Raw genomic sequence first — 72,089 nt, 5'->3', positions numbered from 1 at the left:
AGAAAATTGTAGGTAGAATAAATTTATCCATGTAAAAAATAAAAAATATATATATATTTTTTTCATAAATTGGCACAGACTACAGTTATGGCTACGGTTATAATCTGTAGCTATAGGTCATATCACCTTCGATACATATTGAATACTCTTCGATATATATAGAAAATTGCAGGATTTTTGAGGCAAACTCGCTGGACAGTTCTGCACCTTTTTTAATTAATTGAAATACCTTTGATACATATAAAAGGACATATCGAGATGGCAGAGGCTATGGCTACGGCTATGGCTATAATTCGTAGCTATAGAAAACACATAGCCATAAGTTCTTATCCTATTTATTTATTATTATTATTATTTTTTTTATTGTTGTAATTCCCATCGCTTTTTGTGGGTCTTATTATGAGGCATGTGTTATATCCAAACCGTCCATATATTCGAAGAACTCGTATTAAGGCTTGAGACAAATAAGACAGATGTAGCTATCAAGTGGACCACACTGTAAAAGGCTGTGGAGGATTAAAAGTCTACCATTGAAACCCTTTTAGGGGTCACAGAAGTTTTGGATTATTATGAAATTTATTTTTCCTCTTCATCCAGGTCTTTGTGACCTTATGAATAGATTGGATGGAAAATAAATGTTATGGTGGGTCCTACAAAATTTTTAATGGTGAAAATCAATTTTCCCGTTGCTTTGAGGTGTGGTCCAGTTGATCTTTGGATATGATTTTTTTTTTTTTTTTTGATAATGCTCCCAAATGATCTCGAAATATGGATTTTTTTTTTTTTTTTGATAATGCTCCCAAATGATCTCGAAATATGGATGAACGTTGTGGATATAATAAATACGTAACTGTGGGACCCATGTAACTTTGATATCTTTTGAACGGGAACCGATTGGCTACTCCCCCTGACACCAGCCCCGTGGCTGGTGGTCGGTGCTCTGTGGGCCTCACCATGATGTACGTGTTTTATCTATTCTGTTCATCCATTTTAACAGATCATTTTAGGCTTGATACAAAAAATGATAGGGATATAAATCTTAGGTGGGCCACACCACAGGACAAAAATAATGAATGGATATTCACAATTAAAATCTTCCTAAGGCTCACTGTATTGTTTATTTGACATCTAATCTGTTGATTTGGTTATAAAGACCCAGATGAAGGGAAAAAATAGATATAAGCTTGATCCAAAACTTTTATGGCCCCCAAAACGTTTTTAATGGTCAAAATTCATTCAATACTGTTTTCTGTAATGTGGTCCCCTTGAGATTGAGATGTATTTCATTTTTTCTAACATATCATAAAATGATATATAAAAATAGATGGACGGCATGGATGACACACATACATCATGGTGGGCCCCACAGAGCACCGACCACCAGCCAATGGCTGGTGTCAGGGGGAGTAGCCAATCCGTTCCCCTGGAAAGGGTATATGAGGATTTACAATGGTGTCAGCGCTCGTCTTCGAGCACCACCATCCGCTTGAAGGAAAAAGCAGGGGCATTTTTGACTTTTGGCATGCCATCCGTACAGCTGGGGCTTATTTTTGCAAGGTAAAATAAGGTGGGCTTAGTCTCGTAAATGGGTCGTACAATCGCAAATTTCTCCTAATTAAATGCTTATTAGTTGTCGAACGGGGTTGATGTTTGTATGATAGCCCATGAAATGTGCATTGAACTCAATGATCAGTCTTGATCAATCGTTTGATTAAGTTTTTGAAAGGGACTGGGAGCACTACGACTCAGTGATCTGAGAGCACCTTAGCATCCCTCATTTCGTCGTGAGGTTATTTTCAGCCTCTCAACTATTTGCAAGCATATTTATTTTAAGATGCAATATATTTTGGTCTAATTTGAAACACAATGCATCTCATGAGGTGAGATTATCAATCGAATTGGAATAAGCTTGTGTAGACACTCCCCCACCAAATTGCGAACCTATTTCAACTCGAGTAGGTAACTGGAGAGGTGGAACCCTTAGGAAGCCTACCCATTAAATTCGGAACCCAAATTCATAATAAAGCCCAAGGTTCCACGGAGCCACTGAACTTCATGTATAAATTTAGAGGGCAAACTCTACCAAGGTCACAATAATATTGCCGCCCATGTTTATTTTGATAGTCTAGGACCATGGCGGGTCATCGGGAAATTACTTCAAGCTGTTATGATAAAATGAACAGAAATATGCATCATGCCCATTTTAGCAAATTTGAGCATATAGAGAGTCACCTAAGGGTTGGCTGAGTGCAAAAATGCAAAATTTATGTAAGGATTGTTTCTTAATTAATCTTTATAGATTTGGAAAGATAGCGGGATCTCTCCCAAGATCTCTCAAACAGCTAGCTATAAAGAGATCTTTTGATAGCTATTTTAGCTCCTCAAATATTTGAAATTACTTGTTTTACCACTTATCAAAGTAAATTCGTGATGCCACATATCTCCCAAACGACTAGACCACTCCACATGATATGTTTGCACGTTAAGTTACTACTAATTACGAAAAGACTAGACCATCCTCTATAAATAGAGGCCCACCCCATCATTTCAAGACAACACAATGCGTGGGAGAAAGCCATTTTCTCCACCCAAGGAGAGAGTGAGGGTAAGAGCAGAAGTGAGAGTGAGAGTGAGAGTAGAGAGAAGAGTGACAGTGTGCCGCACTTACCTAAGTCTTTTGACCCAGTCTATACAAGTATCTAACTATCTTATTGGTTCAAGATTGACGGAGTAGGGTCGAGATCCAAGGCCTACGATCATCTCCTCTTAGGAGCGTCCTAAGTCTCAATTCCTCCTCTCACATCTACGTGCATAAGCAACCATCTGACTGTAGATTTTAGTATTTGTCTTTATATTTGCATATCCTCCCTCTTATATACTTCATGTTTATAATTTAACTCTTGATTGTATGCTCTACACCTTCCAGGACTCTCGGATCCTATTGGATCAAAAGTCAAGGGTTGCTTGAATGTTCCCTTTCTATTTTCTTTTCGTAGACACCCACCCAGGGTCAACAGCCTACCGACTCGTGAATCCACTAAAAGCCTAAACATAAGGCAAGCTCAACTTAAGCCAAATTACGTCCTAGCCCAAAAACCAAGCCATTCCCCAAGGCCTAGCCTACCTCAAAATCAAGCCAAATTTGAGCTACATGTAAGCCACATTCAAGCCCAATAATATTTAGTGCCCATCCCAAGCCCAAACCATAGCCTTAGGAGGAATCCAAGCATACCACTTGCCCAAATCTAGGGTTAAGACACATGGCATGCAATACTTTGAAATGACGCACACAAATTGGCGTAGCTGGAGCTTCGCCAAAGGCAGTTGTCACTAAAAAACAAAAGTCCTTTCATCTCAAATTACAAGCCCACCACTCGGACTCCAGAATGCCAATATCCCCTCCTCTTTTTCCAGGACGCGGATTGGATACTGCGTCACCAAGTTCTGTGGACCCATTATGATGTATGTGTTATATCCACAACGTCCATCCATTTGTAGATATCATTTTAATACACGAGCAAAAGAATGAGCAGATCCAAAGCTTTAGCGGACCACACCACATAGAGCAGCAAGAAGATTGATGCCCACCGTTGAAAGCTTCCTAAGGCCCACTATGATGTTTTTTTTTGAAATCCAACCTATTCAAAAGTTAAAAAAGACATTAAAAAAGGGAAAACACAAATATCAACTGATCGAAAACCTTTGTTGTCTTTAGAAGTTTTTAATGGTCGCCGCACTCTCCCTACTGTTTTCTGTGGTGGGGTTCACTGGAGATTTGGATGTGATTCATTCTTTGGATCTTACCCTAAAATGATATCTCCAAATGAATGGACGGTGTGGATACAAAATATACATTATGGTGGGGCCCACAGAACTTGGTGACGTCACTTCATAGTCAGTAGCAGTCTCGCTACTCAACCTGTCAGTAGTCAATCCGCGACCCTTTTCCGGTTCATGTCACCCAGCCAACTTGAGATATTTTCACGTGGAACTCCACTCTCTTCCACCAATCACACCATTTCACGTCAGCTTTTCCCCCTTACGATCTCCCAGATCACCAAATTGCCACCCCAAAATCCGATACATATATCCTCTTCTCTCCTCATTTCACACACCACCAATCCATCTTAAGAGAGAGAGAGAGAGCCCATTTGCCAAAGCCATATCTTTCGGTCCCTAATTATCTAGCCCACTTCTAGCCCTCCTATAAGCCTAGGCTCATCCAGTCCATGGCCTCGAATCCCTTAGGTCACCCTCATTCATACACTTTACCCTTAGTCACCACATTCACCCCACCTTCCAAACAATCATGCACCATTCGTTCAAATCTTAACTCATAACCAAGCGTCTCAATCGACTAAACCATCAACACTCATCCATTCAGGTCGAGCCTCATGTTTGATAGAGAGGTCGAGATAAAGTCAAGGGCTCTGATCATCTCCTTGGCCAAGAGTTTCGAAGATCTTCACCCTACAACTTAAGCCTCATCAAATTGCAAGCCCAAGATATAAGATTATCATTCCTTGCATTTGCATATTCCATCTGCATCATTACATTCTCTTCAAACCCCCTTGCTTTTCTAGGCATTCTCTAGGCGTAGGCTCTGTGCTTGCCGAATTCCTGGATCCTATCACATTAGAAACTCGAGCTACCTAGTGTATTTTTTTTGTTCTTTCAAATCTTGCTTAATACCAACTGTTAGATGGAGTGCCCTTTTGCATTCTATCATAGCTATCTCTGGGTCAAACTCCAGTAACTACAGGATACGTGTTCGTGGCTAACTAGTAGAAGTTAGGTCCATTTGTTTGTTTTCCTATTAGTTCTTCTTGGACACCAATTCTCAAGCAAAGTGCATTTATGTGTTCTTTCGCAAATACCTTCAGGTCTAGCAGTTATGGAATACTTGCTGATGGTTAACTAGTAGAAGCTAACGCCACCTGTTTCTTTTCATATTAGTTCTTCCTAGATACCATTTGTCAAGCAGAGCTCCTTTTTGTGTGCTCTCATAACTACCTTCAGGTCGTACTCTAGTAGTTAGAGGATACTTTCCTGTGGCTGACTAGTTGAAGATAGGTCTATTGTTTTTGTTTCTCTTTATAGTTCTTCTTGGATGCCAATTGTTGAGTGGAGCGCCATTTTATGTTCTCTCACAACCATTTCTAAGTGGAACTCTAGTGGTTACAAAGTGCTTATTTGTGTCAGACCAGTTTATACCCTTTACATTTAATAAGATAGCTTCAAAATTGATAAATTTCCTAAAATCTACCTAATCACATAAAGTAGAAACTGCACTTCATGGGGCGGAAAGGGTGCTAACATTTCCCTCTCATAATCGAGGTTACTTACTCAGAAGCCGAGGACATAGATCAGGAGTCAATGCAAAATAGGGAGTCTTTAGATTTGCTAATTTCTAAAGATTTTGTAGGGTCTAGCTGCTTGCGAGATTTAAGTTAACTGGCTAGTGGCAACCCCAAAGTCAAATACATCATATGCATGAGTTAACGTACATACACCGGCAAAAAATATTGTGGGCTCCAAAAACCAACATACATAGTGGTGACTTCGCTAGGGACTTGCTAGTATCACTAGCCAAGATTTCATGCTCCAAAATCTGGGTACCTGATTAGGGCTACTCAAGACCGGAATCCTAAGCCTATGAACTATATTATTTGGATAGTAATACAACACACAATTATTTTATTCCAAATACAACCAACCTTAAAATAAATGGAAGTTTTATTAAATTTAAACCAACATACTCTTCACTAATCAGATATCCATAGGTTCCCATTATATATATAATTAGAACTCAAACAAAACCTAGTACATTTAAAGAAGCTAATAATATAAATCAAACTAAACTTAATGCACTCGAATAAACTAATAATCAATATTTGAATGTTCTATTACATCGATAATTGAAAATTAAACTAAGACCAATTAGGGCTGTACATGGAGTTGAGTCGAGTTGAGGTGGGCCAAGCTTGGCTTGACTCATTCGTGCTCTTCCCGAGCTCAAGCTTGGCCTCGAGCTTACCATTGGAGCTTAGCTTGTTTGCCAAACCTTTTGAGTCGAGTTAGTGGATCGAGTCGAGGCGAGCTTACCTTGAGTTGATTCAAGCTTGCTCCCAACCCAACCCAACCCAACCCAACCCAACCCAACACCTAACTTACATCTGACTCAACCTAGCAATCCGACCCAAACCACATCCATCCGACTCAACCCAACCTAGCCACCCGACCTAACTCCCAAATTAAATATTCAATTAACAATATATATAAAATATTAGATAGAGCAATAGAGGTACCTTGTTGTTGGTGTTGAGAGAGAGAGAGAGAGAGAGAGAGAGAGAGAGAGAGAGAGAGAGAGAGAGAGAGAGAGAGAGAGAGACTGTGGAGCTCGAGAGCGGCGAGTTGGGTAAGGAAGGGAAATGGTAAGAAAGGGATAGACGGTTAGGGTAGGGTTTCACTTTTAACTTCTTTATTTTAAAATATAATATATACATATATATGTATATATAAAAATAATATAACATAATATAATATAATATAATATAATATAATATATATTCGAGTCGAGTCGAGCTCAAGCTTTGAGCTGAGCCAAGTTCAAGTTGAGTCGAGTCAAGATCCACTATGATTGAACTTGGCTCATTTTCAAAACAAGCCGAGTCATATGAAGCTTGGCTCGCCTCAAGTCATCATTCAAGCTGAGTCAAGCCAAGCTAGATCAAGCCAAGTTGAGCGAGATTTTTGAGCTAGCTTGGCTCGTGTACAACCCTAAGCCCAATGTACTTGAAGAAACTAATAGTAGAGGCATGCATGCCACTACCAAAAAACTGGGCAAAGGCTACGGATAAAAGCCGTAGCCATAGACATATGGCTACGGTTTTAGTCCATAGCACGACCGTAGTCGTAGATGCGGTAACAATAGGTTTTGAACCTATGGCTACGGATTTAATCCGTAGCTATAGATTATAATAGCTACAGATATAATCCATAGTAATTATATCTGTAATGAAAACCACAAACAGCTACGGATATTATTTGTAGCTAAAAGTTCGTAGCAATTTGCCAAATTTAATAATGGCTACAGCTGTTAGATTACCAGCTACGGTCAATATCCATAGATATTTCGTACATTAAAAAATATATATAATCATTTGTTCATTCAATTTCCACCTGCATAATCATTCATTCATTCAATTACAATCAATTACAATCATTCATTCATTCAACTATAATCAATTACAATCCTTCATTCAATCAATTATAATTACAATCCTTCATTCAATCAATTATAATTACAATTACAATAATGCTGAAAATACAAATCTTTGGCTTCATTAGAGAAATTTGCTCGACTTCACCTTGAAATTTCAATGATAAAGAATTGAAAGACAAGATATATTTTGACGGTATGATATTTTTCTCACAAGTAAATAGGCCTTTTTCAGCCATTAGCCCATCACCCACCTGAAGAATAAAAAATCGATTGTTGTCCAAGTCCACTCCTTTTCTTTTCAATTTCTTAGTGACCTTTGTAAAATTACTTCCATAATCATTTATGTAGTACTTTGAAGAGTTGTCTTGAAATGCAACTCTAGTAATGACAAAGTCACTTCCTGCAACAGCTTCGTATATTCCATCATCTTACAAATAGTCATGGCATTCATAAATTGGAATGACTATTGGGGGAAAGAAAGACAAAGTGAAAGAAGTGCATCATGTATAACCATTTTTTTCTTAATGAATTAATAAAAACTCAAAAAGAGGAATGAAATTGACACAAAAGGAATGGTCTCACCATATGGTTTGTAGGGCCAAAATAAACATCTGGACGATTTTCGCAAGGAGGACCATTGGTAGCCACAAGTACCCACTTCCCAAGTGGAACAGATACCGACCACGATTATCTATGACCTGAAAAATGTGCAAGTAGAGCTGACCGTCATGAAAAGAAAATCTCTATTTGCTTGTCAATTACAAGTAGGACATGCCAGTGATTAGTGGCAATGCCTCGAGTTCTAGATAGTTTCTAGGGTATACAGTGCATCACGTTGTATAGAGAAAAGATCACCATCAGAAAATAATCTAATGATGTTCAGAAGCAGCAGGTTCACCGCTTGCTAGAAATGTGCACCTTCTTGGTATAGCCCACCTGAGGAAGGGAAAGAGGTTTGCTAAGCTCACCTGCATGTGTAAGTGAGCTAATGCACACATTACCACATGCCGGCATGGCAGACAAGTGTAATATCCAAGCCATCCATCAGAAGGGTAAACTGTAGATTCCTTATCCCAAGAATCAGGTCAGTCCTCTAGTCGGGTCACAATCAACTGAACGAATCTATAGCTATGAAAGACCTGTCCGAAGTTTTCTAACACATCCACTTATTTCTAATATCATAGCTATGAAAGACTTGTCTAAAGTTTTCAACTGAAGGTTTAGGTTTAGGTTATAGGCTTAGGTTTAGGTTATAGGTTTTGAGATTTGAGAATAGGTTTAGGTTATAAGTATAGGTTTAGGTTAATGTTGTAGGTTATAGGTTATAGGTTTAAGTTATAAGTTTATGTTAAAGTTGTAGGTTATAGGTTTAGGTTTAGGGATTTGAGAATACATTTACGTTTTAAGTTTAGGTTTAGGTTTTACGTTTAGGTTAAGGTTACAGGTTTAGGTTTAGGTTTTAGGTTTAGGTTGTAAGTGTAGGTTATAGGTTTAGGTTTAGGTTAGGTTATAGTTTAAGGTTTAGGGAATTGAGTTTAGGTTATAGGTTATAGGTTATACGTTAAGGTTTAGGTTATAGGTTAAGGTTTAGGTTTAGGTTATAGGTTATAGGTTTAGGTTATGAGTTTTGGGATTTGAGAATAGGTTTAGGTTATAAGTATAGGTTTAGGTTAATGTTGTAGGTTATAGGTTTAGGTTATAAGTTTATGTTGTAGGTTATAGGTTTAGGTTTAGGTTTAGGTTTAGGGATTTGAGAATACATTTAGGTTTTAGGTTTAGGTTAAGGTTATAGGTTTAGGTTTAGATTTAGGTTTAGGTTATAGGTTATAGGTTATAGGTTATAGCTTTAGGGAATTGAGAATAGGTTAAGGTTTAGGTTTAGGAAATCGGGTTCAGGTTCGGGTTCGGGTTTAGGTTTGGGTTTTCAAGTTTAGGTCTAGGTTAAGGACTTGAGATTAGGATTAGGTGTAGGTTTAGGTTTAAGGATTTGAGAATACATTTAGGTTTTAGGTTTAAGTTTTAGGTTTAGGTTAATGTTATAAGTTTAGGTTAGGTTTAGGTTTAGGTTATAGTTTATAGGTGATAGCTTTAGGGAATTGAGAATAGGTTAAGGTTTAGGTTTAGGAAATCGGGTTCAGGTTCGGGATTGGGTTTAAGTTTGGGTTTTCAAGTTTAGGTTTAGGTTTAGGTTAGGGAGTTGAGATTAGGATTAGGTTTAAGTTTAGGTTTTAGGTTTAGGTTAAGGTTAGGTTATAGGTTATAAGTTTAGGTTATAGGTTATATGTTATGGGTTATAGGTTATAAGTTTAGGTTATACGTTTTGGTTTAGGTTAAGGTTATAGGTTTAGGTTTAGGTTTTAGTTATAGGTTTAGGTTATAGGTTATATGTTATAGGTTATAGCTTTTAGGAATTGAGAATAGGTTAAGGTTTAGATTTAGGAAATCCGGTTCAGGTTCGGAATCGGGTTTAGGTTTGGGTTTTCAAGTTTAGGTTTAGGTTTAGGTTAGGGAGTTAAGATTAGGATTAAGTGTAGGTTTAGGTTTAGGGATTTGAGAATACATTTAGGTTTTAGGCTTAGGTTTAGGTTTTAGGTTTTAGGTTTAGGTTATAAGTTTAGGTTTAGGTTTTAGGTTTAGGTTATAAGTTTAGGTTTAGGTTAAGGTTAGGTTATAGGTTATAATTTTAGGTTATAGGTTATAGGTTATAGGTTAAGGTTTAAGTTATAGGTTTTAGTTTAGGTTAAGGTTATAGGTTTAGGTTATAGGTTATAGCTTTTGAGAATTGAGAATAGGTTAAGGTTTAGGTTTAGGAAATTGGGTTTGGGTTCGTGATCGGGTTTAGGTTTGGATTTTCAAGTTTAGGTTTAGGTTTAGGTTAGGGAGTTGAGATTAGGATTAGGTGTAGGTTTAGGTTTAGGGATTTGAGAATACATTTAGGTTTTAGGTTTAGGTTTAGGTTATAAGTAGTTGAGATAAAAATTTTAGCCACATACAAAAAATTTTGAACCTAGTATTATCTACTACATACTAGTAACGTACAACCAATATTGGGGCACCATACCATAAGCTACAAGAATTTCATGTCCCCTTAATCAAGGTATCCTCCATTGATAACATATATATATATATATATATATATTATATATATATATATTTATATATTATAAGTTGCTTATTTTCATTTACATTCGCAAATACAATACCTTTTCATGATTCAAAGAAGGGAACTCGAGGGTTTTCCTTACCTTCCACTGTATACTTCCAAAGTGCAGATGGCCCCTGAAACACACATAATGAATAACTATTGTGAATGCATTATAATGAACAAATTATGATTATAGATAACTGTAATTACAACACAAATATCATGTACACGATATCACGAACATATTGTTGCAACAAATAAGTGTAATTATAATCACATAATGTATTGTTTGATGAACTACACATGTGAAGCATATTTAATGCGACGAACTTTCATTATGTCTTTGGTTGGCGTCACCAATGGTTTTATCTGCACTAGCCAGACAGATTAGGAAACAACACTAATAAAACAAAAATTTTCTTGGATGTAAAAGTTGAATGCCAATTTGCAACACAGAAGTAACGACCAGAAAATTGTGTATCTGAAAATATAAATAAAGAGCTAAAATTTGAGTACATTTGAGTGAAAAAATAACCAAGATCTACTGATGACACTACCCGTAGAAAGTCAATACCCCTTGGATAACTCAATCCTCTATTAATGCAATTAACATTTCGAAAGGAAATTTAAAAATAAATAAATAAAATTTAAATCTACCTTCTAAATTGTACTTGCCAATAGTTGGAATTGTGGTAACAATCTCCCCCAGCTTGAGCTTGAGTATGTTTTCTATTACAATTAGCGAAATCAATAGTTGACATGCCCTAACCCCACCTCAGAAATTCATGGATAATTCATGTGTCAACTATAGGCTTTTAAAAGATGAAGAATAAGTCAACTACAGGCTTTTAAATAGTGATAACTAAGATTGAGAATAATACCTGCTGATTACAGAAAGAAACAAAGCCAAATCCTCTTGAACACCCAGTTTTATGATCCCACATGACTCATGCATCTCTGCAAAATGAATTGTGTAGACATCAAAAGATGACTGCAAGATTCCAACAGAGCAATTCAACAGTCATAGGACCGGCACTAACATTAAATAAGCCAAGTTTCATTGATCTCAGCACAATATCGACATGTTGCAATGACCCATAAACAAATACAAAAATTGTGTCAATGTGTATTTTATTGTGATATTTTGTCAATAAAAACCTAATCAAAGATGATGTAATCAGCCAACAAAACAAGGAAAGCTAGTTCCAGATATGAATGGCATGTTGGTTAACACACAACACTATGCCCCACATCAGTATGACATTGGTAGAATTCTTGTATTGTACAGTACAGTTCTTCAAGTGTGCTCAGCCAAATTGCTCTCAGACATCATCACAAAAAAAAGGCATACAAAAACCACTACAAATCTCACATGTCATGCAAAGAATTTAAACAGAAAAGGAAACAATTGTGAGATTAATTATGCCTAGATCAAAGAAAGAAAAATAATATCTGCAAGAAATACCTACCCTAGACATCGATTTCTTGATTGCAACCTCTGTTCATGTTAGCATTTGCATTAATAATGTGTGGAATTATTTGAATATTTTTCACTCCTACGCAGACGATTCGGGCAGATCCTGATCTTGCCAATCTAAGAAAATCTGAAGAATTTCTCAAGTTAAGGCACTAACTTTAAGAGATAGAAGCCCATTGTGTTTGCTAGCATGCAAGGCCTATGCATTGACAGGCTGATTATCAGAAGACTAGGATCGTCTGATGGTGGAGTTTCCTTGCAGCATTGACCATTGATAGTGCCCCCAACAGGCGATCACAGAGTTGGGGAGTCGATACGAAATCTAGTAATTCATATTGACCATTGCATATTTCCTCTTATATATAAAAGAATAAGGAAAAATTCTGATATTTTTACCTTATAATTCCGAGTACCAGCTTACCAATAGGAGAGGTCTCCTTCCAATTCTATCAGTTAGGATTACACCCAATGCTGTTATTAGAACTTGAAAAATAGTACCATATACAAAAGTTCAGAAAAAAGGATCTTAAAGTGGAGAAATTTCTAACGTGATTTGCTCGCAGTAGCACATGTGCCAATGTAGATATATTAGGATCCAGTCCACTCATCAGGGGAGCTACAAGCATACATTGAGTATAGGATGTTAGTCATCTTTTTTCCAACCTCCTTTGGCTGATGACTGGAGAGACCCAAATTTTGCACCATGGCATATTCATGACAGCCCCCAGCTGATTAATGTTCATTCAAAATACAATCTCTGAGCTATTAGATCAATGATTGCAGCAAGACGAAAGCTGGTGATGGAAATGAGGAATCAAATATTTCTAAACATTCTCACAACAAGAAGATCTGTCAATTGTAAAAACATAAAAAGAATGTAAGGGCCAAGTTATTTATGAAACTATTGATCAGAGACAACCTGTCAGGAACAGTGAGAAAATTCAAATTTGAAAATTTTCCCACTCAGATTTTCCTTCACACTGCATCTATCAGACAGCCTTGTACCATATCATTTCCTTTTAATTGGAAACCAACTCTAACACCAACAGAAATGGCACAATGTGAACATAGTCCGGGATAGATTACTGCACACTCAAAATTCGCCGCAAGAAAGAAGAACATAATTGATTGATTGAATAAATAAAAACTGATATATGCGCGGCAGTAATGACAAGCCAAGTACTAACCTGTATTGTCTTCTTAAAGTTCTTGAGTTCCTCAGAGTCCTCAAAAGGGTATGCACCCACTAGCATGACATAGAGGGTTACTCCACATGACCACACATCCGCAATTTAAATTGTAGTAGTAAAAACAGCTAGTAAGCAGAGTAGATTTGAAATCATGACCATAAAAATAAGAGACAAAAATACTTTTCCTTCGAGGTTTATAAGTGCTCATCTATCAAAATCATACCAATGGGAAAATAGCGAGTGTGTATAACAACAAAAATTCTTGGATTTCATGTAATGACAACAGTCAATACCTATTACAATTTCATAAAGCATGGGAAAGAAAAGGAATTGATATTTGCATCCACTTTTTGATATGCCCAACCTTTTCTACATCAACAATAAAATATTTTCAAGTGAAAATAGTTGAACTAATGTACTATCGAATGCAGATGTGAAAGGTGCATGTAACAAAAAGCAAGGGTAAGAATAGTAGCTCTCACTGAAAATCTACACCCACCAGGTTTAAATCGATGAATTACGTGTTCAAAGCTCTATATGATAATAACTGCGAGATCGAATACTTGATAACATTCCTGTATTCGTGTTTTCTCCTATATGGAAATAACTTCTTGATTTTAAAAGACCTTTAGCATGTATGATGCCTTTCTTTGAGGAAATGCATTAATGCAATGTAATCTCTTTTGCCTTAGCTCTCTCCAATGAAAAGATAGACAATTTCCATGCATTTGGATCAGCCAAGATACAAAGGATTTAAGCAAGTAACAGTGACACTTCAATTAGCACAAACTTCAATCCTCCATCAAAGAAAAAGACTCTTCTCTATCATATAGAAAAGAGAAAACAAAAGAGTATGACTTCAACATACATAGGAAGCACCCCGTCACTTTGTCATTAATCTCCTACCGTTAAAGACAATTGGTAGGAATCTAGGATGCATTTCAAAACAATTAATTCTGAGTACACATTTTGAAAGGCATGTTAAGATTCCTCTAGTTACTTGATTAGTTTCCAATTCCTAACTCCACACCAATCTTACCACTGACTCAATCTTGACACACAAGTTTCCTAGACCTAACAACCTTCTAAAACCAAAAGTCATTAAATCTAAGAACAAACTCCTAGAAGGAATGTTGTTGGAGATTTTTGTACTATGGCCTGCCCATAGTCGAATGAATAAATGGAGAGTCTTTATTGATAATCGGCCATCTGATGTGTCTTTTAATAGATCCGGGGATGTTGTGGGGTCATTAGTATTCCCCTATATGTCGTTTCAAAAAGTTAGTGTTCCTTATATATGAATTACCCAAGTTTCTTTACTAGTTTCCAACTCCTTATTTTCCAGCTTTACACCACTACATCCAGTGGATCAAACCTCTATATGACACCACTATGAACTTTGAATATGAAAAAAATGACATCTATTTCCCGATAAATCAATAATATTATTGGCAAGTAGATATCTTTTAGATTACCTTTGCTCAAGATGCATCAACAATTGTATGAGATGGCGACAAAGTGCAGGCAAAACATATGCTGGATTCTTTTCTAACAATCTGCCAGCAATTGATATAGCAAACTCTCGAACATCAAAATCCTATGACATGGAAAAGAAGAAGAAGAAAAAAAGATAGTGAACATGCCCCTCTGTTCATAAACGTTTTTCAAATAAAGATAACAGTTCAAAAGCTCATAGAAGAGCCACTGGCAGGTTGTGTCAAAAATTATACCTCATCAAAAGAAAATCATTATATAAGTAATTACACACAAAAGATAGACAAGCATACTTCACAACTCAAGAAGAACTTCAAATTTTTAAAGAGAGACTTGCACTCTCTGGTCTCCTTATCTTCTTCTTCATCCTTGCCAGAGGCCCACAAGATGAGTGGGACTTAGAGAAGTTCCATCATAGGTCGCTCTAACATGAAAATGTTATGCCTCAAAAATCAGGTTAACCATAAAAACCAATGATATATGCACAACCATTCAAAAGACTCTAAATTCGCAATTGTAGACCCATATACCAAACAGTTGCACAAATTTCTCATCTGCAATCAGTACATTGTTTTAAATGGCTTCAAATTGCTATTGCCTAATGATGCAAACATGAAATTGGAACATAACAATAGATGCTAACCAACATTTGGGTGTATTAGAAAATGTTTATAAATACGAAAAAAGGCTTTCGAGAATCAAAGGTAATGAACCTTGATAATATACATAAATTGCAAACAAATAAAAAGTATTTTTTGAGCTTGAAGCCTTAGTGGTTATGATGCAAGGGCATTAAACCAATGTCACAGATTCATTCACAGCTGATCCAAAAGGAAAAATAGCCATTAAATTGTATGCCATGGCACTAGACTAAGGTCACAACATTAATGGTAAAAAAGAAGATAAAATGCAAAGAATGGGTTGAAAAAGAAACTCTCAAGGTACTGCTCGGAGCTCCTACCTGAACGAAATGATTCTATAAGATGCAGGAGTCACAGTTTCAAAACAAATGGCACCACCAATGGTCACTCGGCCAATGCTGAAAATGCTGGAATGGTATGCACTAGTTCTTGGTTTCGCTGCCATAAGATATGTGGTAGCTAACCCTACATGCATATTTTGCCCTATTTTCTTCTTTGTAAGTTTAGCTTTAAGAACATACACTCGTTTCTTCTCGTCATTAGTTATTAGCCTCTGTTATATGAATTAAGAGTGTATTTTATGACGATGCATGTTTCTTTAAAGATAACCTTAAAAAAATAAATAAATAAAAAATCACAAAACGAGGGATTCTTATGACCTTAGGAAGTATTTAAGGGCCCAACTTGAATGGGATTGGAAGGGATTAGAAGGGATTGGAAGATAGATCCCGGATTGACCAGGCGTGCCAAACAGATACGGGATCTTGATCTCGGGATGTTGTAATCCCATGGATCTTAAGACAATCCACTGATATCACCATCATTACCTTTAAATCCCATCCAATTCACCCTAATCCCTTCAAAATTGCTTGGGACGTGTTTGGTTTAAGGGATTGAAAGGGATTGGAAGGTTTAATCCCAGAATTGGCCGGGCGTCCCAAACAGACCAAAAATAGCAATCCCGGGATATAGCAATCCCATAGATCTTGCACCAATCCACTGACGCAGCTATCATTACCATGAAATCCATGCAATCCACTCTAATACCATCCAATTCCATCTAATCTGCCCAGCCAAACAGGCCCTAATGGTGGGCGTTTAATCACCACAGTTTCCTATGGTGTGGTCCACCTGAGATTTGGCCCTAAAATGAGCTGAAAAAAATGAATGGCCCGCATACATATATTATGGTGGAGCCCACAAAGCACTTTTAGATTTTAGAAACAGAGAGAGGGGAATGCGGATTGAAGGATTGAAAGATTGAGCATAGGGATTGAAGGATTGAGCATCCAAATGCAATAGATTTGAGAAACATATAAAGGGAGAGAAAGAGAGAAACTAACCGTGCTCCTTCTTCTTCTCCTTCTCCTTCTTCTTCTCCTTCTTGCAGCGAAAGCAGTTTTTGAAAACAGAGAGAGGGAATGCGGTGAAGAGACAGGCAGAGAGGGTGAGGGAGAGCGGGAGATCAAGAGAGGGCAAGGGAAAGAGAGAGACTGAGTGCGAGAGAGAGAGAGAGAGAGATGGAGAGATGGTTTTCGTTTACGCGCAGGAGAAAATGGAGGACGGGAAGGGTTTTGTTTTTGGGAGGGGGTTTGATTTTGGAGGGGCGCGTGACGGACAACTCGTTAGGGATGTTGGGTTTTAGGACCGTGGGGCCCACTGTGATGTATTTCATATATTCACTCCGTCCATTAGTTTTAAACTATTATTTTAAGTGCTGATACAAAAAATGAGTTAGATCGAATCTGTAAGGAGACCACACAACACATTAACAGTAGAAATTTAATTTTTATTATTTCTTATGGTGTGGTCCACTTAGACATTTAATCTACATAATTTTTGGGCTCATGCACTAAAATTATATATCAGAATTGTTGGACGGCTTAGATCAAACACATATATTCCAATGGACCCCATGGATCCCCTTAAGAACCATCTATGTTTAATATGGTTTAGGTGAGGAGGTATGCTTTAGCTACAGATCACTTAGGCTTTAGCTACGGATTAAATCCGTAGCTATATTGCTACGGATTTAATCTGTGGCTAAAAGCTTTCAAAGTCCATAGCCTTTGCTCGATTTTTTGGTAGTGTGCTCAAAGTATTTTAGCTTGGCATCTAAAAAAGATTGTCATAGTGGGGTGAGCACGATAGCTTAGTGGGATCACGTCCCTCAAATCCTTGTGATTTTCAAATTAAAAGATAAATAATATAAACATAATAAAACTTGTAATCAACCATTATACCATTCATGCAGTGTGATCGACAACCCCAAGTGCAAGGTCGCAATGTATTAATAATTCAGTGAGACCAATGTCGATCCATAGGGACTATTATGTGGCTAAGAGCACAATAAGATTAAGTTATTTTTAGAATTAAAAATCCAGTGAATAAGATAGGTGAAAAAAATCAAAACAAAACATTAAGAATCCAATGATTCACTTCTAGCAATCACAATGTCTAGTTTATCGATTCATATTCGATAAATCAACTAGAATTAGTTCTAATCCATTCTAATTAGAAGATCAAACAGTTAAACCAATCACAAACATCCAACAATATATGAATTTAATTGAATGATTCTCTAATGTAGCACTCGGACATCAATCAAAATGAATTCAATCATTTATTGTGCCCAAAGTCTACAATAGATCAATTTTTTTTTTTATAAAGTGATCCATTCTCTAATTAAGCTAAGCAATTGCCAAATTAGAGCATCTGATGTAACTGGAGTTCACAACAAATCTAGAAATAAACAACTCAAAAGCTTTAAAGTAAAATTAAAATATAATTCAATAAAATATGTATCATTAAATCCAATGTATGGATTAATAAACTAAAACATTGAAATTAACTACAAGCTTCACCTCTTAGCCTTAGCTAAGAGATTAGCTACACACACACACACACACACACACACACACACACACACATATATATAGATATATATATATATATATATATATATATATATATATATATATATATATATATACACACACACACACACACACACACACATATATATATATATATATATATATATATATATATAAAACACTTCTAAACAAAAGAAAAACATGAAAACTATTAGAACTTAAGAAGAAATCGATGAAGGAAGGTGTTATCGGCGATCCTCCCAAACTTTCTCTCTCCTAACCCTAGAGTGATCCCCATGAACGTCTAAAACACCCCTATTTATAGCTAGAAATCCCGCAATTCCGCACAAACTTAGTGCCTGTTTGATTTTCCATGATACATGTAAATCACGGTAAATAAGTAATTATTACTTTTTCACTATGTTTGAAAATATGAGAGTAATCCACCTCGAAAATCGAAACAAAAGTGTTGACTTAAATATGTGGACCCCGCTGTAATTTATATGATATATCCACACCCTCCATCTATTTTATTAGAACATTTTGGAACATGAACCAAAAAATGAGGTAGATCCAACACTCAAATGGCCCACACTAAAGGAAACAGTGGCCTTAATTCATCCACAATTGAAAGTTATGTTCTTCACTGGGTCCACATTGAGGTTTTTTCATCATCTAACCTGTTCATAGGGTCACACAGGCATGGATAAGGGGGAAACACAAATATCAGCTTGATCCAAAACTTTTAAGGGCCCCAAGAAGTTTTTAATGGTAGGCATTTGATTTCCGTTGTTTCCTATGGTGTGGTCCACTTGGCGTTTGAATCTACCTCACTTTTTTGCTCATGCCATAAATTCAGCTGACATAACAAATGTGCGGTGTGGATAAGTAACATACCTCACAATGGGCCCCACATTGATGTTGTAAAATTTTTCGATCATAGTGTTAAAAAAGTAAGTTGTCACATCTGCATTGGGAAAGATGTGGTAATTACCTAGGTAAATAATTATTGCCCATTTACATGGTAATTACACTTGAGCCCGAAAATCAAACAGGCCCTTAAGAAAATTGCAAACATTTGTAGAAATTGCCATCGTTAATCAATGTATCGATAGATTGATTGAACTTTTACAAAAACATCCACCAACTAATTTTCAAATTTCAAAATACTGTTGATCGATTAAACCTTGTCCCTAAATTGATCAAACTTGGCAAAAAGTGTCTAGCAAGTTTCCTATAGAATTCTAAATTTCATTGATGTCTTATGTCGATTGATCAAGATAGCTTGATGATTTGTCAATTGATCTTACCTTGTCTCTCAATTAATCGAACTTTGTTGTAAATCTTCAATTGAATGTCTGCTTGATCTTTGGGCGACTTCTTCACTTTGTTACTTGATTTTTTTGAATCCTTGGAACTTCATGTCTTCAATTCCATCCTCAAAACACCAATTCTTCAACTTGTATTTTTTTGGGCTTGAAATCATCAATTTAAGCACAAATTGTTCCTATTTGGAAGCGACTAAAACTAGAAAAACCCAAGTATACCCATGACACCAAACCCACTATGATAAGTATGAAGCCGTTAACTAAGTCAAATAGACTATTACTAATTTGCTAATGTTATTAAGTTAGTAATCTTTGACGATATGCTAGACTAACTATATATATATAGGGAAAAGGTACCATGCGCTCGACCTCACGGTAAGCTCCCGTGAGGTCGAGCTGTGTGGGCCCCACTGCGATGCGTGTCGACCATCAACACCGTGCAATTGATGGGTACCCTCTAAATTATGGGATTTCCCAAAAATCTGCCATATACGGAACTCAAGTGGGCCATACCATCTAAAATCATGTGAAGACACCGTTAAAACATATAAAAGCACTTTGTGGGGTCCACCTGAGTTTTGAATGCTGCTGAAACTTGGTCTGAACCCTCATCCAAGTGGGACACACATAATGGATGGGCTGGATTTGCAAAACACATCTCGGTGGGCCCAAAAAATGATTATGATTTTTTAATAGTGCACGCCCCTCCCCACTTTTGTATGTGGTGTGGCCCACACAAGTCACGGATTGACTTGATTTTTGAGACCTAGGCCCACGATGGAATGGTGCATCTGACTGATGGGGTAGATGTTCGAAACACATCACGGTGGGGCCCACACAACTCGACCTCATGGGACGGATCGTGAAGTCGAGCGCATATTACCTTTTCCCATATATATATATATATATATATATATATGAAATGGTCCTATGAGGCCGACCTCATGGGAACCCATGAGGTCGAGCTATGTGGGCCCCACTGTGATTTTTGTTGAACATCTATGTCATCATTAAGATGCACCATTCCATGATGGGCCACGGGCTTAAAAATCAAGCCAATCTATGAATTGGGTGGACCACACCACATATAACAGTTGAGAGGGGTTACCCTCCCATTAAAACATTCATAATTATTTATTAGGCCCACTGATATGTCGTTCACAAATCTAGACCATCCATTGTGTGTGTCCCACTTAGATGAGGGGTCATACCAAGTTTCAGCAACATCGAAATCTCAGGTGGGCCCCAAAAAGTGCTTTAATATGTTTTAGGCATGGCTTCACATGATTTTAGATGGTATGGCCCACCTGAGTTCCGTATTTGGTCGATTTTTGCGATATCCCATAACCTAAAGGGGTCCCATCAAATGCACGGTGTTGATGTTCGACACACATCATTGTGGGGCCCACACACCTCGACCTCATGGGAAGTTTCCATGAGGTCAACCTCATAGTATCATTTCCCACACACACACACACACACACACACACACACACACACAGTTGTTTTATGTACAACTTGCAATATTTAGGAACTATTAAATTTGGGAACCTACTTTGAGATTGCCATTTCTGAAAACTGTTATATTTAAAAACCGGCTATATTTGGAACTGCCATATTTGATGAATCATTACAATGTTATGATTTAGAATTCGAGTTGCCATATTCATTGAATTTCATGATTTGTGAATCATTTTGTAAAAGATGCTTGTGGACTCTTTTTTAATCATCCTTGTAAGGATACAAATAGCCTAGTTTGGAAATATTTTTTTGGAATGTTCGAATGTGGCAAACTTTTGGTTCTGAGATCACCACCGGGAAAGTAGCGATTGGAACTTAACCCACTATATTCTTAACGGACATGACAACTAAAGGACTTGAAGAACCCTTTTAGAGGGATATTTAAGCGATCCTGGGATGCAAATCCCCACTCATACTGGTACCATTAGGGCCTCTATTGGCTACCTGGGTCAAATAAAGTCTAACCGCTCTCAAAATAGGTTACCCATAGTTCTAGGCTGCCTTGTGGCTGGCTGGACTGAACTTGGAACACAAAAGGCTGATCTTGCACTGTGTGGGTGTTGGAAGGCCAGGTGTGTGAGCCGGATTTGGCCCTGGTAGTTCACTGTGTGAAACTTCATAGAGATATTGGATTATTATTCAGTAAGTGATATTATGAAAATATTTTTTTTTTCCTGCATTTGATTTGAAATTATCAATTTATTGTCAATATTGGAACCATATGCATTGTCTAGTAGAAACCTAAACGAGAGCTTAACTAGATACTTACTGGGCACATTAAGCTCACCCTTCTGAGGTAAACAGTCATAGGAAGCATGGTAGAGAATCAAGGGCAACTGCATGGCAAGATGTTTGATTCTAAAAGAAGACTTCAGAACCATTAGATACACATATATGATCAGCTCAAGGAGGACGACGCTAAGAAATAGAAGGCATTAGAAGAGAAGAAGGTCAGGAAGAAAATGCCAAATTTATTTTTTATTAAATAAATGCAGTACCAGAACAATTTAGTTACGATGTTTTATTTTAACCTAGAAAGATGCTTGGGAATATTTTTAAATAAATACGATTAGTTGACAATGTTATTTGATATGTGAATCTGTGTTGGAAGATTTAATATTTTTCTTCATTTTATTCTTTTTCTCTCTTAAGCCACATTTCCTCACTCAGGGTTGTGCGGTGGTGTTAGCTGAGTCTGTGATCGGGATGTGACAAACATATTTAAAACTTCAGTTTCCCATAGTAATATAACACTCATAATTATCCAAAAGTGGACAGATAAATCAAAGCCACCGAATCAACCCTTCCTACTAATCGAGAGAAATTCCCAGTATTTCGATTTTTTTCATCGACAGCTTTCACAGTGCTATTTATATTTTTCAGTTCTTATTTTTCGTTGTCTACTTGTCATTCTTCTTTTCATTCCATTCTTTTCATGGACATTTTTTTTTTAAATGTAGCCCTTTTCGATAATCACTGTCTTTTTATTTTTTATTTTTTATTTTTTAATTATCTTCTTGTAACTTTTTTTTTTTCACTTGAACATGATGGACAACTTCCCTGGGCTTGGTTCCAAACACTCTTGATTATCATCAAATTAACACTAAGATATCAAACTCATACCCTAGAAGTGTAAGCGGGATGTGAAAGGTAAAATGCATGACTCATCAATGTTTAAAACTTTGCTAAGAGAAAGTTAATTAAACAAACTCAAATTTGAAATCTATTTAGTAACTAAATTTAGGCTTCAACAATTCTCAGCACAACATACCTTTGAATTCTACTACTCAAAATTACTTTCATATCACATAGATTCTCAGAACTCAAACTTTCTTTAAAAAAAAAAAGTAGCCCAAAAAGATAAACAATTTAAAGAAATTCTCCACGGGCACCCTTGACCTAAATTTTACATTGACCTCAATGTTGAAAAATATATTCATTGAATAATCATAACATGAGAGCAAATAAAAACAAACAGGAGTAGATTGTCCTCAATGTTGAAAAATATATGCATTGAATAATCATAACATGAGAGCAAATTAAAATAAACAGGAGCGGGTGAGATAATACCTGAGTTGATGAATATAAAAATTTGAATTCTCTAAAGTTAGTAGAATCAGTAAAACCAAAAGCAACCTATCCTAAGAAAGCAAGTAAACTACTATAGAAAAGTAAATGGAAAAAGCTTGTCATTCTTGATTGATGTTTTCCTCCTTTGGCTAGTATCACAACAAATTTCTCAACAAGCTTCTCAACAAGATAATCCAAACATAGGCTTAGATATCCTAGAGCATGAACGTCCTGAGAAATTATAAACCTCAGCAAAAAAATCTTTGTTCAATATTTTGAAGTATCCAAAGTTTATAAAATTCACCTGTGACAGAAGGATTCTCAGTGTTAGTGTACCATGGTATACGAGAGACTACAATTAATTGTAATTCATAAAATTTGTCTCTTATTAGTGCAGTCTCAATCCTCCTTAACTCTCTCTCCCAAGCCCTAGAGTGATCCCTAAGAACATATAAAACACCCTTATTTATGGTTAAAAATCCTGTAATTCCATATTGACTTAAGAAAATTTCAAACTTTTGTATCAACCACCACCATCAATTGATGCATTGATCGATCGAACCCTGTCCCTCGATCGAACTAGGAAAAAAGTATCCAACGAGTTTTCTATGGAATTCTGAATTTCTTCAATGACTTTTATTGATTGGTTGAGACAGCTCAAGGATCTGTTGATCAATCAAACCTTGTCCCTCAATCAATCAAACTTTGTTGTAAATCTTCAATTGAACATCCACTTGATCTTCAGGCAACTTTGTCACTTTGGTACTTGATTTCCTTAAACTCTTGGAACTTCAGGCCTTTAATTCCGTCCTCCAAACACCAATTCTTCAACTTGTATTCTTTTGGGCTTGATATAATTAGTTTAAGCACATATTCTTCTTAGACTTTTATATATTCTTACATGTTGAAAACACATCTAATTAGCTCGATTTAACACTCAAAGGCATGAGAAAACAATGTCTTAGAAGGGAGAAATATGCAATATTTGATTGTCATCATAGTATTATACATCAAATAGAAATTGCCTGTTGTGATATTTTTATGAAATACAAGAAAGAGCACCGTATTTATTTCAGAACGTCAAAGGCAGGGCATTCGTGCATATACTTTTAGGATTTCCTAGGTAGAGCACCATGTTCATTTTTGGTCCTAGGGCATAGAAATCATGCTATCTTCCTCAATTCTCATTCTCCATGTCATGAATACAACGTACATAATCCACGTAATCTCTCTATGGTTCCAACTTAAGCATGTACACAATTTAAAATCGCATCCAAACTCAAATTCAATATGAAATATAAACATTTGGAATATAAGATGTACTCAAAGTTTAATTAAAATGTCAAAATACTATAGTATAATATGAATTAATTCAAACCAACATTGTACAAAAATTAAAAATAAATTCAATATAATTGTGTAAACCAAAAATTTAAAAATCAGGAGGATCACCCACCTAATTTAGGTTTGGGGATGGTCTGGATGATTGTTGGATTTTAAGTGCACTCAATTTGGATTTGCTTTGACCTACGATCAATTTGACTCGGTTCTACTCGATGCAAATTGGTTCATTTTTAACACGATTTGGCGAGATTTCAGTGTGAAATCACACCTGCTAGCTCCAGACTTCACATATAAGATTTTCAGTTTGTAAGACCAAAATCTAACTAATCTGCACATTGACTCACTAAGTTAGTGAGTCTGACATTAAAAATCGGTCTCCACATTCTCTTTCTTTTATAGATACTTTAAGTTGACTCTTGATGTGTAACCTGGGATTCCGAGTAAGGGACCTCAGTTCCAGAGAAGGAAGGTTTTAGCTAGGCACCCTCTCTGCCAGTACATGTGTATGGTCTCTACTTCGTGTGGTAAGCTGATCTTAGGGGATAAAATGATATGATTTAATGTATTAAAATCGGACTAGGCATGCTCGAATATCTGATGTGACAATGTCTGGAATTTTGGTAAGCTACATAATATACATCTAAAGAATGTCTAGAGAAGAAATGAGGTTAAGAAGAGATGTCATGATGCTAGAATGACGTGTAAGGGGACTAGATTACCATAAGTTTTTAATGATACAGGATCCAGAGTTCCGATAAGACACAGAGCATACATTCAATGGCAACCTAAAGAAGCACAGGGGTTGAGAAGGGACGTGATGATGCAAACGATGGAGTATGCATGCAAGTAGATGGTATGATTTTTGGCCTACACTTAAATGTGACTTGGATGAAGTATGTGCACTATGGTTTGGAAGGGTTGACGTAGGCGGGTGTGGAAGGCTAGCTAAGAAAGGGTTGGAAGAGGTCAAAGGGGGCTGAAGAAGATGAGAACTTGAGAACTCAAGCACTCCCTCTCTCTCTCTCTCATTCTCTTTCTCTTGGTGAGAGTTTCTTGGTGTGAAATGAAGAGAGGAGGGAGGTATTTATAGCCCCCTAAGTTGGGTTTTTTGGTAATTATAGGGATTATAGAGGGTAAAGGATGATGTGGCAACCTAAGATGGGGGGGGGGGGGGGGGGTGTGGAAGGAGATGCCGCATGACACTTTCTTATGGATTCAAGGGCTTGGTAAAACGGTAAATAGTAAGAACCTTGGGGGTAATAAGGGTTCCACCACAGTTGTCTCTCCAGAAGAGCAATAATTGTAGCTTGGGGCACATATTTCAAGAGGAGGTGGTAATCAGATTACCTTTGTTTACTATCCATCTCTGTAATTTAACCAGCTAGCTCGTTTGTGCCTGGAGTGCAGCTTAAGACTGGGTTTAAGGCTTTAGCTTGAAAATGGCTTGGGTATGACTTGGCTTAAGTAATGGCTTGGGTATGAATCGGCTTAGAGAATGGCTTGGCTTAAATAATGGCTTAGACTCAACTAGGGTTTGTCTTAAGCTTGGAAATGGTTGAGGTTTTAGCTAGGGTTTAGGGTTTAGGTTTGGTTCCTAAGGATCATCCATGCTTCATCAGGGTAATAACCTGGGTGGGGTGTCTACAGTTGCTCCTCTTTGGTTGGGGTTGTATGTAACTGACTGCAAACTAGTGGATAACCCACCCCTCTGGTAAGGGAATACTATGGTCTGAACATGTTGCGTGCCATAGTATCACAACTCTTTCGCATCAGATCGATAATAACATCGGAGGGTAAATATGAAAAGTAGTGCCCCAATGCTTCGCGGCCTTACGGGGATCCTCGTATCGTCTGGATCTGTAATCTTCCTTTACTACGCGATCACCCTAGGAGTACTTGTTCCATTTGATTGTCAAATTGGTTAGCTGCTCTACGCTTTCTGCAGTCTTACGGTGAACTCACTACACCTACTTGGATTCGATCAATCTTTCCATCCAGTATTCTGATTTTAATACATTAGTTACAACTGATCTTTCTCACTCTTTTAAAATGGTTACTTTTACAATGGTTAGATCGAAGTTACCATCACTTGCATTGCACTTCATCGTTACATGACCATCCTGACATTGAAATCTAGGCCAACCATGATTGTATCGCATACGGGTTCGACAACTCCTAGGGAACCAAAAGAGGTTGAATCTTATTTTGTTATTGCGATAGTTGCCACAGAGAGGTATATAACACCTCATAGTGCCTTGGATACCGAGCGCTACTTTTTAAAAATTTTATTTTGAAAACTATCCCCCATGAACGTGTTACTGCACTGATTTTTGCACCCTATTTGTCAATCATATGAGTCTTTATGTCATGTAGTTGGTTGAGCCTTTGGAAAGTGAAGACCGAAGACACAAGTGAAGATGGAGCATCAAGGGGCTAGAATAGGGAAATGAAGTGCATTGGTGGCCTTAACCCTTGACCTAAAACAACCCATGTACCTATAGATGATCTTGACCTAATAAGAATACCTAATTAATCATCCCTTAGCCTTAAAAACCTAGGTAGAACATGATAAATAAGGTTAGAAGAGGTGTGAAACTTCTATGGATATAATATCTCAAAACATCAGTTTTTGATGGCTGTTAGATCTCATCGAGCTTCCATCGAAGGCTCCCTCGATGGCATTGATCAAGAGTAAAAGTTGCCAAGCAATAATTCATATTTATTTCAGAATTTCTCAATGCAATCAAGGCCACCTTCGATGGCATCGAAGGCTAAGTTCGATGACAACGAAGGTTCGTTGATGGCATCGATCGAGAGTAAAAAATGTTTAGTAAGAAATCACATTTTATTTTGATTTTCTCGATGACATTGAGGCCACCTTTGATGGCATCAGAGGTCCGTCAATGGTATCGAACAAGCAAGTCAGATATGTCCAGCAAGAATATCTGATTTTCTCGATGGCATCGAGGAAGCCTTCGATAACATCGAAGCCTCCTTCGATGGCATCGACATAACTATTTTCTACCCATTTTTTTTACCGTTAAAACTCAAAATTTTTAATAAAGGGCATTTGGTTCTTGGGCACATAGATGAGTTTTTGGTGCAATAGAAGCTTAGGTGAATCCATGTTCACATCCATCATCCCAAGCCTCCATACAATTGAGTTATAAACCATCTTCCTTGAGATTAACACTCTAATGAGGATTCCAACCTTCACCTTGAAGATGTGCTTGAACTCTTCCATTTTTTAGAGATTAGACATATCCCTCATGGGCATACCATTGTGTAAATCCTCTAAAAAACCTATCTAGGTGAATCCCTTAGGAAATACAACTTTTCATTACTTGTAGGAGATTCAACCAACATCCCATCAACTTCGTCACCTCAAAGGAGCACTACATGCAAGGTATTTGATTTTGAAGCTAGAGCCTTGGCAAAGCATTGACATCATGATCGAGGGAGCATCGAGGAGCTGATTGAAGCACATGAGAGAGACAATCAAGCAAACCAAGAAGGCGCTACAAAAGGGACTCAATCTGACAAATAAGTTGTTAAGTGTAGGAGTCCATATACTCTCTTTCCTCGTGTAGGATTGAGGATAAGAATTTTTAATATAAACTCGACTGAGTTCTTATGTAAGACCTTAGCTCTAGGTCACTTGGCATGAGTGTTTGTGTGTTAGTCTCCGTGGGAGCCTCCAGCGGGAGTAAACTTAGGGCCTTGTGTAGGACTAAGGTTGTTGGTTAGCCTAAGAAAAACCAACTAAAGTCTCTTACAAGAGCCTCTGACGGGAGCGTACGTACCGGGTTCTTGTGTAGGACCTTGACTCTTGTGTAGGGCCTAAATCTAGGTTCTTGTGTGGGACATTGGCACTTGTGTAGGGCCTAAATCTTAGAGCCTTGTGCAGTACTGTAAAGGTTAGATGTTAACCTGATTTAAAACCTCCAATAGTGAATTCGGTACACTCATGGGTTGAGTGCGTTCGCTGGGAGTGGAGTAGGCAAGTAGCTGAACCATTGTACATGATTATGTTTGGGAATGATATTGGCGCATCTGTTTAATTATGCTTATATGTTGATTCCTTAATTATATGCATGCATGTTTAGAAGAATGTTAGGTGTTGATAATTAACAAATCCCACACACACATGTACACTATCATAATATAGACTAGTTGTTTATTTGCATATCATTTGTAGTCTATGTGATTGGACCCTCTATTGGCTTGGAAGCCTTATAGTTAAATTGCTTTGCTTATTTTAATTAAGCTAGGAAATTATGTTTTAAAAGGTGAAATTTTTAATTGGTCCTGCTCACCCCCCTCTAGGACATAGTCTTCATTCCTTATGTCCGCCAAGTTTCTGCACGTACAACCATGGTAATCCCATTATGCTTCAATTCGATTATGCTAGAGGCACAATTTCAGAGTGGTTACACTCCCTCGGTATTTTATTACAGTGGTTTTTGGAGATTTTTCTTGGCCATCAAAGAGATCCGTCCAATTTCAAGGATGGGTGTCTTCATCTTGTTTTTATTGTGGCCTTCAAATTTATTTTTCTGAAAATTTTAAATAAGTTTGGTACTTCTCCATTAGGGATAGTTGGGATGATGAAGGCCAGTTTTTATTGGAATGATAGTTTGGATTTTCTGAAAAAGTCCCTACTACATATCGTTGATCTGCAGGGTTTTTTTATATATTATTATAAAGTTTTTAAAAATAAGTCCAAATGGTTCTGTTGTCTCCATTGGAAGTTCCCATGGGTCTTCTGATTGATTTGGTTTTTATTGGGACTATACAAAAAGATTGATTTTTTTGTTTTTTTTTTTGTGATTTTTGAAAAGTTTTCGATCCGTCGTTTCACGCTATAACGATTGCGATCAAGATTGGGTCCATTGGGGATAAATATATTTTTTTTATTCCAAGATGATCTAATTTGTCAGTTCATGATTCAAAAGTTCTGATTGAGATTCATTTTTTTAGATATATTTTTTTGTGATTATCTTCCCTTTTTTCCTTGAATTTTCTCTCATTATTTTCCATTTTCTTCCATTTCCTTGTTATTTTTTGTCTTTTTCCATTTTTCTCCTCATTTTCTCCTCTCTCTCTCTCTCTCTCTCTCTCTCTCTTGTCATTTTCCCATTTTCTCCTTTTAAAAAAAATCTTTTTCCCATTTTCTCCTCTCTCTCTCTCTCTTTTAATATTTTTAATTTTTATGTCTTTTCTCATTTTCTCCTCTTTAATTTTTTGTAGATTCCTAATTTCTCGCGAGATTTTTCTATCTCATGAAAATCTCACATTTCTTCTCCCTTTTCTTAATTACCTGCTGGTCATGCCCCTTCAATCAGACCACCAAGAGTAGGCAAAGAATCCAGATGAGTACATAACAAACTAGGTGTTATTTGGTAGGGAGAGGATGACATGGATTTTGCCCCTTGGAATTGACTGGATCTCCTACTAGGAAGAGGATCTTGTAATTGGTTGGGATTCGTAGTTGTGGGAGATTGTATTTAGTAACAACTTTCATAGTGAGAGGTTGTTGGAAATGATTCGTGTTCGCTTTTACCCCAAGTGCAGGGCTGCAGTATAGTAATAATCTCGGTGAGTCTGAGGTCGATCCATAGGGAATGGGGATTTCTGGGCTAACCACAGTTTAAAATTAGGAACTTAAGCAGGTGTTTGGGATTTTTTATTTTGAAAGTGGATTATGGTCTAAAGATGTTAGAGTGTTAAGGATCCACTTGCAGACAATTTTAATGCAACTCAACTCGATTCAAGTTCGTTTAACTCGACTAGAATCGAAGTCCTAATCTATTCAGCCAGATAATAGAGTAATTAAAGTGCAATTTAGATCTAGATAAGATTTGAATTATTAGAAATTTGGTTCTGCGATTTTCTGTCGTGTTGCAATGGTTATAGTTGATTCAAAGCATTCCCCATGCTCAAAGTCAATGGAAAATCAAGGAATTCCATAATTCATTCAACCAAATATATAGGAGAGAGTATTTGGATCATTCTTAAGTGTCCTCCATGCCTGAAGTCGAAGACAGATCAAAGGGAATCCAAAAATACTCCTCTTCTCTATCAAAATTTCATCAAACATTCAACATTAAACTCACAATTCTTGAAATCAAAGTAAAGCATACATCAAAACATCTACAAGCTTCACCTCTTATCTCTAACTAAGAGATTCAGTCGATCAAGTACATGTATCGACTTAAAATTTTAAAGAAATACACACAACATAAAGCAAACTGACGGATCGGAGGAAAGAAACGACTCTTTGTGGCTCCACACGCAGGAAGACCTCCCTCTCCCCCTTTAGAATCGTCCTTTAATCTCTAATGGACATCCCCTATTTATAAGCTTTTAAAAACTGCCCTTGAAATCGCCCCCATTCGTGCAGGTCGGTCGATTTCAGTCGAACTGAAGGGTTAGACCGACTTCAGTGACCACCTTTAACTGGGTAAGTCTGCATCGTTTTGGTCGGACCGAGTTGATTTTGGTCAGCTCGAATTAACTCTATTTCCTACTGGACTATTTTGTGTGATTTTGGTCAGACCAAAATTGAACTTCGGTGGGACCAAAGTCTGTTTCAGGACTTTCTCCTTTTAGACTCAGAATTTAAGAATATATTTTTTCTGGGCAATTTTAATGATTCCTTTTCTTCACTTCAAATCTTCAATTTTCTTTATTCATCACTTGGTTTCTTAAATCTTTAGCATGTGAATTCTTCATTAATAACTTGCAAATATCCAAATCTTCATTTGGTAATTATTGGGCATCAAATCCAAGCTTTTAACATTTGTTTTACCTTATGCTCTCGAAATTATCTTACAATAGAAAACATGAATTTCGGAAACCTTCGACCTTTATCTGACGTTTGCGCATGATCGTAAGCCGAGTCGTGCAACCTAAGTCGACTCAACCCGAGTCTTGTACCCTAGCGACCACGCCGTTGCCGCGGTTCTCATGTCGCGTCTCACGTGCCGATGCGATACCTAGGCTAGGAAATGTGAGCCCACGTTTAGTTCGAGGAAAATGCCTCGCGTTATAAATCTCAAGAGAATCTCTACAATATGTCACCTTAATCAATCAATCAATCCCATCAAGGATCAAGTACATGTCAAGTACACCATCACCTCACACCCATCCCTAAGCAACCCTAAAAGTGAAAAAGTTCTTACACCCATCACTCACCACATCCATCACTCCACCACCCATCTCTCTCTCTCTCTCTCTTTACAACTCTCTCTCTCTCTCATTTCTCAATCTCATTCCCAAGCAAGAAAAAAATCACACGTCCAAGCTTCCTAAACCTCCATGAGAGAGCTTTGTGTGTGGCCCACTTCCTACCCTCTCATCTCCCATCTCAACCATCAAAACTCCATCATCTTCCTTTGGAATCGAAGCTAAGGAGCAAAGGAAGCTAAGGGAGCAAGAAGAAGTGGACGGTGGATGATCATGGACCCACAACCTTATTTTTTTTTTGTGATTTAAGGGTCCACTTGTTGTAGGACCCACTTGATGTATGTATTGTTCAAGGGAGGGCCCAATAGTGGCGAGGTCCCTCCCCTACACGTTCCTTCCTCCCTTTCTCTCCTTTTCTCTCTCTCTCTCTCTCTCTCTCTCTCTCTTTTTATGATTATGGCCCACCATGAGGTATATATTTTATCCATGCCATTCACCTTTATGGGACCCACCCAATGGATGAGTTGGATTTACACCGTCCAGCCCGTTACCGGGCCCGGACGGAAGGAAAAAACAATTATTAGATTGATCTAGTCAAGTGGGCCACGTCCATGTGGGACCCACTATGATCCCTGTGTTGTATCCACACTAGCCAGCGTCCTGGGACACTGGACGTGTGCTTACAGTGAAGTGTGGACTGACAGTGGGTGGGGTTAACAGTGAAGTGTGGGTTGACAGTGGGGTCCATGGGACCATCCACGTCATCTATCCATCTAGACGGACCACACCATCGTGTGTGTGGTGATCCAAGTGGGACCCACTCCACGTGTGGATCCACCATGTGAATATGCATGAAATCTGCACTGTCCAGAACATCCAGGGGTCTGGACAGTGACTCTTTATAATTTATATATATTATATTATATTATAATATGATATATTATATTATATTATATTATATATATTATATATTTGTAAGGTGGGCCACGTGTGTGGGACCCACCACTGATGTATGTTTATACCCATGCCGTCCAGTGACCTGGAGGGTGGAGTCCACGTGATGTATGGGTCTTAATCCACACCGTCTGTCCCTTTGGACGGGTCCCACCATTATGTGGATTTCATCCACGCCATGCATCTGTTTTGCAGCTACCATAGCAGCTGCTGGTGGCATCAGCAGGTGGGTTGGACCCCACCCTAAATGTATGTTTTGTATCCCACCGTCCATATGGCTGGACGGTGGGCCCTTTCATGACTTATATATGCCATCCAAACTGTTTACCCAGTTGGCGAGCTCATGCTACGGTGGGCCATGTTCGTGGACCCCACCCTGATGGATGTGGTTCATCCAATCGTCCATCCATTTGGTGAGCCAATCCTAAGGCTTGGGACAAAAAAATAAAATAAGACAGATCTAATATCAAGAGAACCACACTGCAGAAAATAGTGTTGAGTGAACGTCCACCATTGAAACCCTTCTTGGATGGGGTCACAGCAGTTCTGTGTCAATTTGAAATTTGTTTTTCATCTTGATTCAGGTCTGTGTGACCTTAGTGAACAGATTGTATGGGAAATAAATGTTTTGGTGTGCTGTGAGAATTTTAATGGTGGAAAAATCATTATTACTACTGTATTTGGAGTGCAGTCCAGATAATCTTCGATATGATTTATTATTTCTTGTGCTCTAAGATAATCCTTAGCATATAGATGAATGGTGTAGATCGGTGCAGCCTATTTGATATACATGTAGCCCGTTTGTGCTCTAAATGGGCCCATTTAATTTGATCGGCCCATCGATTTGGCCCATTTGAGTCGGCCCATTTGATTCGGCCCATCGATTCGGCCCATTTGAATCGGTCCATTTGATCGACCCATTTGAATCGGCCTATTTGATTCGGCTCATCGATTTGGCCATTTGATTCGGCCCATTTGAATTGGCCCATTTGATCAACCCATTTGAATCGACCCATTTGATTGGCCCATTTGAATCGGCCCATTCGATCAGCCCGATGTGATGTATGTGAGGCCCAATGTGGTGTATATGTGGCCGTTACATTGTGTATGAATTCCTTATGTAGGCCACTCCTTGGGAGGATGTTGGTTAGATGTCCACATTGATGGAAAATAATGGTTAGATGTCCTCATTGTGACCTTCCCTCAGGCCTTGTTAGGCCCATTCTCTGTATAGGTTAACCCAGATAAGTGGGCCTCATTCGCTGCATGTGGTTGATCGATTCCGATTATGAGTATGTGACAACGTTGTATCATGATACATGTTCATATGCATCATCTGCATGCTTGTGATGTGCTGAGCGATTGATCATAGCGCATGCCATTGGTAGATTTTTATGGACTCCCTGGTAAGGGGAGTTGCCCACATGAGAGCGCGGTACGCGTAGGATTGCTGCATGACTGGATAGTACGATTCATGCATTTCACATTATGTGACATGATTACTATACGCCCTAGCGACATCAGGCCCGTAACTGCCACAGGCGTATCGTGGTTGGCAGGATTGGATACCAAAAATCTTATTCTACATGGGGTGCTATAGATATCCCTGGGTAAAAGTCCCTAAATCCTTATGGTATCAGGAGGTTGCTCCAACGTGTAGACCGAGTGGGTGCTTGAGCTTCGAGTTCCAATTATCAAAAGGCCACGCTTTCCACTGTGTCGTGGTCGGTTGGAAGGGGGTGCGGCCTTACTCGCCCGAGAGGTAGGGGCAAAGCTAGGCTAAGTCTGACCAGCTCGAAGAATGGGTCCGCTATCGATGAACCGAGCCCGATATTGGTGGCGGATAGTGAGGTCTCTTCCACTCACCTTATTGCGCGCGATGGAGTGGCAATCTGGTTGGAGTATACTTAACCCCAGTTATATTCCAGAGTTGAATTATATTGATATGTGGACTCAGATGAGGATTTGTATGCTTCATGCCTTGCATCGCATAACCTTGGTACGACTAATGGTATTCATGGATTCATCAATATATTCCGCATACTCTGATACTGCATAATTGTATTACTACCATGTGCACACAGTTTCACCAACCTTAAGCTTTCCATAATCTTATGCACGACCATTGCGTGCAGGTGACGTTGGATCGCAGCAGCGCTGAGGTTATAGCATGCGGTAGATCATCTTGAAGATTTTTGTCCATTATCATTGTATTTCCTTTTATGCTCATTGTACTTAAAAAGTTTTTGATCATAGTGGAAATGTGATGGAGTTCTTGGTTATTGTTTATGGGTTATGCCTTTGTTTATGCTTATTAAGAACTAAACTGATGTTGAAAATCCTCCTGTAGCATCCCAGGATTGGAACCTTGCAGATGGGCACTGGGAGCCGAGAATGAGGTTCTATGGTGGCTGTCGACGCCAGATTCGGTGATTGGTAATTTTGTGAGCCTGGTTTTCAATTTTGGGGCGTGACAGAAGTTGGTAGCAAAGCATAACTTGGGAAAAACTGAGAACAACATTACATGTCTACTATGAGTTTAGAATGAGTAAGTCCCGAAGTTCGAATAGCTTAGCAATTTTTTTTATTACAGACCCTTAACGTGCGTGCCTTCGAGAGTTTTCAAAGTTAATAGACGCATTTACCTTTTCTTGTAGGACATAATGCCCAGGAGAGTGACCCGATCGACTCCCGCACCACCACCTAAGACTCCCGCACCACCACCTGAGACTCCCGCACTACCACCTACGATCCCTGTTCCACCATCAGAGATTCCTATTGCCCAGCCTGAGGATGTCACTCCTATACCAGAGACCGATGTAGATCCGATCGTACCCGTGAGTGCCGCCCAATTACAGCAGAGGCAGAGCAGGAGCGCGTGAGTGCCCTCCTTCGAGAGTTTCAACAGCTCGATCCCCCGCATTTCCAGGGTGAGCCAAACCTGGTAGTAGTTGAGAGATGGTGCTCTGATGTGGAGAAGGTATTTGATACAATGAGATGTACGACCTAGCGATGAGTCCGCTTAGCAGTATTTATCCTCCATGGTGAGACTGAGCACTGGTGGACATCAGTCTCCCGAGAAGCAGGCACCGATTTTGTGTGGACCTGAGAGGATTTTGTGGATCAGTTTGATCGACAATATTTTCCTAATCACATCCGATGACAGCGAGCATTGGTGTTCGAGGCCCTGGTGCAGGGTGATATGACAGTGGCTCAGTATGCAGCTCATTTTGTAGCACTATCCAGATTTGCACCATATCTGGTAGATGATGAGGAGCGGAGAGCCCGCCGCTTCGAGGATGATTTACGTTACGGTCTTCGAGGCCATGTTATTGGGCATGAGCTTTCGACTTTCAAGGGGGTGGTACAGAAGGCCCAGATTTTTGATGCTGAGTGGGCTAGTTCTCAGAGTGATCGCGGTCAGAGGAGAGACCGGAAGAGGAAGGATCCTTCCAGTGATTCCCAGTAGCGTCGACCATAGCAGAGGTGCACAGGCCGCCCAGCCTTCTGAGTGCTAGCAGCACCTCCAGCACCACCTTCGAGGTAGTTCACTGGCTCCTGTTTTAGGTGCGGTGTGATGGGGTATCATATGTGGGAGTGTCCCCGCCCCCAGCAGCAGTCGCAGCTGAGTGGTTCACATCAGCCTCCACCACAGCAGCAGCAGAGACCCCACAGCAGCAACGACAGCAGCCCTCACCACCGAGGCCACCTCAGTAACAGCATCAACACCAGCCTCCGAGCCCGCAATAACAGAGACAGTAGTTTCGACCGCCTCAGTGACCCCAGCAGCAGCAGCACACTTAGAGGGGACATGCACCTCCCCAGCTGGCTCAGGCTAGGTTCTACGAGGCTCAGTAGGATCCGCAGTCATCTGGAGGAGTTGTTGAGGCTATACTTCCAGTCTCTGCATGTATCGCTTGGATTTTATTTGATTCCGATGCTTCTCACTCGTTTATGTCTGAGGGATTCTGTCGTTCGACTGGATTACCGACAGAGTCTGCTCGAGAGGGGTTGACTGTATCGATGCCCTTGGGGAAGACTACAGTATTCGGCCACTTCTGTTCATCTTGCCTTGTGTTAGTTGGAGAGATTTTCTTGCCCGGTGACTTGTACATGCTGCCAATGTCAGATTTTGACGTTATCTTGGGTATGGATTGACTTGCCGAGTATCACGCCATCTTGGACTGCTCCGCGAGGACAGTCACGTTCTGTATACTAGGCTTGTCGTAGTTTCAGTTCGTTGGAGAGCCCTTGGGAGAGCCATTATCTTGCTTGATGTCCTGCGCCGTTGAGGAGCCTGTTGCCCCTTGTATTAATCAGTTGCCTGTAGTTTACGATATTTTTGATGTGTTTCAGGAGATTCCGGGATTACCGCCTTGCCGACTCATCGAAATTTAGATTGATCTCGTGCCCGGTATCGCGCTTATTTCGAAGGCACTGTATCATATGGCACTGTTAGAGTTACGAAAACTGTAGAAGCAGTTGGATGAGTTGCGTAAGTTGGGCTTTATTCGTTCGAGCAGTTCACCATGGGGAGCACCAGTACTCTTCGTGAAGAAGAAGGATGGCTCGTTGAGGCTCTGCGTCGATTATTGTAAGCTCAATAAAGTCACGATCAAGAACAGGTACCCGCTCCCTTGGATTGATGATTTGTTTGATCAGCTGCAGGGTGCACAGTTCTTTTCGAAGATTAACTTGCATTCCGGTTATCATCAGATTCAGGTCCAAGAGGAGGACATTCTAAAGACAGCATTCAGGACGCGTTATGGTCATTTTGAGTTTCAGGTCATGTCCTTCGGACTGACCAATGTGCTCGCGGTATTCATGTAATTGATGAACGAGGTCTTTCGCCCGTATCTCGATCAGTTTGTTGTAGTCTTCATCGACGATATTCTGATCTATTTGAGGACCCGTGAGGAGCACGAGCAGCACCTGGAGATTGCCTTGCAGACCCTCCGCACACATTAGCTATATGCGAAGTTGGGAAAGTGCGAGTTTTGGAAGGAAGAGGTAAGTTCCTCGGTCACATGGTGACAAGGGAGGGTGTCGCGGTAGACCCCTTGAAGGTTGAGGCAGTGCGTTAGTGGGGCCAACCCATGAACGCGACTGAGATCCGACTTTCCTTGGTTTGGTGGGCTACTACCGGTGTTTCATCGAGGGCTTCTCTCGTATTACAACCTCGTTGACCAAGTTAACTCGGAAGGATACAGAGTTTATTTGGAGCGACGCTTGCGAGCGAACATTTATGGAGTTGAAGGACCACCTCATGTCCACTCCTGTCCTCACTTTTCCCTCTAGGAGTGATGGATTTATTGTATTTACCGATGCCTCGCAGATTGTTTTGGGTGCTGTCCTGATGCAGCATGGGAGACCAGTGGCCTTCGCATCTCGTCAGCTCAAGGTCCATGAGCTAAACTATCCCACGCATGATTTGGAGCTGGCTGCAGTTGTCTTCGTACTGAAGGTGTGGAGACATTATCTCTGTGGGGTTAGGTTCGAGCTCTTTTCTAACCATAAGAGCTTGAAGTACCTCTTCTCGCAGTCTGAGTTGAACATGAGGCAGAGGCGCTGAATGGAGCTCCTAAAGGACTATGATTTTGATCTTCAGTACCACTCGAGCAAGGCGAACGTGGTGGTAGATGCCCTCAGCTGTCAACCACAAGGCCTAGTGGCGCATATGACGGTTCAGGAGTGGAGGATGCTTGAGAATATAATAGAGTATGATTTTAAGTTTGGCCTGCAGTCTTCTATCGTGCAGTTATCGAGCCTGTCGATTCAACCCTCTCTTGTCGCAAGGGTGGTCGAGGCTCAGCAGGTCGATGAGTCGTTGCAGAGTTATATGGCTAAGGTGGCATCTGAGAGTCAGGCAGATTGGCATATTTATTCTGAAGGTGGACTTCGCTTCAGAGGCCGATTATGTGTCTCGGATGTTCCTGAGTTATGCAGAGATCTTATGACCGAGGCACATCGATTGCGATTTTTTATCCACCCTAGCTCGAAGAAGATGTACCGTGACATGAGGTGATAGTATTTTTTGGCAGGGATGAAGCGCCAGATCACCAGTTTTGTGGCCAACTATAACACATGCCAGTGTGTCAAGGTCGATCATCAGAGACCCCCTGGTCTATTACAGGCGTTGAGTGTCCCGATGTGGAAGTGGGAGTAGTATCGATAGATTTTATTATGGGCTTGCCAAGGACTCAGCACGGTCATGATGCCATCTCGGTTGTTGTGGATCGTCTGACGAAGTCGGCACATTTCCTTGCGATGCATGCGATTTGGTCTATGGATTGACTTGCGACATTATTTATCGAGGAGATTGTGAGACTACATGGCGTTCCAGTCTTGATTATTTCTGACCGAGACCCGAGGTTCACGTCTCAGTTTTGTGAGAGCTTTCAGAGAGCGATGGGGACTGATTTGCAGCTTAACACCGTGTACCATCTGCAGACCGATGGTCAGACCGAGAGGGTCAACCAGATCCTTAAGGATATACTTCGGGCCTGTACGATTGATTTCGGGGGTAGCTGGGATGAGCATCTGCGATTGGCTGAGTTTGTATACAACAATAGCTATCAGGCGACCATCGACATGACTCCTTTTGAGGCACTATATGACAGACCATGCAGATCACTGAGTTATTAGATCGAGGTTGGGGAGCGCCGTCTCCTAGGTCCCGAGCTTATGCTGTAGACATCAGAGGCTATTGATATCATCAGGCAGAGGATGGGCATAGCTCAGAGCCACCAGAAGAGTCTTGCTGATTGCCAGTGTTGTCCCTTGGAGTTTGATGTATGAGAGCATGTGTATCTCAAGGTCTCGCCCATAAAGGGCGTAGTTCAATTTGGAGCGAAGGTCAAGCTCCCCCCGAGTTTCATAGGACCTTTTGAGATCACTGGGCGCGTTGGCGCCGTGGCCTATCGGCTTGCCTTGCCATCTCAGTTATCTGGCATCCATAACATTTTTCATGTCTCTATGTTGAGGAAGTGTGGGTCAGACATCGTTCTTGTTATTGATTGGCAGCCGTTAGAGGTTCGTGAGGATGCTTCCTATATTGAGTAGCCGGTTTGCATCCTTGATCGGAAGGAGCAGGTCCTCCGCACCAAGGTCATTCCATTGGTGAAGGTTCAGTGGGGTCATCATTCTGTTGAGGAGGCTTCTTGGGAGCGTGAGGCCGAGATTCGAGAGTGCTATCCCTATCTCTTTGCTAATTGATTATGTGTTGTATTTTGTATGCTGTCTCTGATTTTATATGATGATGTTATGTTTCTTATTCCTCATGAGTTATGTCTAGTTGCGATGATCGTGTAAATTTTGAGGACAAAATTTCTACTAGGAGGGAAGAGCTGTAAGAACCGTATTTTAGTCCGTACCGTTCCGTAGGCTTCCACGATCTTCCCGGTCGAATTTCGGCAACCTTCAACCTCTATCTGACGTTTGCGCATGATCGTAAGCCGAGTCCTGCAAACCTAAGTCGACTCAACCGGAGACTTGTGCCCTAGCGACTGTGTCGTTGCTGCGGTTTCAATGCTGCGTCTTGCGCGCTGAGGCGATACCCAAGCTAGGAGATGTGGGCCCGCGTTCAGTTCAAGGAAAACGCCGCGTGTTGCAAAACCCAAGAGAATCTCTATAACATGTCACTTCAATCAATCAATCAATCCCATCAAGGGTCAAGTATACGTCAAGTACACCATCACCTCACACCCATCCCTAAGCAACCCCAAAAGTCAAAAAGTGCTTACACATCCCATACCCTTCTTACATCATCTATCCCTAAAAGTCAAAAAGTTTTTACACCCATCACTCACCACATCCATCACCCCATCACCCATCTCTCTCTCTCTCTTTACAACTCTCTCTCTCTCTCATTTCTCAAGCTCATTCCCAAGAAAGAAAAAAATCACATGTCCGAGCTTCCCAAACCTCCATGAGAGTGCTTTGTGTGTGGCCCACTTCCCACCCTTTCATCTCCCATCTCAACCATCAAAACTCCATCATCTTCCTTTGGAATCGAAGCGAAGGAGCAACGGAAGCTAAGGGAGTAAGAAGAAGTGGATGGTGGGTGATCATGGACCCACATCCTTGTTTTTTGTGATTTAAGGGTCCACTTGTTGTAGGACCCACTTGATGTATGTATTGTTCAAGGGAGAGCCCAATAGTGGCGGGGTCCCTCCCCTACACGTTCCTTCCTCTCTTTCTCTCCTTTTCTCTCTCTCTCTCTATGATATGGCCCACTAAGAGGTATATATTTTTTCCATGCCATTCACCTTCATGGGACCCACCCGATGGATGAGTTGGATCTACATCGTCCAGCTCGTTACCGGGCCCAGACGGAAGGAAAAAAACAATCATTAGATTGATCCAGTCAGGTGGGCCACGTCCATTTGGGACCCATATGATCCCTGTGTTGATCCACACTGGCCAGCGTCCTGTGACACTGGACGTGTGCTTACAGTGAAGTGTGGACTGACAGTGGGTGGGGTTAACAGTGAAGTGTGGGTTGACAGTGGGGTCCATGGGACCCATCCATGTCATCTATCCAACTAGACGGACCACACCATCATGCGTGTGGTGTATCCAAGTGGGACCCACTCCACGTGTGGACCCACCATGTGAATATGCATGAAATCTGCATTGTCCAAAACATCTAGGGGTCTGGACGGTGACTCTTTATAATATATATATATATATATTATATTATATTATAATATGATATATTATATTATAATATATTATATTATATTATATTATATATATGTAAGGTGGGCCACGTGTGTGGGACCCACCACTGATGTATGTTTATACCCATGCCGTCCAGTGATCTGGAGGGTGGAGTCCACGTGATGTATGGGTCTTAATCCACACTGTCTGTCCCTTTAGACGGGTCCCACCATTATGTGGATTTTATCCACGCCATGCATCTGTTTTGCAGCTGCCATAGCAGCTGCTGCTGGCATCAGCAGGTGGGTTGGACCCCACCGTAAATGTATGTTTTGTATCCCACTGTCCATATGGCTGGACGGTGGGCCCTTTTATGACATATATATGCCATCCAAAATGTTTACCCAGTTGGCGAGCTCATGCTACGGTGGGCCACGTTCGTGGACCCCACCCTGATGGATGTGGTTTATTCAACCATCCATCCATTTGGTGAGCCAATCCTAAGACTTGGGACAAAAAAATAAAATAAGACAGATCTAATATCAAGAGAACCACACTACAGAAAATAGTGTTGAGTGAACGTCCACCATTGAAACCCTTCTTGGATGGGGTTATAGCAGTTCTGTGTCAATTTGAAATTTATTTTTCATCTTAATTCAGGTCTGTGTGACCATATGAACAGATTGTATGGGAAATAAATGTTATGGTGGGCCTTGAGAATTTCAATGGTGGAAAAATCATTATTACTACTGTATTTGGAGTGCAGTCCAGATAATCTTCGATATTATTTATTATTTTGTGTGCTCTAAGATAATCCTTAACATATAGATGAATGGTGTAGATGAAGAGGCCCATCGGTGCAGCCTATTTGATATACATGTGGCCCGTTTATGCTCTGAATGGGCCCATTTGATTTGATCGGCCCATCGATTCGGCCTATTTGAATCGGCCCATTTGATCGGCCCATTTGAGTCGGCCCATTTGATTCGGCCCATCAATTCGGCCCATTTGAATCGGCCCATTCGATCGACCCATTTGAATCGGCCTATTTGATTCAGCCCATCGATTTGGCCATTTGATTCGGCCCATCGATTTGGCCCATTTGAATCGACCCATTTGATCAACCCATTTGAATCGGCCTATTTGATTCAGTCCATCGATTCGGCCATTTGATTCGGCCCAACGATTAGGCCCATTTGAATCGACCCATTTGAATAGGCCCATTCGAATCGGCCCATTTGATTGGTCCATTCAATCGGCCCGATGCGATGTATGTGAGGCCCATGAGCAAGGCCCAATGTGATGTATGTGTAGCCTTTACATTGTGAATGAATTCCTTATGTAGGCCACTCCTTGGGAGGAATGTTGGTTAGATGTCTACATTAATGGGCAGTGATGGTTAGATGTTCTCATTGTGACCTTCCCTTAGGCCTTGTTAGGCCCATTCTCTGTGTGGGTTAACCCAGATAAGTGGGCCCCAATCGCTGCATGTGGTTGATCGATTCCGATTATTGATTCCGATTATGAGTATGTGACAACGTTGTATCATGATACATGTTCATATGCATCATTTACATGCTTGTGATGAGCTGAGTGATTGATCATAGCGCTTGTCATTGGCAGATTGTTATAGACTCCCTGGTAAGGGGAGTTGCCCATATGAGAGCTCGGTACGCGCAGGATTGCTGCATGACTGGATAGTGCGATTCATGCATTTTGCATTGTGTGACATAATTATTGTACGCCCTAGCGACATCAGGGCCGTAGCCGCCACAGGTGTAACGTGGTTAGCAGGATTGGATACCGAAAGTCTTGTTCTATATGGGGTGCTATAGATATCCTTGGGTGAATGTCCCTAAACCCTTATGGTACCAGGAGGTTGCTCTAATGTCTAGACCGAATTGGTGCTTGAGTGCCGAGTGCCGATTACTAGAAGGCCGTGCTTTCCACTGTGTCATGATCGGTTGGAAGTGAAATTGCGGTAATGACCGCTTAAGTTGAAGGAGTATGCCAATAGTCCTAGAGGGAGGTGAATAGGACTTTTTAAATATTTTATGCGTATTAAAAATCCTATTAATCTAATCCTAAGTGAATAGGCATGAAAGGCATCAACATATCATCAGAGTAACTCAAATGGCTTTCAAGCGAAATTAAGGATCCAATCACAAAACTATTGAATGATAAACATGAAACAGTTCAGAGTTTATAATGGATGCGACTGTGTGTGAAGTGTGATCAAGTATGTGAGCATTTAAAGAAATTACATAAATAATAAGAAACAAATAACAATCACAAATATAATCATTTTTATAGTGGTTCGACTAGTTGTCTACTCCACTCCTGGTAGACGCACTCAACCCTTGAGTGTGCCGGATTTCACTAAGGAGGTTTCACAGCGGTTCACCTCAAACCTAAAGTTTTAAATCAGGTTCATCTTCAAACTTTACAACCTACATTGAGGCTGACTGTTTATGCTCCCTGAGCAAGGGTTAACACATAGCACCCGGTTTTAGGCACACTGGCTAAGGATCCACACAAGGAACCTCTGTTTATGCTCCAACGAGTAAGAGTCAACACAACGCACCCAGTTTTAGGCACACTGGCTAAGGATCCACACAAGGAACCTAACTGTTTATGCTCTCCACAGAGCAAGGGTCAACACAATGCACCCACCACGTACACTCCCGCTGGAGGCCTCCTATAAGGGCTTGCAAGGGTGAGAAACACCTTAGACCCAATCCTAAAAAGGAATGATCACAAGTGTCCTCTGGACTCTAATAACTTACAAATAAGTGGATGAGTCCCATTTAGCATGTTGTCAAAGATCTCCTCCTTTGTTGACAAAGAATCTTCTGCTTCCTTGATCCGCAACTCAAATGATGTATCAATATATGGCGACGGGTTGGGTTTTGATTGAATCCTACTCTCAAATATTTTCCTATAAGGAGATAGAGTGATTCCAATCATCTATGTATTCAAGGCATCCCAGCTTAATGATTTTCCATTAAGGTAGTAGTTGGAGGATCCTTAAATGCGAGAGTTCATTCCCCAATCCACTTTATTGAATATCAATGATGAGGGTGGATTGAAGGATGAACTCCCTTAAGAGAAAGGGCTTTGGGTATATGATCTAAGGTTAAACACTCAAAAGCACTCTCTACTTTCTCTACCAACAATAATAGACAAGCTCTCTTTATATATGCAAAAGGTTCCAACGGATATAAAACGGTCACATTTATGATAGAGTTCGATATCATTGAGCGGGATCGATATCATCGAGCGTATACTCTCGATAGCATTGACGGTTTGCTCGATAACACAAACTCAAATGTTAGACGCTTTTGAAACTAATTGCCAGCTGGTCGAGGGAATCGAAACACGTATCGATGTCATCGAATTTTGAACTCCGATTCCATCGATACGAGGTTCGATTCCTTGACATTTGAAAATGAGAGAGACTTGCTTTGAAATATTTTAGGTTTACAAGAATGATTGAGGGACCTTCGAGATCATCGAAATTTGAATGTCGATGATATCGATGGCTGTGTCGAGGCATCGATAAATCTAAGAGATTTTTGTTTAAGCTTGCTAGACAATTTTTGTCCCTGTTCGATGCCATCAAAATCGTACCGATATCATCAATATTTGAATATCGATTTTATCAAGTGACCCTCTATAACAGATAAACAACCCTGAAATAATTACTGGAAGACTAGACACCCATGACCGATAATATCGAGAGCCCTCCGATGTCATCGAGATTTGAACTTCAATGGTATCGAGAATGGCTTCGATATATCGATGCACATGTGATTTTCTTAAGTAAAAACAGGGGCGTCAGAGATCTGTCTTTCGATATTATCGAGTCACCTTCGATGGACTCGAGATTCAAATATCAAAGATATCGATACATCGATAAATCTGTTTAGAGGTATATGTGGTTGCTGGACATATTTTGTCCTCATATCGATGATATCGTTTAAGCATCGATGACATCGACAGCACGGGTCGATCATATCAAGATGTGTATCGATAAAATCGACAAAGCAAGAAAACTAAGAGAATTTTCTGATTTTGAAAAAGTTTTCTTAACTTAAAAACCTTATAATATTCTAGTTTGTTTTAAGGGTTTTATATACCTGGTGTTTTGGGACATGGGATGTGAGGCTTAGATTTACCTATGGCGAGCTCACACGCATCCGGTTGAGACAGACGCTTTGATTTGATCTTCCTATGAGGCTCTGCAGTCTAACTGACTCAAAACTCATGCTAATTGACAAACCAGGGCACTTTCAATCTCCCCCTTTGTCAATTGCGTGACAAAATACCAAAACACCCTAGATCAACTTCTATACTGACATCCTAAATTGTGTGTACATACACTTTACACAATTTTACAAATTTGCTCTTGTGAGCATAGTCATAATCATTCATAAGGATTCAGAAGCTGTTCCCCTTATCTGTAAACTCCCCCTATCTTGGTGCAGCTACTCCCCCTAACACTCGAAACACCATACACAAGCAAATACACATTTCCTGTCGAGGTGTTTGCACTGTTCACCCCCCTTTTGTCAGTCATTGACAAAGGATAGCATAAGAGTAGATATTGACTGAAGTCTAAAGACATTTGGGAGAACCAATATTCATGGAGCATACATATATAAAGTATAGATGTATAATAATTAAATCAGTTTAAGTAGACAACATTTTCAGAAACTATGTATGCATAGCAGATCAGATAGAGGAGATAGGATAATCATGAAAAGAACATCACATGCATTCCATTTGTCAGAAACTGAATAAACTAGGGGATCTTAAAACATTCTCATGGCAAAAAAAATATGTGAATTATCTCCAGCCATATGCAAAAATATCCAAAACTATACTGCCCAAGATTGACATTAGTATAACGTTAAAATCAAAAGAGAACAAATCCTCATCATGGGCACCAGCACAAAAAAAAACTGTCAGATTTGTTAGTTGAATAGCCATCTCATACACAAGAAAAAAAACGCAGGGCAATCAAAAAGGTATCCATGCCCAACGTTGTGCTGAGAATCAGAGTGTTGAGATGGCATGAAGACCATTGATACTACGAAGCTGATGATGATGGTGCTGCATCATCTTTGCTATAGGTAAATAAGTCGATCAATTGTTGGACTGACTGTTGGACGCCAGACATCATCCTCTCAAGTGCGAAAAATCTTACATCATGTCCCCTTAACTTGTCTTCTATTCGAGCTAAACCACACTGCATCACACTAACTTTGTCTTGGTGGAACTTGACACGCTGAGTTGGAGCCGAACCACTTGGTTTAGAAGCATATTGTGGCTCTACCAGATCTACACCAGTCGGAGCAGTACCTTCCCCCATTTCTTCATCTTCATGAATTATATTATAGGGTTTTATACAGTTCTTGTCAACCCTATGCTCACACACCAGACGCCTCCCAAAATATTTTTCAAGAATGTGTGAAGGAGGATTTACAACAATATTTGACAATGCTAGTGCTGCATCCGGAGTTTCTCTATGTGACGATTGCGTCCTACCCTTTCCTCCTGAAGCCACGCTTTTCTTTCTACTAGCCCGAGATGATTCACCTATGATTGGGGCCTTTCCTTTTTCCATACTCATTAGGACAGCTCGGAAGAAGGCGTTGAAGGAGAGAGGTTTCTGAGAATCTTATCAACCGACCAAGAAAAAAAATTCCTAAAAGGGAGGATCTCAACACAACAAGGTATACTTTGAAGAATCAGGAATATGTGTTAGAGATTTCCTAAGTACGAACACTTTAGTAGCATGCGGTTGACCTATGATGAGAGCCATGGGAGAGAACCTTAGAGAAAATTCTCAAATTCCGAAGAGATGTCGAGATATTGTCCTTGATTGATTTAATCGTGACCTATCGACAGACATATCGACGGTATATATTTTTTATTTTTTAGCATTCAGACAACCCTTCGTATTTACTTTTAGTATATCTATGAATCAACAGTATACACAGTAAAATTTTGTACTGGCATTTGTAAAAATCAAAATTATAAACATTAAGATGTTTATAATTAAAAGATTGAGGTGAGGAACCTCAGATATATCATTTAGAGCTCAGCAAAAATTGCATCATATCAGCAAATATCCAGATCTAGATGCATGACCTGGACTTGTTTTTCAATGCTCAGAATTTCTAGGCATAGGGATCATCCTTTCCCTTACCTTTGATGACATAGCAGTGGTTATTTGTGCGAGAACCCTTCATCACTGATTTTCCTGAGAGGTCTAGGATTTCATATTTTTCTTTATAGAATGCAACCACATGCTCATTGTCACAAATTTGAGAAATGCTTAGAAGGTTGTGTGCCAATGCTTCTATTAGGAGAGCATTCTCATTTTTGAGCATTTCTAATCCAACAATAGTCCCATACCCTATTGCCTTAGCGGTGCTTCCGTCTCCAAATGTGACCACCCCATCATCAAGATTTGAATAATTTGTGAGAAGAGATTTGTCACCCGTTACATGTCTTGAGCAACCGCTATTTAGGAACCCCTTAGCACTATTGCCTATTTTTGAAAATGAGTGAGTCACAAGGCAATTTATTTTGTTTTTCACTACCCTTTTGTAATAGTTTTTCTTGAAGACGCTGTTTTTACTTCACTATGGGTTTGTCTGGACACATTTGGTAACTGAATCACATTCCCTTGATTGATCAAAATTTTCCCTTTTTTTTTTTTTAAATTCAGTTGGGCCACTTATTTCAATAGCTCATCCATTCTTTTTGTCATTCTTGGTGGAGACGGATGTTTCTTACCTCCTGCCATGTACCTTGGTGGACTCTTGACATTTTGTATTGTTTTTAACCAGAATTTAATTAAGTTCTTCTAATTGTAATGCATTCAAATTTGTAGTGGCCTGAGTCTCCACATAAATGACAAATCAAGAGTGCCCCTAGTTCTACTTCCTGATGCAGCTGATTTCTCAAGTGTTTGTGCTGCATTTTTGGAGCTTGGTTTGCCTTTTACATATCCCAACCCATTCTTGTCTTTACCAGGTCTTCCCATCCTTAAAAGTCTTTCTAATTTGTCATTACTTTGGGAAAATTCGTAGTTTAGCTCAACAGATTTTCTACATTGTCCTGCATCAAATTTGAGTATATGATTTTCATCTTTCAGTAGTTCAATCTGTTTGATCAATTTCAAGGATTCAGATTTTAAAGATAGATTAATATTTCTAGCTTGTCATTTTTAGAGTGGTAATGCTGCATATGTGTATTAATTTCCAGTGTTTTATCTAGCTATACTTACAACAATTTATTCTCATTTTCGCTCATTCCAAGTTTTGTTAAGGATATGAATGCTATGTTTATAAGGTTGATTATAGGCATCTTGCAGTTTATCCTTCTCATCTTTTTCTTCTTTTTTCTCATCATTAGATGGAAATGACTCTTTGATTTGAGGTTCATCAATTTTCTCATTTAATACTGGGATGTTTGTGGATGTGGAGGCCATGAGTATTTTCAATGATTTTTAGTCTCCCTTACTTTCTGAATCACTGAAGTCAGAGTTTGATTCTTCAGTGTCATCCCAAGTAGCTGTCATGGCTTTTCCTTTAGTTTTCATGTTGGGGCATTCAGTGGACAGATGTCCAAATTTCTTGCAATTGTAGCACTGAGGCTCTTTTTGGACTTTTTAGCAGATTTACCTATATTGTGCTTGCTTTCCATCTGATTGCCTCTAAAAGATCGGCCACGGTTCTTGTTGAAGAATCCTTTGAACATTTGAGTCAAGAGATCCATTTCCTCATCCTCATTATTTCTACTTCCTCATTTATTGTGTTCTTTGTAGTTTTGAAGACAGTATTTTTGGATTTAGGAGTTTGTTTGAAGTGTAGTTCAAAAGTTTATAGGGAACCTATTAGTTCTTCTATTTTTATTTCATCCATATTCCTACACTCTTTAATGGTTGAAAATTTTGAGTTGAAACGTTCTGGGAGGGATTTTAGTCTTTTCCTACAAATTTTTAGACCAGAACTTTCTTTCCTAATCCACCCATGGAATTTCAAATGATATTCAGTTTTATAAAAAAAATTCCATGAAGGTTTCATCATCCTCTATTCTGATGTGTTCAAATTGAGATGTTAAGAGTTGTATTTAGGACCTTTTTACTGTGCTTGCTCCCTCATGGGTTGTTTCCAGTAGACCCCAATGCCTCTTTAGATGTGTCGCACGAATACTTCTTGGGACACAGCACAGTAGATAACATTCATTGGTTTTGCTTCAGACGTTTGTTTTTCTTTCTTGAATGCAGTCCACATTTCATTAGATTTAGGTTTGGAGATAGTTGTGCCATTTTCAAGAACAATTTGATCACTTGGTGGCACATATCCGGTTTTAACTATGTCCAAACATCATGATCCAAATAGTGCATCCTAGACTTCCAATAAGCATAATTTGAACCATCAAATACTGGAGGTCTAGAGACCGATGAGCCCTCTCCTTTAACCATATTCCCAACTTCAGTCAAGATCACTCTCTAGGCGGTGAAGCCCTTAAAGAAAGACCCGCTCTAATACCAATTGAAATGGCTGTAATGACTGCTTAAGTTGAAGGAGTATGCCAATAGTCTTAGAGGGGGGTGAATAGGACTTTTTAAATATTTTATGCATATTAAAAATCCTATTAATCTAATCCTGAGTGAATAGGCATGAAAGGCATCAGGATATCATCAGAGTAACTCAAATGGCTTCCAAGCCAAATTAAGGATCCAACCACAAAACTATTGAATGATAAACATGAAATAGTTCAAAGTTTATGATGGATGTGACTGTGTGTGAAGTGTGATCAAGTATGTGAGCATTTAAGGAAATCACATAAATAATAGGAAACAAATAACAATCACAAACACAATCATTTTTATAGTGGTTCGACTACTTGTCTACTCCACTCCTGGCAGATACACTCAACCCTTGAGTGTGCTGGATTTCACTAAGAAGGTTTCACAGCGGTTCACCTCAAACCTAAGGTTTTAAATCAGGTTCACCTTCAACCTTTACAACCTACACTGAGGCTGACTGTTTATGCTCCCTAAGCAAGGATCAATATATAACACCTGATTTTAGGCACACTGGCCAAGGATCCACACAAGGAACCTTTGTTTATGCTCCCACGAGCAAGGGTTAACACAACGCACCTGGTTTTAGGTACATTGGCCAAGGATCCACACAAGGAACCTAACTGTTTATGCTCTACACAGAACAAGTTTCAACACAATGCACCCACCATGTACACTCCTGCCGGAGGCCTCTTACAAGGGCTTGCAAGGGTGAGAAATGCCTTAGACCCAATCCTAAAAAGAAATGATCACAAGTATCCTTTGGACTCTAATAGCTTATAAATAAGTGGATGAGTCCTATTTAGCATGTTGTCGAAGATCTTCTCCTTTGTTGATGAAGAATCTTCTGCTTCCTTAATCCGCAACTCAAATGATGTACCAATATATGGCGACGGGTTGGGTCAAGGTTTTGATGGAATCCTACTCTTAAATATTTTCCTATATGGAGATAGAGTGATTCCAATCATCTATGCATTCAAGGCATCCCAACTTAATGATTTTCCGTTAAGGTAGTAGCTGGAGGATCCTTGAATGTGGGAGTTCATTCCCCAATCCACTTTATTGAATATCAATGATGAGGGTGGATGGGAGGATGAACTCCTTTAAGAGAAAGGGCTTTGGGTATATGATTTACGGTTAAACACTCAAAAACACTCTCTACTTTGTCTACTAGCAACAATAGACAAGCTCTCTTTATATAGGCAAAAGGTTCCAACGGATATAAAACGGTCACATTTATCACAGAGTTCGATATCATCAAGCGAGATCGATATCATCAAGCATATACTCTTGATAGCATCAACGGTCTGCTCGATGACACAAACTCAAATGTCAAATGCTTTTGAAACCAATTGCTAGCTGGTCGAGGGAATCAAAACACGTATCGATGTCATCGGATTTCAAACTCCGATTTCATCGATGCGAGGTTCGATTTCTCGACATTTGAAAATGAGAGAGACTTGCTTTGAAATATTTCAGGTTTACAAGAATGATCGAGGGACCTTCGAGATCATCAGAATTTGAATGTCGATGATATTGATAGCTGTGTCGAGGCATCGATAAATCCAACAAATTTTCGTTTAAGTTTGCTGGACAGTTTCTGTCCCTGTTCGATGCCATCGAAACCATATCGATATCATCAATATTTGAATTTCAATTCTATCGAGTGACCCTTGATCACAGATAAACAACCCTGAAATAATTGCTGGAAGGCTAGGCGCCTATGACCGATAATATCGAGGGCCCTCCGATGTCATCGAGATTTGAACTTCGATGGTATTAAGAACAGCTTCGATATATCAATGCACATGTGATTTTCTTAAGTAAAAATGGGCGACAGAGATCTGTCTATTAATATTATCGAGTCACCTTCGATGGACTCGAGATTTAAATATCGATGATATCGATACGTATATCGATACATCGATAAATCCGTCCAAAGGTATATGTGGTTGTTGGATGTATTTTATCCTCATATCGATGATATCGTTTAAGCATCAAGGACATCGACAGTATGGGTCAATTATTTTGAGATGTGTATCGATAAAATTGACAAAGTAAGAAAACTTAGAGAATTTTTTTATTTTGAAAAGGTTTTCTTAACTTAAAAACCCCATGATATTCTAGTTTGTTTTTAGGGTTTTATATACCTTATGTTTTGGGACATGGGATGTGAGGCTTAGATTTATCTATGGCGAGCTTGCACACATCTGGTTGAGACAGACGCTTTGATTTGATCTTCCTATGAGGCTCTGCAGTCTAACTGACTCAACACTCACGCTAATTGACAAACCAGGGCACTTTCAGGAAGGGGGTGTGGCCTTACCCGCCCGAGAGGAGTGGGCAAAGCTAGGCTGAGTCTGACCAGCTCGAGGAATGAGTCTGCTATCGACGAGCCGAGCCTGATATTGGTAGGCAGATAGTGAGGTCTCTTCCACTCACCCTATTGCGTGTGATGGGGCGCCAATCGAGTTGGAGTGTACTAGACCCCGGTAATATTCCAGAGTTGAACTATATTGATATGTGGACTCAGATGAGGATTTGTATGCTTGAGTTATATCTTACATCGCATGGCCTTGGTATGACCGACATCATTCATGCCTTGCATCGCATAGCCTTGGTACGGCTAATGGTATTCATGGATTCATCAGCATATTCCGCATTACTCTGATACTGCATAATTGTATTACTACCTGGCACACACACTTTCACCACCCTCTAAGCTTTCCATAATCTTATGCACGACCGTTGCGTGTAGGTGACGTTGGATCGCAGCAGCGCTGAGGCTAGAACACGTGGCAGATTAGAGCTTTTTGTCCATTATCATTGTATTTTCCTTTATGCTCATTGTACTTATAAAGTTTTTGATCATAGTGAAAATGTGATGGAGTTCTTGGTTGTTGTTTGTGGGTTATGCCTTTGGTTATGCTTATTACGATCTAAACTAATGTTGAAAATCCTCCTCGTAGCATCCCAGGATTGGAACCTAGCAGATGGGCACTGGGAGCTGAGAATGGGGTTCTATGGAGGCTATCGGCGCCTGATTCAGCGATCGAGAATTTTGTGAGTCCGGTTTTCGAGTTTGGTGCATGACATTAAGTATTATCATGTTTATAAAATGAAGGAATAAATAGAGCGAAATATGCAATATTTCACACTCAACAATTTATGGTTGTGAAAAATTGGCTTTGAAAGTGACTCCCAGTATGGAGAGGATATTGTGTGTTTTGTGTAGCCACTGGAGAGTAGTTGACAACTGAATTGAAGCTGGGAAGAGATATATTACTGGAGGATGTTGGAAAGTTGGGATGACTGGGGCACTAGGTGATGATGCTGCCTAATTTGGGTGGCCCCTCCAAAGATATTGGGCCAACAGGTCCTGCAACACCTTAAGATTTTAAGTCGCATCAGCCATGAATGTAGCGGTTATTGTATTACCAACCATGAGCCCAGGTGATTTGGGGGATGCCTTTTAGGCACAATGATTTCTTCTACTTGGTTTGCCATGATGACTCTGGATTTGGTAAGCACGGGGTGAGCGGAAGCCTTGAATGGGTGCAAGCCAAAGATTGATGCTCATCTTTTTTTTTTTTTTTTTTTAAATATAAAGTATGAATGAAAATGTTTGTATGTATAATATCCCCTGAGATTAGATTACCACACTCTTTTGAGTCGGGTCTCAGCTAGTGTGAGCTAGCAAGTCCCAGTGGAATCGCCATTTTGTGGACGTTGGAAATCGGTGCTCATGCTTTTGTCTTTGATTATTAGGCATATGGGTTGATTTGGATTGATGATGTTATAGACTTGGAGTCGCCACTAGCCAATTAACTTAAAATTCTGCAGTCGGCTAGAACTTATAGAATCTGTAAAAGCCAGAGAATCAAGATACCCACTTGCTTTAAGTTGACTTCTAATATGCGACATGAGATTCTGAATAAGGGACCTTAGTTATAGAGAGGAAATATATTAGGCACCTTCTTTACCTGTATGTATGTACAGTCTCTACTTCGTGTGGTAATTAAATTGATCTTAGGGGATAAAATGATATGATGTAAAGTACTAAACTAGGACTAGGCAGGTTCAGATTTTTGATGTGACAGGGTCCAAAATTTTGGCAAGCCATAGAGCATGTGTTCAGAGAATGTCTAAAGAAGAAATGAGGTTAAGAGGAGATGTGATGATGCTAGAGTGATGTGTAAGGGGATTAGATATGATTAGATCACCATGAGTTTTTAATGTGACTGGATCCAGAGTTTTGATAAGTCACAGAGCATACATTCAAAGACAACCTAGAGAAGCACAATGGTTGAGAAGGGACGTGATGATGTAAACGATGGAGTATGCATGCAAGTAGATGGTATGATCTTTGGCTTACATTGAGATGTGGCCTAGATGAAGTATGTGCACTATGGTTTGGAAGGGTTGACCTAAGCATGTGTAAAAGGCTAAGAAGTAGTTGGAGGAGGTTAAAGGGGCCTGAAGAAGATGTGAGCTTGAGAACTCAAGCACTCCCTCTTACTATCGCTTACTCTCTTTCACTTTACTTCTCTTGGTGATAGTTGCTTGGTACGAAATGAAGAGAGGAGGGGGGTATTTATAGCTCTTTAGGATGGTTCTTTGGTAATTCTAGAGATTATGGAGGGTAAAGGATGATGTGACAGCCTAAGATTAGTGGGAGAAAGGGGGATGCCACATGGAACTTTCTTATGGGTTCAAGGGCTTGGTAAAATGGTAAATAGGAAGAACTTTGGGGTAATAAGGGTTCCATTATAGTTGTCTCTCTAGGAGAGCAATACTGTATCTCAGGGCACATAATTTGAGAGGAGGTGGTAATCAGATTACCTCAATTTACTCTTCATCTTTACAATTTAGCTAGGTGGCTCGTTTATACCTAGAGAGCAACTTAAGGCTTGGGTTTAACGCTTTGGTTTCGGAATGTCTTGGCTTAAGTAATGGCTTGGGTATGACTCGGCTTAGGTAATGGCTTAGCTTAGATAATGGCCTGGGCTCAGCTACGGTTTGGCTTAGGCTTGGAAATGACTGAGGTATTAGCTAGAGTTTAGGGTTTCAGTTTGGTTCCTAAGGATCATTCATGCTTCATCAATTTGCTAGCTTGGGTGGAGTGTCTACAAATGCCCTTCTTTGGCTGAGGTTGTATGCAACTGACTGCCAAAGTGAGTGGACACCCCATCCCTCTGGTCAGGAAAGATTATGGTTTGGACATGTTACGTGCCATAATATCATTTTCAGGTTACTATTTGTAAAAGTGATAACTCGCACATATCACGAGGGTTTGAAGAAAATGTTGTGATTATCCATGCACCTTTTGCGATATTACGGGCCATGAATCACAACCCTTTCGCATCAGATAGGTAATAGCATCGAAGGGTAAATTTGAAAAGTAGTGCCCCGATGCTTCGCGACCTTACTGGGATCCCCTTCCTCTCAGGATCTATGATCTTTCCTTAATACATGATCACCTTAGAAGTACTTGTTCCATTTGATCGTAAAAGTGGTTAGCTGCCTTGCGCTTTCTATGGCCTTATGGGGAACTCACTATGCTGACTTGGACTCAATCAAACTTTCCAAGCATCTTGGACTAGGTATGTGTGGGCAACCTTTTTTCATGCAATCTTCTAATTTTAATACATTGTTTATAACTGATCTTTACCACTATTTTGAAATGATTTGTCTCACCAGGGTTAAATCGAAGTTACCATCACTTGTATTGCACGTCATCATTTCACGACCATCTTGACATTGAAATCCAGGACAACTGTACTTGTATCACATATGGATTCAACAACTCTTAAGGAAATATATTTATTGTTCATCTCTACAATTTAACCAGTTGGCTCATTTGTGCTTAAGTAGTAGCATAAGGCTTGGGTTTAAAGCTTTGGCTTGAAAATGGCTTGGGTATGGCTTGGCATACGTAATGGCTTAGGTATGGCTTAGCTTAGGTAATTGATTGGTTTAGATAATGGGTTGGGCTCAAATAGGGTTTGTTTTAGGATTGGAAATGGCCGAAGTTTTAGCTAGGGTTTAGGTTTTAGGTTTGGTTCCTTAGGGTCATTCATGCTTCATCAGGTTGATGGCCGAGGTTGGGTGTCTACAGTGAGTCACAATGTTTATCACAACAACTACTAGTTTATTTTCAATGAAAAAACTGGGAGAGGCTTAACTTTTAAACAATATAAACAGGACCTGGCTCAACCTTAGAATCAATGCAATTTTGGATGTTTCAATGGGTTGACTCACTAAGTCGACTCAATCATTGAAACCTTGTGTTTTCCTCTTTCTTATTTTCTTCCCTTTTGTTTCATTTTTTTCCCTTCTCTTTTCCTCTATTTTCTTCTTTCTTTATAGCTACATCCAGCAATAAATGTAGGTCTTAGATCAACTCAACTTCACTCGATGAACTTAAATTCTTCTCACTCAAAACTTTCTCTCTTTCACTTGATCACTCTTAGTTTTTTCTCAGTTTGAAGAGATCTAATGAGATTTATTTTAATGATATTTATTTCTCTGTTGAAAGAGAGGCTTTTATAAAGTTCTCATGGTTCCAAAATCAAGGTTGTGTAAGGAGTTTTCAATCAATGTTTGTGATGGGGAGTTTCTGCAACGAGTTTCCCACTCTAACTTCACTTCAACTGTTGATTCGTAATGCTAGGTGGATTTAAATCAAAGAACAATGATCCAGTGGACCATCTAATTTTTTATTGAGTAGTACTTAATTAAGTAGCTAAGTTTCCAAAGGTGAACAACCCCCTGCCCTTTATAGTCGTAAAGGGCTTCTTAGAAAAGTCTGGAAGGAGGCATTTGAAAGGCCGACCACTATAAATAAAGAAATCTAATTTTAAGAGATGGGGGCTTCGACGTTCTTAGGAAGAGTCGTACGAGGCATCTCATGTAGGGTTTGGGAGCCAAACCCCAATACAGAGGCTTAGTTCAGATTGCAATTCAAAGATCATGTCAATTAGTGTGGTGGGTTTTCTTTGATTAAGATAAAGAGATTATTAATGGCATATTCACAGTTCGGTGAATTTTTCTTCGAGCCGTTTCTTTTAGGTGGTCCTGATGACTATAAGGGAGCTTGTGGACATGACTTTTCAATGGTTTGAATCCATTTGATCGGTGGTTTCGAGAGCAAAAGATTTTCACTGCCTTACACTCAAGCGATAAAAAATATAGAGGAGAAGATGGAAAATGGGGCTTTTGATTAGCTTTTGATTGTGGAAGGTGTTGGTACATTGAATATCGTTGGATGGTGAAAGGAATTCAGAGATTGGATGGCTTAGATCAGTAGCTAGTTTGCCTTGTTAAGCTATGTTGCCTGTAGCTTAACAAGCTATGTTAAGCTATGTTGCCTATTACACCCTGATCTATAGCTCAAGTGGTAGGCTGAGTGAGAGATACCTCATTTCAACACTGAGCTCTTGGTATCGATTCCCTAGTGGGGGTGGCTAATAGTGGAGTGTGAATTGACTGTGGGTGTACTATTAAGCTAACAAAAAAAATCTATGTTGCCTGTTAAGAAAATGAAAACGAATCCCATTTTGAATAGGTTCTTTGGATGCTAGGGAAGCTAGGTGCAGTCCAACAAGATATTTGTGAGAAATCCACTTTGTCCATCTGGTTTTTTAGATCATGATGGGTCATGATTTTAAAGATGAGGTAAATTCATAACTCAAGTCGGTTGCATGACATGCCCTGATTATCTATACTGGAAATTTTTTCCACTGATTACGAGTAGAGGAAAATTCAGGCCCTGTATTTGACTGTTGTCATTTACCCTGCCCCTAGTGACTTTACCTAGAATTGGAGGAAGATCTTCTCACTTTGCTGCCTGCATTATTGAAATCTACCTTTTCTTCATTTTTTTGTTGTTTTTTTTTTAATTATTCCTGATCATTTTTACCCATCATGCCCTTTCAATTTTTCTCCATGTATGGTCTCCTCGTCATATTTTCCTATGGTGTCCTTTCAGATTTTTACCACATCCTGGGTATTCGATCTTACATGCCCCTTGATAACTTAACCTTTTTGCCCTTAGTGCCCTTACGATTTTTCGTTAGATTTGCCGTGTGTTTGTTATTTTTACTTAGAGTGCCATTTCGGGTTTTCACTATGCCCTCTTTGCTTAGACATGCTTTATTTATTTATTTGAACCATTGTGTGAGGTGATCGGAGGTTAGGACAGTGATTGGTAGCCTACCTACCGTCATTTCCTAGCCATGCTAATAAAGTCTTTTGGGAGAAGGAGGTTTGACCATTGGAAAGGGGAATGGAAATGGTTATGCTTACTAGGGATTTGGCTTTTATTCACTTTTCTCTTTATTTTTTTAATCGCCCTTTTTTTTACTGGCATGAGTGCTTATTCTCTTACATTTAAAAAAACCCCCCATTAGCCACTTTTGGGATGGAAATGAGATGGTGAGATCAAGATGACTAACTTCCTTTTGATATGGGCCTTGCAATCATACCTGAAAACGTTGGCTTGTTAGACTACTCATGGTAGATTTTGCAATGTCTATGTTGATTTGCTCAAGCGGATCCTCACCCTTCAGGTTAGTGAGAGAAAGGCTCCTCTCGAAGAACTTCGCTAATGATAAATGACCCATCCCAATATGGCTTGAATTTTGCCCTTGGGTTGGGCAGGAATGTGCTTCATCACCATATCTTCAACCTAAAAACTCCTCTTGTGGACCTACTTGTTGTAGGCCTATGTGATCCTCTTCTAATAGCATTGAGTGACTTAGTTCATGCATACACTTCTCATTTACTAGGTGTAACTGGTCATAATGTGACTACAACCTCTTACCTTCCTCCACTTCCCTTTTCATCAATTCCAACGATGATGGAATATTCACTTCAATGAGCAAAAATGCTTCCATGTTATACATTAGTTCATAGGGAATTACCCTTATGATTGTACGTACAAATGTCTGATAGGCTGAGAGCACATTTGAGAGCATTTTTTTTTACTAATCTTTGTTGGTCCCGAGCATCTTCTTAAGGATGTTGATCAACATCTTATTGGCAGCTTCAACCCCACTATTCATTTGTGAGCAGTAGGGGCTCAAATGATGCCTTTAAATCTTAAACTTTTTGAGGAATTCATCCATCTTTCAATTAACAAAGGTTGTCTTATTGTTTGTTATGATGACTTATGGGGTCTTATAGCAACATATGATGTTTTTCTTAATAAACTTCATCATATGAGATGTTGCATGAATCATGCATGGTGGTGGGCCGACAGGCTTTATGTGCGGAAGCTTGATGGAGCTATATATAGAATGAAGGCTATGTCTTAAGGAGGGGTGATTAGGATCAAATAAAATTTTAGCCAATTAACACATAATTACTTAAATTAATATGCAAATTAAACTTAGTAAAGTAATTGTACACTATGACATCCAAACTAATAGTGGGTCCAATCATATTGAGTATAAATAATATTCCAATGAAGTAGCTAGTCTATAAACATAATAGTGTACATGTGGGTGTGGGATGTGCTAACTATCAACTGTTAGCATTCATCTAATCATGCATACATATAATTCTTCAATCAATCACTTAAGCATAATTAAACAAGTGCTCAAATGATAATCCCAAACACAAGCATGTATAGTGGTTCGGTTTCCCTACTTCACTCTCAGTGAATGCACTCAATCTATGGGAGTTTTAGATTTCATTATCAAAGGTTTTGAATCAGATTCACTTTTAACCTTTATAACCCTACATGAGGACTGTGGTCCTACAAAATGACCTACCAAGCATATACTCCCTTTAGAGTCTCCCATAGGAGACTTTAGTTAGTTTTTAATAGACTAATCAACAACCATAGTCCTAGTCAAATGACCTACATTTACTGCCATTAGAGGATCCCATGGAGACTGCCACATAAAAACCTATGTCCAATGAATTCTGCCTTACACAAGATCCTAAGTCTTATACAAGAATTTATCGAGTTTGGGTCACAAACTCTTACCATCAATCCTACATAAGGAAAGAGAGTATGAACTCATACATAATACTTACTCATCGAATTGAGCCTCTTTGATGCGTCTTTCTTGAGTCACTTCTTCAAAGATCTCCCGTGCTTAAATCTGCTTTTTAATTTCTCCCCTAATCAATAATGCCGATGTGCTACTAATGCTTCAGCTCTTATGATTGTTTGCTTTGCATATGAAGTACCAATGAGGTGACCAGGACAAGAGAGGATGGGTGAATCTTCTACAACTAATGGGAATGTTATAATCCTAGGGGATTCACTTATAAGACTCTTTTAGAGATTTAGATAGGATTTTGACTATAGGTTTAGTGTTTAATCTCTTACAAGTGGTGGGTATAAGATCATCTTTAAGCTGAAGGTTGAAATGCTTGTTAAAGTGAAAATCTCAAGGAAGATTACTTGAAACTCATGTGATTAGAAATCTAGGATATGAGATATTAATATAGAATTACCTAGCCTTCTATTACACCAAAAATCCCTCATAATGCCAAAAAATTGGATGCTTTATATAAAGAAATCAAGTTCCAATGGTCATAAAGTGGGCAGAAACAGATAACCTTCGGTCACATCAAATTAGACAAGAAAAGTTACCGAATAGATTTGCACTTTCGGTTGGAGTGCACATGGTCTTCGGTTGGCTCGAATGTGGCATTCGATTACAACCGAATTAGCATATTTGTTATCTTAGCACCTTGTCTTGTTTTAACTAATTTCAATCGAATTGAAAGTGGATTCGAGGGGATTAAAGGTTGCTGAAATTGTGTAGTTTATTTTTCAACAACTTGGGACCTTTAAAGATAATCAAAGTAAGTTCAATTAAGGCTTCTAAGGCTTTAAATGATCAAGCAAGGTTTTCCTATTAGGAATGAATTATCTAGAGGTTCAATGATTATTTTGGGTCAAGGGTTAAGGTCATTAATGTAAGACCCGTGTCTTTGCTCCTTGATGCTCTATCTTCAGCTTCCAAGGGCTCAACCGACTACATGACACATTGACTCACATGATTGACAAATACAATGCATAAACAATTTCCCCTTTGTCAATTATATGAAAAAAACCTAACCTACATAATGTCATAGTCCATATCAATGACATACCAAAATAACATAAAATAGTACATGTCTAAGAATATAATAATTTACAATTTTAAACACAGGACTCAAGACATGTAACACTAGCAATGCTCCCCCATACTCGCTCACACTATCTTCATCAATCCTTGTATAAAACAAACAAATCCTACAAAATAAAACTCAACATTTTGGTGGAACTTGATCTTTCTCCCAATTTTTATTAATATTTGATAAAGAGTTAGTTCCATATATACACTAATAAAAATATAATATGAAAAACTCTATAAGTCATGGATTTACCAATTATAAGGCACATAATACCAGGGGGTTAAATGGTGTATACAAGCATTAAAACATGGAGCATGATTATTATGGTCATTTAAGGGATATATAAATCAAAATATGAAAGACCAATGATAATCTAAGCTAAAAACATATGATACCAAAATTTAACAACTTTAAAGCTTAAACTATTAAAATGAATGAAGCTATAATCCTCAGATTTAACTATTAAGCATAAGATGAGTCTAGAATCCTCGATTGTCCTATGGGGCACACAATGAGGTTGAAATCTTCAACTTATTCCAATTTAGATATGCCCATGGTCTGCTTATTCTTTATTCTAACTTAGCTATCGAGGGCCCTCGGCTACAACTGGTGCCCCCATTGTTGCTTGGTTTTGCAGGTACACGATGGAATAGCAAGGACAATCGGATCTTAGCATCAACAATATATATTAATATGGGATGCAGATTGCTTATTTACAGCGTGAGTAGGCAGGTAGCTACTGATAGTGCTCTGTGGGTGCCACCAAGATGTATGTGTCCTATCCACGTTATCCATCCATTTTATCATACTATTTTATTATATGGACCAAAAAATGAGGCATATCCAAATCGTATATGGGCCACACCACAAGAAAGAGTGGTGATTGAACACTCACCATTAAAAACCTTTTAGGAGCCACAAAAGTTTTGAAGTAAGCTCATATTTTTGTTTTCTCTTCATCTTGGTGTGCATGACCTAGTCAACTGGTTGGATGGCAAATAAACATTACAATTAGCTTTAAGATGTTTTTAATGGTGGGATTCAATTGCCACTATTTTCTTGTATTGTAGTCAACTCGAGACTTGGTTGTCTCTCATTTTTGGTATCATGTTCTATAATAATCTGTAACAATAGATAAACAGATTATATATATATATATATATATATATATATAGGGAAAAGGTACTATACACCCAATCGTGTTATACCTTCTATAAGGTCGAGTGCTGGCGGCACGTTATTTGTTGGATGGTGAAAATTTTAAACAAATCGGGAAATTTTATAGGGCCACAAGGAATTTATGTGTGAGCCTTCGTTGTTGGAAGATCATGTGTAGGGCCCACTATGATGTTTGTGATAAATCCAACCCGTCCATCCATTTTTCAAAATCATTTTAGGACATGCAACCAAAAATGAGGAGGATTCAAATATTAAATGGGCCACATGAGAGGAAATAGTGGGGATTTAGTGACCACCGTTGAAACATTCATATGACTACAAAAGTTTTATATTGGTTTATGTTCGTGGTGTTTTCATTTCATATCAGTGAAAATGACCTTATAAACGGTATGGATGGAATATAAACACCAAGGTGGAGCCTAGGAATGTTTCAACAGTAAACATTCCTTTCTGCAGTGTTTCATCTCGTATGGCCCACTTGAATTTTGGATCCTCCTCATTTTTGGTATAATGTCCTAAAATGGTATCTAAAAGTGAATGGATGGGTTGGATTCAACACAAAGATCACAGTAGGCCCCACACAAAATCCTTTCTCAAATCTTCATAGGAAAGGCTTTAGTAGGAAATCCACATCCCTGGGTCTAGGAAACGGACTGACCACTCCCCCGTAACCAACCAATGGAGGGTGGTCGGTGTTATGTGGGCCCCACTATGCTGTATGTGTTTCATCTATGCTGTCTATATGTTTTTCTAGATCATTTTATGGTAATGAGACCAAAAATGGGGTATATCCCAATCTCAAATGGACCACATTATAGGAAACAGTGTTGAATGGGCGTCAAGCATTAAATTTTTTTGGAGGCCATAAAAGTTTTAGATCAAGTTGATCTTTATTTTTTTCCTTCAAATGGGTCCATATGACCTAATCAACAAATTGGATGTCAAATAAACAGTACAGTGGGCCTTAGGATGATTTTAACCGTGTGCATCACTCTCCACACTTTTTTTCTATGGTGGGGTCCATTTGAGCTTTCGATATGATTCATTTTTTATTTAATGGTCTAAATTGATGTCGAAAAATGGATGAAGGGTGTGGATATAATAAATAAATCATTGTGGGGCCATGTAACTTTGATCTCCTTTGAACCGTTCATGCAACTCGGAGCTCGAGGAGCATCGGCACTTATCTTCGTGCGACACTTATCTACACTAGCTATATAGCGGGTGTGTAGTACACCAGCCAATCCGCTTCCCTCCTAGAAGGAAGGGGATTTCTCAACTTACTGAGTAAACTATGTGAGGTCCACCATGATTTATGTATTTTATCTTCTCCTTCCATCCATTTTCCTAGATAATATTATGGCTTGATCCTAAAAATGAAGTATATACAATGTTCAAATGGATCACACCATATGAAATAGTTGAATTGAACTTCTATTGTTGAAAATTTCTTAGGAGCCACATAAGTTTTGGATCAAGTCATAGTGACAAGGACCCCCAAAATCAAGTAGAGGTGGCCATCCGATTTTGGCTAACAGGGGTTCCAGATTATACGGTTGTAGGCATTCCCTGTCATCCCTTCTCTCAAAAATTAACTTCCGCCCAGTGTACTTTGGTAGTGCCAGATTCACTCTGGCAGGAGGAGGCGTTGGAGCTTCGGATTGGGGCTCACCGCGTGCGGTCTATCGTGTTCGCTGGTGAGTGAGAGTCCCACGATCAGTAGCTCTTGTCCTTTCCCTTGTAGCAAGAACTTTCTGTTAGGATGATCGCGAAGATTCTCTAGGCCCGGACGATTTCCCTTTGTCCTTCCCCATTTTTTGATTCTCACAGAAAGGGATTTGAAGAGATTGGAGATAGAGGAGTAGAGTTTCTTTTGAGAATCAGGAAATACCCTAACAAGACCAAGATGAAATCTTGATAGTGAAGAGGTAATGGAAGGAGTATTACCTGATTTGAGGGATGTCCGGAACCCACTGATGAACCACTGACTGAAGGGGACGAGCAAGGAAAAAAAACTTTTTAGAAAGAAAATGTGATTTTCCCACTCAACTGTTTTTATCAGGCTGCATTCTTCGATATCATCAAACATCATTTCAATGATATCGATTGACCCCATTCGATGTTATCGAGACTGCCTTTGATAACATTCTCAATCATGCGACTTCTCAGATTCCAAAGAGGCGTTGATGATATCGATCCATGGTTGATTTAATCGAGAGACCCCATGAATTATTAATAAACATATCGAGGATATATATTTGTCATTTATCAGCATATCGACAATCTTCTATGTATAGTAAAGTCTTTCTTTATATCAACCAGTATACGGAGCAAAAAATTTGTACAAGCATTGTACAACTAAAAATTATAAACATCAAGATGTTTATATACAAAAGATGAGGTGAGAGACCTCAGATATAACATTAAGAGTTCAACAAAATTGCATCATTTTAGCAACTCTCCATATCTAGATGCATGACATGGACTTGTTTTTCCATGCTCAATGTTTCTAGGCATAGGGATCAACCCTTCCTTTGCCTTTAATGACATAGCAGTGGTTATTTGTGCCATAACCCTTCATCACTGATTTACCTGATAGGTTAAGGATTTCGCATTCTTGTCTGTTGAATGAAACCACATGCTCATTATCACATATTTGAGAAATGCTCAGAAGATTATGCGTTAATCCTTTTATGCAAAAGGCATTCTCATTTTTGAGTGAAGTAATTCCTTGAATAATTCCCTGTCCAATTACCTTAGCGGTGCTTTTGTCTCCATAGGTGACTATCCCATCATTAAGATCTGAATAGTTAGAAAGAAGGGATTTGTCACCTATGACATGTCTTGACCAGCCGCTATCCAGATACCACTTAGTGTCATTGCTTGTTATATGATTTGAGTGAGAAACCAGGCAATTTTTCTTTTCTTTTACTATCCATTTTGTGACAGGATTTTTAACTGTGGTAGATTTAGTTTTCTTGTTTAACTCAGCCACTTGATTCAATAACTCCATTCTGTCATTCATTCTAGGTGGTGATGGATGTGTATTTCTTTTATTCCTAGGTGGACTCCTAACGTCTTGTATTTTTTTGGTTGGTTTGAATTTACCAAAATGATTTTGACCAGAATTCTGTTGTGTCCTCCTAGGCGTCAAACATTCAAACTTATAATGACCTGAATCACCACATAAATAACAGACTGGAGTAGTTCTTGTGTTACTTCCTGAAGCAGTAGATTTTTTAGCCATTGGTGCTGCATTTTCAGTTTTTGATTTAAATTTATCATATCCTAAGCCACTCTTGTCCTTTCCAGATCTTCCCATACCTAAGAGTTTCTTTAATTTCTCACCACCCTGGGAAAACTTATAGTTTAGCTTAGCAATTTTTTTAGATTCTTCTAAATCAAACAAGAGTGGATGATTTTCATTTTGAAGGAGCATGTTTTTGTCTTTTAATAGATCAACCTATTTGTTTAGTTTTTTAGACTCGGATTTAAGGAAGGTGTTGATTCTTTCTAATCTATCATTATCAGAATGATATTGCTATAGATCATTAATTAGATGTGTATTAATTTCCAAAGTTTTATCCATATCTTTTTGCAGCAATTCCTTTTTATTTTCTGATATTCCAAGTCTTTTAACTATGTTGATACTATGGATGTAGAGTTGATTGTAAGCATCTTGTAGTTTATTCTGTTCTTCTTCTTCTTCCTTTTCAGTTTCCTCATTATCTGATTGAAATTATTCGGTGGCTTGTGATTCTTCCTCGTTCTCAATTTCAATGGGAATGATTGGAGCAGTGGAGACCATAAGAATTTTCAAAGATTTCTGGTCTCCATCGCTCTCTGAGTCGCTAGATTCTGAGTTTGACTCTTCCGTATCATCCCATGTGGCAGCCATTGCTCTACCCTTAGTTTTTCTATTTAGACATTCAGTAGACATGTGTCCAAATTTCTGATAGGCATAATATTATGGTTCTTCTGTCTTTTTACCAAATTTACCTGTAGAATGTCTGTTGTCCACCTTTCTTCCTTTAAATGGATGGCCACGATTTTTCTGAACCGTTGTGCCAATAAAGCTACTTCTTCATCTTCATTTTCTCTTTCACTTTCAATGTCATCATTTGTTGTATTCTTTGAAGTTTTAAGGACAGTGGTTTTGGATTTTGGGGTTTTTTGAAGTGTAGTTCAAATGTTTGTAGGGAACCTACCAGTTCTTCTACTTTCATTTCATTTATGTTTCTACACTCTTCAATGGTTGTTACTTTAGGATTGAACCGTTCTGGTAATGATCTTAGTATTGTCCTACAATTTTTTGGGACCGGAACTTTCTCTCTTAATCCACCCATGGACTTGCAAATGATATTCAGTTTTGTAAAAAACTTCATGAAGGTCTTATGCTCTTCCATCCTGAGACTTTCAAACTATGATGTTAGGAGTTGCAGTTTGGATCTCTTCACAGTGCTTGTTCCTTCATGGGTTGTTTCTAACAAATCCCATGCTTCTTTGGCTGTCCCACACATACTGATTTGATTGAAAATATCTTGGGACACAGCACAGCAGATAGCATTCATAGCTTTAGCCTCAGCAGTTTGGTTTTTTTATTGAATGCTGTCCACTTTTCTTTGGATTTTGGTTTGGTGATAGTTGTACCATTTTCAAGTACAATTTTTTAAATGGAGGCACATATCCTCTTTTAACTATATCCCAAACATCATGATCCAAAGATCTCAGAAAGTAATGCATTCTAGCATTCCAATATGCATAATTTGATCCATCAAATACTAGAGGTCTAGTGACCGATGAGCCCTCTCATTTGGCCATATTACTAACTTCAGTCAAGATCACTCTCTAAAAGGTGAAGCCTTTAAGAGAGACCCGCTCTGATACCAATTGAAATTGTGGTAATGACCGTTTTAGTTGAAGTAGGAATATACCAATATGTCCTAGAGGGGGGTGAATAGGACTTTTTAATATTTTATGACAATTTAAAATCCTATCGCTCTAATCTTAAACGCAAGCATACATTAGGATTACTAAAGAGTAACTCTACTAGCTTCCAAGCCCGGTAGAGGATCCAATCATAAAACTACTTTGAATGATAAATAAGAAACAAGTTATAGTCTATGATAGATGTGACTGTGTGTGAGATGTGATCTTATATATGAAGGCATTAATGGAAATCACATAAGTAATGGAAGACAATAGCAATCACAAACACAGTCATTTTTATAGTGGTTCGACTACTTGTCTACTCCACTCCCGGCTGACACACTCAACCCTTGAGTGTATCGGATTTCACTGAGGAGGTTTTAAATCAGGTTCACCTCTAACCAGTACAACTTACACCTAGGCTGACATAATGTGTCCACATAACATAGTTTATGCCCCCACGAGCAAGGGTCAATACATAGCACCTGATTTTAGGCACACTGGCCTGGGATCTACTCAAGGAACCTCACGAGTTTATGCTCCCATGAGCAAGGGTCAACACAAAGCACCCAACTTTTAGACCACCCTGGTCAAGGACCTACCACAAGGACCTAAGAGTCTATGCTCTCCACAAAGCAAGGGTCAACACAAAGCACCCACCACGTACACTCCTGCTGGAGGCCTCTTACGAGGACTTGCAAGGGGTGAGAAACACCTTAGACCCAATCCTACAAAAGGAATGATCACAAGGGTCCTCTGGACTCTAATGACTTACAGATAAGCAGATGAGTCCCTTTCAGTGCATTGTTGAAGATCTCCTCCTTTGATAAAGAATCTTCAGCTTCCTTGACCCACAACTCAGAAGATGTACCAATACATGGCGATGGGTTAGGTCAAGGTTATAATGGAATCCTACTCTATTGAATGTTTTCCTATAAGAGAGATAGAGTGATTCCAATAATCTATGCATTTAAGGCATCATAGCTTAATGATTTGCCATTAAAGTGGAAGTTGGAGGATCATTAAATGTGGAAGTTCATTCCCCAATCCACTCTATTGAATGTCAATGATGAGGGTGGATTGGAGAATGAACTCCCATGAGAGAAAAAGGCTTAGGGTATATGATCTAGGGTTAAGCACATAAAAGCACCTTCTCTTTTTCTCTATCCAACAACCAAGGGCAAGCTCTCATTAAATAGGTAGAAGGTTCCAACGGATATAAAACGGTCACATTTTTTACAGAGTTCGATATCATTGAGAAGGGTCGATAGCATCGAGCGTATACTCTCGATTACATCGACTGGCCACTCGATGACACGAACTTAAAGGTCAAACGCTTTTGAAACCTTTTGCTAGTTGGTCGAGGAAATCGAACATGCATTGATGTCATCGGATTTTGAACTTCGATTTCATTGACATGAGGTTCGATTCCTCGACATTTGAAAATGAGAGAGACTTGTCTTTGAAATATTTCAGGTTAAAAGAATGATTGAGGCACACTCGATATCATCAGAATTTGAATTTCGATGATATCGATAGACTTGTCGATGCATTGATAAATCCAAAGGATTTTCCAGTTAAGCTTGCCAGAAAGTTTATGTCCATTCTCGAGGCAATCGACCCAGCCTCGATATCATTAAAATTTGAATATCAATTCTATCGAGTGACCCTCGATCCAAGATAAAACAACCTGAAAATATTGCTAGGTAACAGAGTGTCCAATCTGATATCATCAAAATTTGAATTTTGAGGATATCGAGGAGTACTTCGATATATCAAAGATTTCATGATTTTCTGTAGCAGAACTTTGGACACAACATATATGTTGTCAATTTTATCAAGTCAATTTCGATAGACTCGAGATTCAAATTTTGATGATATCGATATGGCTATCGATACATCAATAATTCTGTCCGGAGGTATATGCAGTTGCTGGACTTCTTATGTCCTCATTTCAATATTATCAAGTGAGTTTCGCGGACATCGACAACACTGTTCGATTACATCGATCAATCTATCGATAAATTGACGAGGTAGAAAACTTAGAGATTTTTCTGAAGTCTGAAAAAAAGTTTTCTAACCCAAAAATCCTATGATATTCTAATTAATTTTAAGGATTTTATTACCTGGTGTTTTGGGACATGTGATGTGAGGCTAAGATTTACCTGTGGCGAGTTCAGGCCTACATCCAGTTGAGGAAGACGGTTGATTGATCTTCCTATGGAGCTTCTTTGTCTAGCCAACTCAACACTCACGCTAATTAACAAACTAGGGCACTTTCAGACAGCACATGTCCATCACTCACACATGATGGGCATGCATAAGGCAGCCCCATGGTGGGCATATAATCCATAAATCAGGGTGGGCCGCTAAAGTCAGCGAGGCCCATGGCCTTAGAGAAATGGATGAACGATGTAATATAACACATACATCGTGGTGGAATCACTTATCATACTTAGGCCTCATATAAGGGCCTTGTATACATCACATCGGGCCTCACATAAGGGCCAAATATACATCACTTGGGCCTCATACACGTGCTGCATATACATCACAATGGGCCTCAAACACGGGCCGCTTACACATCACAATGGGCCTCAAACACGGGCCGCATATACATCACAATGGGCCTCATTACATGGGTGGCACATACATCACAATGGGCCTCAAACGTGGGCCGTATATACATCACAACGGGCCTCTCAAACACGGGCTGTATATACATCATAATGGGCCTCTCATACATTACACTGGGCCACAACCCATGGGCCTTAAATACATCACGATGGGCCTCATATCTGGGCCTCATATCTGGGCCTTAAATACATCATAATGGGCCTCATCATAAGGGCCTCATATACATTAGGTGGGCCTTGCATCACATGGGTCTCGTATACATCACGATGGGCCTCATCACGGTCAACCACATGGATGGATGACCTGCATGAAATAGATACATTAGTGGGTCTCATATCCGGCCTTTGGACGGCGTGGATATAACACATACATCATGTGCATCCAGCACCGTCCCAAACGGTTGGATGGTGCGGATAAAATATATAAATCATAGTGGGGTCCATGTCCAATGGACTGGACGATGGATGAAACACCACATCAAGGTGGGGTCCACGTCCAATGGACTAGATAGTTTGGATATAACACATACCTCATGATCAGACCCACATAGCTTACTGACGTCAACGCAGTAGCTATGTAGCTGGTGGGGTCCATAGATGGACGTTTGGATATAACACATACCCATGATAAAGCCCACAGGACACCAACACAACAGTTGTATTGCTGGTGAGGTCCACATAGATGGATGGTGTAGATATAGAACATATACATCAATGGTGGGTCCCACCATCCAGTCATCTGGACGGTGTGGATATACACATACCTCACGGCAGACCCACAAAACTTACTAACTTTAATACAACAGCTATATAGCTAGTGTAAGCGTACACCAGCCAATCCTCTTCTACAGAGGTGGGTCCCACGTGGGGCTCACCAGTTATATATATATATATATATATATTAATTATTATTATTTTGATGGCTGCCATAGTCCAACAACCATCGTCCAGTGAACTGGATAGTGTGGGTTGTCACAGGTGCAGTAGGCCCCACCGTCTAAGATTTCATGGATGATGTGGATGTAAGACACGTGCATCATGTGTGGGTCCCACATCCATTGGGCCACATGCATTGCGTCAAGCTAATTTTTATGGTTTCCCTTTAAACATGGTCTACCCAAATAGGTAGCAAGGTGGCTGCAATGTGGGCCCCGACTAGACAGCAGGTGCATCCCATTTGGTGGACGGCGTGGATCTTACATCAAGGTGGGCCGTCATACATGAAAAGGAGAGAGAGAGAAGGAGAGAGAGAGAGAGAGAGAAATGTACGATGGAGGGCTCCTCCACTATGAACCCTCCCTTCCATGCATCACAAGATGTACATCAAGTGGGTCCCATTACATGTGGGCCACCAATAAAAATCAACGGTGGAGATCCATTCTCCACTAAAAATGCAAGGTCTAAATGACCTTTGCATACTAGGAAAATATACATCATGATAGGGTCCATGGAGAATGGCCCCACATGGAATAAACATATGAATCATGGTGGGTCATCGACCACACCTATGGTCCAAAGTGAGATCCATACCATTAATCGGTAGGCCCCACTGGGCCCATCAATCAAAATACAAATCTAAGCCCATAAAACACCCACTGATTCTAATCTTCTTGGTTCCTTGGCTTCTTCTTTGATGGAGGTTGATGAAGATTGAAGGGTTGGATTGAGAGATGAGGGGGTAGGAAGTGGACCACACATTTGGCTATTCTCTCATTGGAATTCTTGGATGACCGCTCTCTTTGGGTTGCTTGGGGAATCGGTAGAGAATGAGAGAGAGAAAAAGGGTAGTTGTAAGAGAGAGGTGATGGGTGTGAGTGACATGAGAGTTGACTTTGCGAAGGGTTACTTGTCTTGGGGAGAAAGAAAGCATGGGTTGTGATGGGATGTGTACTTGACTTGTCATTAATTGATTGATGTGATGGATTGTAGAGATTCTCTTTGAATTTGTAACACATGGTGTTTCCTTGAATTAAACGTATGCCCACAAATCCTGGCCTGGGCTTCGCATCGGTGCGCAAGACGTGACATTGGAACTATGACAACGGTATGGTCATAATGGTACAAGTCTCGAGTCAAGTCGATTTAAATTTACAAGATGTGACTTAGGGTCACGCGCAAATGCCGATTACAGGTCACGGGTTGCCGAAATTCGAAAGGGAGGAACGCAGAAGTCTATGGAACGGTATGGACTAAGATAAGGGCCTTACATTTTCTATTTACATTTATTTATTTCTTGTTGCTTTTCTATTTTACAATTTAATTATATTTTTCTAAGTTCCCTCTAGCCCAAGCTAGAAGGAAACACATTGGTTTAATGTTTTCATAATTATGATGATTGGTTGTTTTAATGATGAGAAGAATAGTGAATGCATGTTATCAGTTGTTTAGGTTTAGTTTTTGATCCTCATGTGAGATCCATATGTTTCCATCATATGAGATCTATATTGATGGATAGGCTTAACCTAGATTAGTTAGATTTCTTAGATG

Source organism: Magnolia sinica, chromosome 4, assembly GCF_029962835.1.
Source record: "Magnolia sinica isolate HGM2019 chromosome 4, MsV1, whole genome shotgun sequence".
In the NCBI taxonomy this organism is placed as follows: Eukaryota; Viridiplantae; Streptophyta; class Magnoliopsida; order Magnoliales; family Magnoliaceae; genus Magnolia; species Magnolia sinica.
This window is presented reverse-complemented; position numbering follows the sequence as displayed.